Source organism: Calypte anna, chromosome 4 (genome assembly GCF_003957555.1).
Source record: "Calypte anna isolate BGI_N300 chromosome 4, bCalAnn1_v1.p, whole genome shotgun sequence".
Lineage (NCBI taxonomy): Eukaryota > Metazoa > Chordata > Aves > Apodiformes > Trochilidae > Calypte > Calypte anna.
In genome coordinates this window covers 1,271,463-1,341,984 of record NC_044247.1, presented here as the reverse complement: position 1 = coordinate 1,341,984, position 70,522 = coordinate 1,271,463, and the positions used below count along the sequence as shown (strand labels likewise).

Genomic DNA, 70,522 nt, shown 5'->3' with positions numbered 1-70,522 from the left:
CTTGGAGCAACCTGGTCTGGTGGGAGGTGTCCCTGCCCATCCAGGGGGTTTGAACTAGATGATCTTTAAGGTCTCTTTCAACTCAAACCATTCTGTGATTCTCTGCCCTTAACACTTTCTCTGCTACAGCTTGGGGAGCAGCTGCTGAGGGTGGTTTGTATGGGGGTGCACAGGGAAAGCAGCTTCTTTGCCTGCAGAGTGTCTGCATCTTGGTCCATGTTAGCAGTTTTCTAGCTGGATAGAATGGAGGTCTGGAGAAGTGGTACAACTTCCCTGGGGGGCCTGGATGCTAAACCTCTGGAAACCAGATATAAAATCCTCTTTTTTTTTTCCTGCAGAATGGGATGAGGAGTGTGTTTCTCCTTAGAAGTGGGACCAGAAAAGTCTGTGCTTTGGGGGGACTCTAGGTCAGGAGAACATGTATAACCCAGGGCAGATCAGTGTTATGGCCCGGATTCTTTCTCTGTTTTATTCTCATTTTTCAGAAGCACCAGCAGCAGCAGCACTGGAATTTCCCTGTGTGAGCCTGAGGGGCTGCCCAGGGGTCTTTGGGGCTTCAGGAGATCCCATGGCAGGGACAGCACCTCCCTGCTGCTCTTCTGGGCTGCCAGAGCTTTTTTGGTGAGGTTGAAGGGTCCAGGTTTGGAGAGGCCACCCCAAAACCTTGATCAGCCCTGAAGGTTTTGCTTGGGGGATGCTTTTGCAAACAGGAGTTTGCATTCCCCTTGTCCTCAGCTGTGAGGAAAGTCTAAAGCCACAGTCAATAATAAGCTTATAAGGCAGTAAATCTTGGTAATGAGAAAACCAGAAGACAACATCTGCTCGATATGATGGTACTGGGTATGGGCTGTTAAAAATCTACTGAAATGAGTTGCCCGTTCCTGCAGGAGTTACACCTGGAAAGCCCAATTTCTTAGCAGGATGGGCAGGTTGTGCTCCTCCCAGCCTGCTGGAGCAGCTGCTGGGTTCCTGTTGAGGCTGAGCAACCCCCCCAGTGAAACCACAGACAAACTGCTATGGTCCTGGGTGCTGGGAGAGGGGCAATGGGACGGGACCACCACAGCAGTTGGCTTCATCTCCTCCTCCTGTGTCCCCTCCAAGGCATCCTTGCAACATCTGCCCTCAGAGATCTGGAGGGTTCTCTGCAGCAGATGGGGGCTGGGGATAAGAATGGGAAAAGAGTTTCTTCTCTATTGTGTTTTGAGAGATGGCACAATGAGCTGAGCTGACAGGCAACAGGCGCTGGGGGGAAAATGAGTTGTGCAGGGGGCAGCAGGGAGAGGGATGTGCTGGGGCCTCATCTGATGCCCCCTTGGATGAACCTGGTGCCCACGGGTGGAAGCTGGCAATGGTCCCAGCTCTGCTTAAACTGCCTGAAGCTGGGTCTGCAAAACGGGGGGAAGGAGGAGGGGAGAGTTCAGGAGAAGGAATATGCATGTGGTACGGAATGCTTTTATGAATTGAGTCTTTAATAATTTACATTACCAGTTTAATACTTTGAATACAAATTATCCTGCCCATATGCTGTGCTGACAAACATAAAAATGGAGTAATCAAAGCTGTAATAGCACTACAGCAAAAAGACATAAAATGCCACAAGAAGGCTTAGGATAAATTATTGCATGCACACACCAGCTCTATGGCTCCCTGGTGCCAAAGGATGCATTGCAATTTCTTCCTCAGACTTTGCATTTGGGCTTGAGGACTGGTGCAGTACCCGGAGCACTGCTCAAAATTCTGCAAGAGAGGCAGCAGTTAACAAAGAGGAGGAAAGAAAAAAAGGCTCAGACATGTTTGATAAATACAGCAATTTAAATTCTGCGCTGGCCTTACACGGGCTGCAAAGAAAATATAGCCCTGGTATTTGTAGAGAGCCCCCTTCTTCCTCCAGCAGGGTTATTTGCATGCATTATAAACTGCAGTCTTGGCTTGCCATCTTCAGGCAGCTGCCATGCACTGCACACCATCCCGTTGCCATCCCTGTACCATCCCGTTGCCATCCCGTTGCCATCCCTGTACCATCCCGTTGCCATCCCTGTACCATCCCGTTGCCATCCCTGTACCATCCTGTTGCCATCCCTGTACCATCCCAGCATCCCAGTACCATCCCTGCACTGGTTGGAGGTTTAGGGTCCAGCCCTGGTGCTGCAGGGGATACCCAAGGGAGGAGGATGCTTGCTGCAGCCTGGCACCAGCTGAACCAGGGGATATGCAGCATCAGCCCAGGGAAAAAACCAGGTTTTGCCTCATCCCTCTTCACACCTGTGCTTGCTGTCCTCTAATGTCTGAGTTCCAAGGGGGTGGAGGAGGTGGAAGAGGATGAAACAGCCCCAGGCCCTTGGTTCTCCATCCTGGCTGCCCTCGGGCTGCAGTTTAGGTGTGAGGGAAGGGTATGGATGTGCCTAGGAGCTTGTGGGTGCTGCAGGTGACTTAGGGCTTTGCTTTTATCAACCTGGTGTTTTTTGGTGCACGTGTGGAGGTATCCTGGGCATCCTGAAGGACGTGGGGCTGTGCAGTGAAAGGAGGAGGCTTGCAGAGCAGAGGCACGAGTTGTGCTCACAAGGAGAAGCTGTTTGTGGCTGTCAGTGCCTTGTGGCTCATGGCAAAGTCCCCGCTTTTAAACACCAGCCAGTTCATTGGTGCCATATCACAGAGACGTCCCCCCTAGAAGCTAATCTTTCACAGAAAGAGCTGTTTAAGGCTCACATTAGCATACACTGAATTTCTCAGCCATCAAGGTTACTCCATGCTGTAATCCATTTTGTGCTTCTAACACGATCAGTGAAAAATGAGGAGTTTTTTCCCAAATAAATCATCAGCAATTGAGGGAATGGTGCTTTTCTGGAAGGGGTGAGGTTCTGCTAGTAGCAACATCTGTCCCAAAAGGCAGAGGAATTGGGGCAGACTTGTTCTGCACTGCCTGAACTTGCTGCCAATCACCCTGAAACCCAAACCCCTTGCACAGGAATGCTTTTTCCCTATCTTTGCTGTTCCTGGGATGTGGTGCCAGTGGCTAGGACGTAGTACACCCCAAGGGACAGGGTCACCTATCCTCAGCTTGGCCATTACTGCAGGTATCAGGGCACATGCACATCTCTAATGGGCTGAGATAAGTGGATGCCAGTGTTTGGGATCCCATCACCCAGCAAGGTGGCACCCAGGGCTGCACCTTGGGTGAGAGCAAACTCCTCCTGCCCATCTTACCTGTCCCTGTGCTTCACATAAGGAGCCCTGCTCCATTGCTCCATGCCTCCCTGCAGCCTGGTTTGGGCTGCAAACAGGGGATTTTGGAGCATCTCCAGGTGCTGCTCTGTCCCCTGGCTCTGAGGGACCAACCATGGACATGTCACCACCTTCAAATCCTCAGTGGTACCTGGACCATCTCCTGTCAGGACGAAGGGACCCACACAAGCCAGGATGGAGAGGCACAGGTGGGCATCCAGCCCATACAGGAAGAACTGGAGATCTGGAGGATAAGGCCCTCACTGATCCTTTTGCTCTGCAAATAAATTGGATGGATCAAGATCACCGTGAGAAATATCCCCATCCTCATCCAGAGAAAGATTTTCAGCATAAAAGGCTTTATATGACTCATAAGCTATAACATTTATCCCTGTACCTGAGGTAAATATTTTCCCCTCTGAATGCCTAAGCAATGCAATTTTGTTTGAAGCCTCCATTTGTTTAAGTCTGGAGATTACAATAATTCACCTGTTTTCCCTTCCCACGACTCCCCAAGCAGCAGTGTAAGCCAAGACAGAGCAACCTCAGCTCAGGATGTTTTGTCACTTGTCACCTCCCTCCCCACACACCCTCGGGTGAGCTTTGTCCTGGGGTTTGTGTGCAGGCACCTCCTGATCTCCAGCCCTTAGCAGATGGCCTCACGTTTTCCTGCTTAGAGGAAGAAATACAGCACACCTGAACACAGCCACTGCCAGGGCAGGCAGGGAAGAGAGACATAACTTCATTTAACTCCAGATAAATCATGATTTCACAGCAATCCGCCTGCCAGAGGCAGTTCAGAGTCCCATCTCCTTGGCACTATAACAATACTTGTCATTCAGTGTCCCAGAGAGACCCGCTCGTGGCCAGAGATCAGAGATGACCCAGAAGGCTCCTGGAGCTGTAAACACCATCAATCTGGAGAAGCCTGAACCTGCCTGGCAGCCGATGGTGGGTGAGGAGTCTTGAAGCCAACACACACCTCTGCAACGAGTGGGAGGTGTCCACGGGTCCCGTGGGTCCCCAGCCTTGTCCCGTGGGTCCCCAGCCTTGTCCTGTGGGTCCCCAGCCTTGTCCTGTGGGTCCCCAGCCTTGTCCTGTGGTCCCCAGCCTTGAACCTCCCCTGGCTCTGTCTCCACCCAATGTCCCAGTGAACTGAGGGAGGTGACAGAAGCCTGGGTGCTTTCTGCTGAACATTTTCACCACCACCAGCATGGAGCTGTTCAGCCAGGGTGACAGGTCACCTCAGGCATGGCCTTGTCACTGCTCAAAGGTGTCTTGTGGGAGAAGAGAGGGAGATCAATGGGGGTATGTGTGCTCCAAAAGGGCACAGCCAGGCCTTTGGCCAACATCAGCACTGGGAACCCCCTCTCCACCACCAATGAGCCAGGCTGGTACTGGAGAGGGGGCAGTTTGCAGCAGAGAAGTGTTGGAATTTGAGGTTTAGTTCCTCCAGGCAGAGATCTCGGCATAGGCAGAGGTCCCTGTCCCATGTTGGCACCCCAGGTTTTGGAGAATCCTCCCATGGCAGCACATCTGCAGCTCCGGTGCCTTGAGTTTCTTTCCATCCTTTTTGGTACCCCTGTGCCCTTGCTGGCCTTGGCAGAGTCACTTCTGATTTTCAGCTGGTGACACATGAAGTTTGAAGCAGGTGCTGCCTCACTTTGCCTCCTGCTCCCACCCAGGGCATCTCTGCTCCATCCCACTCCTCCAGCAGCTCCCAACACTGCTCTCCAGGTTCCTGCCTGTCCTTGGGGCCATGTCCATGCCCAAGCCTAAATTGGGTGCTAACATAAAGAGACAACTTCTTTTCCTGCCTACCTCTTTCTTTCTTTTTCTAAAGGACACTGGATCCAAGTGCAGTGATGGTTCTATTATTGTTACCAGTTATTTCTATTTCCATACCTCCAAGAGGCAGAGTCCCACTGGGTTAAATGCAGCACATGCATAAGAACAGTCTGGGTGCCAAACAACTTGCAAACTCCTTAACATAAGGAATGTAAAATTAAGATTACTATAGCAACATCTTGCTCACATTGCATACAGATAGCATTTGTTGGTCTTTATATATATGTGTGTGTGTGTATATGTGTATCTAACATACATATACAAACCCTAAATATTGCTGGCAACCTTTCCCATTGTTGAGTTTATATTTCATTTCAAGCTTCCTGCCTGTATCTTGAATCTGTGTTGCTCCTTAAGATTTGCACCCAGCTTTCCTTCAGCAAGCTTTGCCTTCTCCTATGGGCTCTTTTCAGCTCTTTTCCAGGCTCCAGTCCCTTCCACCTGGGCAGAATGTCCCAGCCAGGAGCAGGGACAGACCTTGATGGGGGTAGGGTTCATTTCATCTCCTGGGGGGTTTGTTTTGAACGTATAGATCCCTGTTCAACTTTGCAGCTGACTTAACATCTCTAAATCTGCTTTCTTCAGTCTGATTGTAGGGGGGCAGGCTGAACCCCAGACATGCAAATCCCGATTTTCTCATCTCTCAAGTGATTGGTCCAACTCTAAGTAAAGTTTCCTATGAGTTATGAACCACAGCTCTCACCTCTGCTCCATGACTGAATAAAACCTGGGCCCAGAGATGCCTGCAGGAAGGATGACAGAGCACACCCAGGAGCATGGAGCAGAGGGAAGGGCAGCGAGGATGGATGCTCCTTCAGTTCAGAGTTGCTACAACTCTCCAGGAAAGTGACAGGGATTCAAGCACAATTTTTGCTTTGTTGCAGAGCTAAGTGAAGTTCCTGATAAGGCAGAGTTTTAACACCACTGGATCTGAGGAGCTCTCTTTGCTTACCAGCCTACAATGGGGTAGGAGGGGAAAACGAGGCACCAAGCTGTGCTGGAGGGTGTTGCTCTCTGGCAGACACACCCGAGGGATTACCCCTTCCTCCTAAAAAGGGAGAGGAACTCGTTTGTAACAGCTTTGAGGCTGTGGAGTTGAAGGTGCACAGTTGGAGGGCTGGTGGGTTTGCTGTTTGGAGACCAGACTGCGATGGGGAGCTGAGAACCAAAACTGCAAACGTCTGCTGGCAAGGCTGGATGGAGGAGCTGGAAAGCAGCCTGGCTTTGCCAGCTGCAGATTTCTGGTGCCTCTGACTTAGCAGCATTAAATATGAGCAAATAAATCATAGACAGCTCTGCCTGCAGGGTCTAGAAGGAAAGCAAGGTGGGGAGGTTGAGAAGGGGGTGAGCAAATCCCATTTCCCAATGGGTCTGTGGGGAAGGTAGAAGAGGAAAGGGGAAGGAGGAATTTTGTACAGCACAGACCAACTTACAAAGCCCACCCAGGCAAGCACAATGGCTTTTCTTCAGACAGAACTGCTTGTGAGCAGGAATCAATACCCTTCTGCAGAGCCTGCAAAACTGCTGACAGATGTGAGTGTGCAGAGCTGATACTGAGCAGATTTCTGGATGGAGCTACTGAAGGTGGGCAGGATGGGAGCAAGCACAAGTAACTCTTCGCATATATGCTGGAGGTTGTAGACCTTCCAGTGAAATGCTGGAGGTACAGGGACAGATGAAGGCCAGACCAGGAATGTGGAAGGGGTTGAAGTGCATGAGTGACAATTTATTAGAGGGCAGAGCAAGGTGAACATTGTAAGATGAGCACTCAACTTGTTTGCTGTCCACAATGGGCAGGGAAGTTGTCCCTTAACTGGACCAGCCCCAGACCAGAGCCACCCTATAGCCAGAAGAGACACAGCTACCTCCCTCTTCAAAGGAAGGAGCAAAGGGAAGCTCTGGGGGTCAGTAAACCAAGTCTGGAGAAGCCAGGAAGAGCTGAGGAAACCAGCTCTGAGACCACTGGTTAAGATGTGCATGGGCTTTCTTGTTTTCTGGAACGGGACAGGGATCTGTTTATGGTGCTCAGCTGAAATTTACCCATCCCAGATATCCCTGGGGAAGGGCAGTCACTGTCAGCAGGGTGAGCATTGGTGCTGTGCATTGGAGTTCAACCTCAGCCCAGAGACCTGAGAAAACCTCACCCCTGAGAAATCCTGCAGGGCTCTGTGGGTGTGCTGGAGACTGTTGGAATCGGGGCTTTTGATGGGACTGGGGACCAATCCCTTTCCTGAAGGGGTGCTGAGGTTCCCAGCTGTGGGATGCTCACTGCTGATATGTACCACATCAGCTGTCTGAGAATGGGAATCTCTTCCTGGAGGGAAAAGCTGTGGTGTAGGAGTCAACTGACTCTGTTAACTCCTGCTGCTGCTGCAGATGGCTGGGGCGGGCAGGAGCCATGGGTGTTCCCTTTCTCCATGACACTGCCATGCCAGCTCTGATCACCATCACCTCTGTGCTCTTCAGTGCACTTGACCTCAGTGTTTCCATCAGCTGTTTTTTCAGCAAGTCTGCCACCAGGGCTGTAATCAGCTCCCGTGTTCTCCTCTTCATGCTCTCACCCAGATATTTGTGCAGGGCTCTCGAGCTCCCTGCTCCTAATTGACAGGAGAAAACAATCCACTTCACAAGAGGAAACATCTCCACTGGCTGGTGGGGCTGAGCAGGCTCTTTCCTGTAATGAGGATGAAGCAAAACAGGACCTGGCTCTCAGCCATGGCTATAGCTGAGCCCCCATTACTGCTGGACCAGAGGTGCTGCTCGGGTGGAATTAAGAGCTTGGTCCCTGGGGTACAACATGTTCTGCTTGTGACCAGGCAGTTGATGCTGAGTGCTTCTGAACCTTGCTTGGCTCAGGCTGCAGGAGGGTCTGCAACAGGACAGGAGGTCTCCTTGTGCTCTTTGCTAAGGCTGTTACTGCTCTACCCCCAGAGGATGGCCGTGGCAATTTCAGCTGCTTTGGAGAGCAGCTGCTAATGGCAATGGGGTGATGGTGTCAAGATAGTGGCACCAACTCTGAGTGGCCCATAGTGACAGTGCAGCTGGGTGGGTAAGCATGGGCCCAGCTGGGTTTTCCCAGCACCTTGACAGGACTGGAAAAGCACTTGGTCTTAGTGTTGGGGAGTGGAGTGGGTGAGGGAGAAAAAACCTTGAGGGTGGGTGTGCACCCAGGTGAACCACCAAGCCCATCCCAGTTTGCATGGGGGGAGAAGGAAGGAAGGAGTCCCTGGAGCATCTTGGAAGGTTCTGTCTCCTACCATTGCCCCGCGGGAAGGCCAGGTGCCTAGTGAGTGATGTTAAATGTCTGAGGATCTGCACAAACTTTTGAGGCTGTGAGAGAGATGAGCAACCACCTCTGCTCGGGCAGTATCTGTGGAGCAGAGAGCTTTCCCCCTGGGGCAGCCAGTCTTACCTCCTTGTAAGAGCTAGCTAACCCTTTTTACTGGTTTGGAAGCACAGCAGAGGATAAGCTTAAGTCCCTTCTCTGCAGTGGTAAACTGGATGTTACCCTGGTGTGTCCAAGAGGCTGGGGAGCCTGATCCCCCCAGCTGACTCCTAACTGGGACAGACCCTGGGCTTGGGTCGGGGCAAGGAAGAAAGGAGAAAGGAATGGAGGTTTTCACTCTTAGGAAAATGGACTGGATGATGAATCTTAATGGGAAGAGTCTGAAGTGGAGGGGTTTTTATTCCTCCTGCCACCCCAGGAGTTCTTGGTGTAAGTGGGAAAGCTTTGCCCACCCTTGCTTGAGCGCACGCTCCATGGGGATGGTGTGGGAAGGATGAGAAGTCCTCCTTTTGCTCAAGTTAAAGGCAGATCTTGAAAGCAAACAAGACCCCTGTCTGGAGGGACTGGTCTGTAATGAACCAGCTTTGCTTTGCTAGTTTTTCAGATTCACTGCTGACAAGCACTGAGCTACTATCACCTTGGCTAACTTACCTGTGGCTGGGCAATCACTCAGCTCTTACTCAGCTACTAAAGCACTTCAGATTCTTTAGGATTTGTTAGCCACAAAATCCATCAATTGAATTTTCCTGGCTTAGTGGGGTGAACAGTTGTGGCTCCCTTGTTTTTTTTTTTTTCCCCAGATCTCCTCAACACACCTCACCAGCCTGATCATTTTTATGTATTTCCCTCAGTGTGAACATCACTTGTGCAGAGTCCCGTGCTACCTCTCAGCTGTCACCCAAGCAGCCCTGGCAGTCTGCATTTTGGGGCAGGATTAGAGAAGGTCATAGAAAGAAAACCCACATTTCATCCTGGCACAGCACAGGATGCTGCCTGATATGGCTGGTGGCAGGGGCTACCCTGGCACAACGTGTGTCCCCAGGGTCACAGAGCTGAGATCAAGCCACTGTGGATGCTGCAGGGAAGAGCTTGGGTTTCTCTGCATGTGTGGGAAGGGCTGGAGTTATTTGCTAGCAGAGGCTGTCCAAATCCCATGTGTCCCAGCTACTTCCATACAAACCATCCCACTTGTACAAGCCTTTCAGAAAGCACAATTTGATGACAACAAATCTGGACCTAAACATGCTGCAGCCAACAGCCCTGTGTGGGGGGTTTTAAACTTTTGCCATCACTTCCCTTGGAGAGACCAAGTGAATCTAGGTCACCCCCATTACTTGTTTGCAATGAGGCTAATTCTGATTTCATTCATGTTTTGTCATTGTGTTTGAGATGGTGGGGGGGAAAAAAAAGGGAAAGATTTGAAACAGCAAGTCAGGCCCAAAGCCATTCTGTTCCATCCCTTCTCAGGGCAAAGGAAGTGGGTTGGTGTGAGTCCCAAGGCAACACATGGTGCCGTTTAAAATTCAGGGTAGGAAAGGAATACAAGGTTTCCCTCTATCCCTTTTTTTTATTTAGATTGCCTCACTTCAGCAGCTGAGCTGAATGAACAGGCCTGTGTCCCTGGCTTTTGGAGCAATTAACAAAAAAGCCTGTTCTGGGCAAGTGAGCTGTGGGCTCTGCATGAGGCTGCTACTCCAGGGACAAAGAGGGGAAGTGGCTGAACACGAGGTTATTAGTTTGTCTGGAGTTTCTGTGCAAGCAGGATGGCATAAATAGAGCCACTTGTTTGTTGATCTCTTCTGTGACGGCAGCTGAGGGCAAGCTGCTGTATTCATCTATTTATTGCTGAAGCAACCAGTGCTTTTTTTCCCAAGACTGGGATTCTCTGAGGCTGTGCTGTTGCCTCTGCAGGGCAGAGCTGTGCAGCCCAAGTAAGCTGGAAAAAAGTCTGGGAGAGAGGAACTGGTGCTGTGTGTATTTGGCTACAGATAATGGGGACTCCTCCTTGGTGATGGGTTCGAAATAGCTCTGTCTTCTGGCCACACGCTGGATTTGTGGGCAGGCTTCAGGAGAGGGGAAAGGAGAATTAAAGAGAAGGAAAAAAAGGTGTTGGTCCTTATTTTGAAGATAAGGGTCATGATGCACAGAGGGGCTAAATGGCTTCTTTTAGCTGTGTTTAGCAGCTCAGGGAGTCTAAGACTGTGACCAGAAATTGTTGTCTGATGTCTAGAGCAGAGCCTTAAACAAGAAAACCAGACTGTGCTGGGAAGGGACGTGCTGAAGCTCTCTGACAGCTGAGCACCACGTCCTGATGAGGTTAAACCACAGCAAGCTGGAGGCAGGAGACACCTCTGACCCCTCCTCTGATCTGCTCAGAGTGGAGGAAATCCACTCTGCCCATCACTGTGTGCTCAGGGCTCCTCTGTGTCCCCTCCAGGCTGAGCAGTGTGGCAGCAGCCCATGTGGCAAATGATTTATTAGCCCCGTTTCTGCATCTGCTTCTGTGTCCCTCCCAAAGGCCACTGCTTGGATCAACAGGCCCACTTGTCAAGGAATTACAGGTTTTATTGCCCATCATTCTTGCTGGAAATATATATATGAGGACTCCTCCAGGTTCATGGTGTGGTGGGAGGGTTTTGGCTTCATTCAGCATCTCTGTGCTGAGTGTGGGGAACAGAGCTCGTGCTCAGGGGGGACACAGGCAGGGAGACAACAGAGCGTTTCTGCTTAGGGATCTCTGTGTGAGGAACCACTTCGTGCTGCAAAATTGCTTTTTCTGCTCACCAGGAGTTATTTGCATCGAGAAAAACCACTGACTTGCCCCATGGTCCTGCCTGGTGTCTGCTTTTGCAGGGCTGGAGTTGCAGTTCACAGAAAACCTGGCTGCACCCTGTCTGTAACTGAGATGTTCCCTGCAGAGTTCAGGGGAAGGTTTCCTGATGCCCTGGTTTTCTACATTCTTCTTACTCATATCTCTTCCCTTCTTCAAAGCTAGACACCAAAACACCTTTGAATTAGCTGGAGCTTGGACTCTGAATTTCCCAGCCATAAATATTCCTTATCCAGTGCTAACCTACCTGTTTCTGGGGTGCTCAGGGGGCTGCTCATTTATTTGGTAAGCACAAAGAGTTCTGCAGGTCTGGCTAAAAGGAATGGGTATGTCACTGTCAGCAGGCTCAGTTAAAATGACAAGACAAACTGACCTTAAATATGCCAAATTCAGTGCAGGAGTATTTGTGGAGAGCAGTTGTTATCTTTGTATGTTTGACAAAGGTTAATTGTCTCTTTGACAAAATCAGTGTAGTAGTCAGCCTATCCCTGTGAAAGGGGGGGGGAAATCCTTCATTCCTAAGCAATTCATTAAGTAGCATTAAAGCTGTCTCTGAAGACAAAATAATCTTTCTAAAGAGGACTCAAGATACTGAGAAGGAAGATTAATGCCTCAGCTAGTTTTCAATTATGCAAGCTTTCATTTATTGGAGTATACCTGGATTAACTCTTATTAAGCCAGGTTCTTTGGTAGGTGGGGTTGGGAAGAAGGAGCTTCATGGCTCTGGATGAGTCCTGCACTCAGAGAGGGATGAGAGATTCATCCTCTGCTTGTGCTGATGCCATGGGCACAAGGGGCATGGCAGGGAAGTGGCAGATGCTGCCCCCCAAGCCCCACTGTTACCAAAGCTGTTTTGCATCTTTTCAAAGGTGTTTGAAAAGCATTGATGGGGCTTGAATGTTTTGCACTGACTGCATTCTGCTTGGTCTCTCTGTTTGGGTGGTGTGAGTAGTGAAGGGCCCTGGTTACTGACTCTAATTCAGGTGCCTTCTCCTGTGATCACGTTCATGGTCCTTACACAACCAAAAGAGCCTAAATTCTTCTACCACACTGTTTTATTTTCAGTGAGATTTACATTAGAGGTTCAGTAAAAAGTAATTTCAAAGGTCTTATTGACACCTCTATTCAATTTTTTTCCCCTTGCCACTGCTTCCTAGAATGTTTGAAGTGGTGAAGAGTCCATCTAGCAGGAAGGTGGGAGGAAACAACCTGAACATCATTCATCTAAATCACTCCACCAATGAAAACACTTGCTTGTTACATCTATCATCATTTTTTCCAGGTGTCATCTGAGGGATTAGTGCCTATAACTGTGCAGATGCACACTTGCCTGGTAGAGCTCTGCAGAGCTTCTCATCTAGGTGCAGTCAGCCGTGGAAGATGACTTCTTTCCACAGGTATAAATGATCATAGAATTACAGAATGGTTTGTGTTGGAAGAGAATTTAAAGATCATCTAGTTCAACCCCCCCTTCATGGCTAGGGACACTTTCTACTAGATCAAGTTGCTCCAAGCCCCATCCAACCTGGCCTTGAACACTTCCAGGGATGGGGCATCCACAGCTTCTCTGGGCAACCTGTGCCAGTGTCTCAGCACCCTCACAGCAAATACTTGCTTCCTAATATCAAATCTAGATCTGCCTGCTTTTAGTTTGAAACTGTTCCCCTCATCCTATCACTTGATGCTCTTGTAAAAAGTCCCTCTCCAGCTTTCATGTAGCCCCTTCAGGTACTGGAAGGTGCTGTTGGTCTCCTCAAGCCTTCTCTTCCCCAGGATGAACAACCCCAACTCTCCCAGCCTGGCTGCACAGGAGAGGATCTTCAAATTATTCACCAAAAAACCTGGCCAGATAACAAGCCATTTTTTCCACAGTCTCTACCTGTCTCTACCTTGCACTGCTGTGCTAGCAAGGTTTTTAAAAAATGAATTAAAAATCTTAATGGGGCCACTTTGGTGCTTCCATCAGTGCTCTTGTCCCAACCAGCACCAGCATAACAACCCCTTCCCTGCAGCTGCTGAAGGTCAGTGGGGTTCAGCAGAGTTTGCATTAATGCTCTTCCCTGTGGGACATCCCAGCTTGGTGACCTTCACCACAGAAGGCAGCACCAGCAGGTTTAGGGGACAATTTTTCTGGGTGTAGGTTTGCTGGAGCTCTGGAAAGCCTCCAGAGCTGGGGGATGAGTGGCATCGTTGCACAGATCTGTGAGCAAAAAGCTCAGAAAGGCAGCTTTTCCCTTGACTTCTTCAGTAGTTTCAAACCCTATTTCTAACAGCAAGACCAAGAGAGGTCCATGCAAAGTTCAGTTCCTCTGAAGTCTTCTCTTAACCTGAAACACATCTGAGTGCATCTGAAAAATGGTGCAAACAGGGTTTGAAGGTGAGAGGTGCTGGGAGGATGGGTCCCCGGGAGCTGTGTGTGCTCCTGTACCACAGGTAGGTTCTGAACAGGGATCAGCTGAAAGCCTGAATAAAATTTACACAGAGAGAAAATATTTGTGAACTTATGCAGAGCTCAGTGCAGAGTGTCAGCCAAGAAACCCAAAGAAACCAAGCTTCAAGCCCAAATCCTCTTTTTTGGCAATCTGAAAGTGCAGGATTTTGATCATTATCTTAAAAAAATTATTTTGCTTCAAAGTTGAGTACTTTCCAGTAATGGGGAAAAGGTAAAAAGGGGCTTAAGGCAGCTTGGCTTGGCCAAGGCCTGAGTGCAGGTGAGGGGCTGGTTTTGACCCTGTGCTACCAGGCTGGGGCAGCCCCCCTTTGTTTGCTGCTTGCATGCTGCTGCTGTGGAATAAACCATCCAAGTGTTTGCTTTTAGCTCTGTTACTGACTCACTCGACCAGGCAGCTGTAAAATCCCCAGTGCCTGTGTTATCTCAGGCACTTTGACCTGCAGGCAGGGAAATGTCTGTGGGTGAAAGCCAGGGGGGGTGCCATGGGGAATGGACAGCCTTGGCACACCCCTGCCCTCTCCTTCCCCCACCCCAGGCCCTAACACAGGGTCACAGCCAAGCTCCACGGCCCATAAAACCTATTTTTAGGGGTTTATTTTCTAAAGAAAGCTGATGATTTGTGCAGTTGCTGTATTGAAGCCACAACCTGACCACAGGGCTTTGATTTCTTCTTGCTCGTGGTGGGGTGGAGGGAAGCACAAAAGGTGCCTGGGCAGTGGGAGGTGGGAATCCCTGCTGAGCCCCCCTCCCCCCAGCCCCTGTTCCTGTGGCTGGGAAGTGAGCAAATGGGCTGCTGAAGTTAAAATTATTGCTGAGGCTTCTGCACCAAGCGTGCCAGAATCAGTAAACAGTGTTAAAAGGCAAGTGAATGGGTTTGTTCTGGCATAATTAATTGAAAAATTTCTTGTGCAGCATGGGTTTGGCTCAAGGGGGGCTGGCTGGGACAGAGCGGGATGGGGGGGTGCTGGCTGCAGAGCCAAAGGGGGGAAACAAAGGCAAAGGAAATGCTTGTGACAGGGAAAATATGCAAAACATCACCTTGTAATTTCTCCCTTCTTCATACCCCTGTCCGAGGGAGCATTCTGGTTCCTGGAGGGGCTGAAGGGCAGTGAAGGTGTTCCCTGGTGGCTGCTTCCCTGGGGGATTCCTTGCCACAAAGCTTCGTGCTGGAGGGGGTTGCACAAGCAGGAGCCACTGCATGTGTTGTCTTCATTGAGGCAGTTCCATCATCTGATGATCCCTCCCCACCCAAAAAAAGGGAATGGGGAAAAAGAAAGGAGACCTGTGGGTTGCAGTTAAATCAGATTTAATAAAATAATAATAAAGAACCACTATTCATCCCAATACTACTATGAAATACAAAGCTATATGTGAGTGTGCCCTCCCAGAAGTGAATGCCAGATGTCAGACACTGCCAGCACCAGCAAACAGCTCCAGCAAGAGCCTGATGGCTGCAGCAAATGGGGGAGGAGGTTTTGGGGGCAGAGATCCTACAGGGACAGCGGCTGCCGAGGAAGAGCCCTGTCCCCAGCAAACTGGGGATCCAAATATGGGATCCTTCTGTTGGCCAGCTTGGGACAGCTGCTCGGGTTTTGCTCCTCCTGGCTTGAGCACCTGGCCAGCTCAAAACTGGTGAAGACCTTGATCACTATGGAAACCCACATACCACGGCTGGCCACTAACTAACACAGAGGGTCTTATCACTTTGTTCTCATGGAATCAGGTGCTACAGTCTTCTCAAAACTGGCAGTTTCCCTTAGCAGAAAATTAGTTCTGTAAGTCTATCCCCGGAAGAGCAGGACACTGTGACTGCTTTCTTGGGCAAAAATAAAAGGTCATAGATTTGTAGAATCATTTTGTTTGGAAAAGACCCTTAAGATCGTCAGGTCCAACCATTAACCCAGAACTGCCAAGGCCACCACTAAACCATGTCCCTCAGCACCACATCTACACATCTTTTAAAACACCCCCAGGCTTGGTGACTGCACCACTGCCCTGGGCAGTTCCAGGGCCTGACAACCCTTCCAGTGAAGACATTTTCCCCAACATCCAATCCAAACCTTCCCTGGCACAACTTGAGCCCAGTTCCTCTTGTCCTGCCACTTTTAACTTAGGAGGCGAGCACAGCCCCCCCATCCTCCCTCGTTACCCCTACCTTCCAGGTATCCTTCCCCCGTGCCTCAGTTTCCCCTCAGCGCAGTTTCCGCCAGCGCGGCGGGAGAGGAAGAGCCCAAAGCTCGATGGTGCGGGCGGGATGCGGGGTGCTGCCGACGTGCGGGGTAAGAATGTCGCGGGGACGTGGGTCCAGCCCACGGGGTTACGGCTCCCACCCGCGCCCCGGGGCTCCCCGCCGCTCCCCGCCGCCGCCGCTTGGTGGCACCATGGCACCGGAGACCCGGGTGCGGGTGCCCCGCGCCGGCACCGGGCAGAACCCCCCCCCTGCCCCGCCCCGGGCAGGGCGGTGGCACCGCCGGGGGAGGGGGCGGCGGGAGCCCCCCGGGCCGCCGCCACTGCGGGGAGGAGCGCGGCTCGGCCCCCGTCCCGGGGGGCTGCGGCCGGGGCTCCTGCTCCTCCTCCCGCCCCAAGCAGAGGCGCGCATGGAGCGGCCGGGGAGCAACGGGAGCTGCCCGGGCTGCTGGTTGGAGGGGGGTCCGTCTGCGCGGGCCGCCACCGCCCTGGCTGCCGTGCTCATCTTCACCATCGTGGTGGACGTTCTGGGCAACGCGCTGGTCATCCTCTCGGTGCTGAGGAACAAGAAGCTCCGGAACGCCGGTGAGAGCGGGGCGGGCGGGGGGCGGGGGCGGGGGGCGGCGCGGCCCCGCTGCCAACTCGGAGCCGCCGCCGGCGGGCGGAGCGGAGCGGTCCCGCACCGGCACCGCACCGCTCCGTAGGGTAGGAGCTGGCGCGGGGTCGGCGAGCCGGAACGGGCCTGCAGCCCCTCTCCGAAACACCGCAGCGGTGCCCCGGAGCCCCCGGGGAAGGGGTGGTCCCTGTCCGGTCAGCCAGAGCAGCACCGCGGGTCTCTGCGCCCCGGGGTTCTCGCTGCGGTTGCCGCCTCACTGTCCGGTCCGCCCGTCCTGCGGCTTCTGTTCTCCAACTTCTCGGAACTTGTGTCACCCAGAGGCAGCTGCAGCTCGGGGAGCCCCAACTCACCTCGCGATCCAGGTAAAACCGCGGTCCCGCAGCCAGAACCGGGCTGAGAAGGAGCGAGGGAACCGGGAGCTGACTTGAACGGCACAAGAGGCAGAGGCAGGTGCAGAGGAAACTGCTCGGGTGTTTTAACACCAGCCAGTTGTAACGCTGAACTCTTGCTTTTATGTCCCAGCTTTGCCTGTGTTTTAGCGTTTTTCATCTTCAAGTTGCTGGGGTTTAGGTGACCGGCTGAAAGTGGAGTCAGCGTTTTTCTGTGCTTTTTTCCACGGGTAATTTGAAAGTCTGCTTTGAAGCCTTGTGTGCTGAACTCCCTCAGGAATTAATCTAGGAAAATTGTGAAGTTGGTATTGATACCAACCGTCTTTAAGAAGGCTGTAATTTTTGAGGGTGTAAGCTGTGTAATTTTACCCAGGAAAACAGCAGTTAAAAATTGCTCTGGAAGGAGTTTCAGGTTGTCTGTGCAGGGCTGCTTAAAACTTACTGTAGAGTATGTTTTGCTAAGGACTACAGCACCATCTGCTTTTACAGAGGAGAGCATAACGTGACTGTTACTTTATAGCTTGTAAAATGGTTTTAATGAAATATTTCCAGTGGTTCTGATGTGTAAGGCAAAGTTGTGAGTGCTTTGGAGATGCTGCTCTGTCTCTCTCAGTCATCGTTATAGACGGAGTAACTCAGTTCAGTGAAAGCAGCTGATAGAACAGTTTCAACCCCCTGGTGCCTTTAATGTTTGATTTTCTTAATTAATGACAGTGCACGAATGGCTCTTGGCTTGTGCAGGCACTGACTGCAGTGACCTTGACCAGTGAGCTGCTCCCTGGTATGCAAAACATGGCCCGGAGTATCCACAACTGAGGGACATGCTGTACAGGCTTTCTGAGAACTTTAATAAACTTGGGAAAAGGATTTTCCATTCTCTTCATCTTTGCTTTAAAATGTGAGCCCTGTGAGGTTATGATCAGTGGTTCTGGGAAAGACAAATTGAGACGCCCTTCCCTTCTCCCCAGGATAACCAGTGGTTTATGGTATCAGGCTGGCTGGGCAATGAGCAGATTTGAAACTATTTAGCTGCTTTTATCACCTTTCAAATTGTTAATCACTTGGATGCATTTCATGTCTTAAGGATGCCCCTGCTGGGAGCCGAGTTAAAGTTCCTGAGGCTGTGAAAAAGGAACAGCTTTCCCCTCAAATGACCATGGAGGTATTTTCTGAGGCTCCAGCAGCAGCCTCTTGTCTGCTCTCTGGACAAGCCATTGGGATGGATGAGTAAAACCAACACAAGTGAAATCTTTAACTGCCTGATTGGAGAGGAGGAGGCTCTCAGGCACAGAGCTGCAGTGTGACCAGTGGGGAATTCCCTGTTCCATACTGCCAGGTGGTGGCAGGTGATGAGAAACCCTTCTGGCTTTGTTGGCCTCCTGTTGTTCCTCCTTCAGTCAGCAGCCTGAGCTGGGGGAATGCCTTTGCCATGTCCCTGGAGGGGTTCAGCAGTGGGAAAACGAGGTGGTGATGGACTGGTGATGATGGTCTGAAGTTCAGTAAGGTGAAATGTCTGAGCAGCAGCTAACTGTTGTAATCTCGTTTTGCTGGGAAGTTCATGTGTGTTTAGGATGTTCAGACAATATCCTTCATCTCTCTGTGATGGGAAGCAAGCTGTCTGCCTCCATGGGTGCAGAATGAGAAATCAGGAGACTCAGCTCAGTTCATGCTCCTCCTGATGCCTGAGGAGCACCATGAATGAGCAGGGGTTGTCCAGAGCACAGTAGCCAGGATGATGTCTTTTGGAAAAAGAGTTTTTCTGTTAATGTTCAAACCTACCCTAAGCCAGCCCAATAAATAAAAAAGATACCTGTTAGGGATGTGTCAACTCTTGCCAAATCCTGGAAGAGCCAAGCTCCCTAGCAGGGATGCTAGCTAGAGCCCAGCTACAAGGTCATCCAGCTGGAGCTGAAACTGTATTGCCAGGAAAAGCTGGATTCAGACACAGATGTGAAGCTTGCACTGCTTTAGTAGCTGCAGTGGGTGATCACTCTTTTGAGGGTGGGGTTTTTGGTCCATCCCTCTGGATCTCTCTGCATTACTTAGCACACTTCAGCACCTCTGTGCAGTCAGTGGGCAGAGGATGAGTGTGGCTGCCAAGCAGCATCTCCCAAAGGGTACCCTCACCTGTGTGGTCAGCTGCCTGGAGAACATCAGCAGTGGCCTGGAGCTGAATGAGCCAAAGGAGGTGACTGATGCCTGTGGGCAGAGGAAATCCAGGTTCACAGAAAGCCCCAGCCTTCCTCCGTGGGGGAAAGTTCACATCCACAGCTGGTTGTTCAGTCAGTCATCCTGGAGAACTGCTGCTCTTAAGCTTTTCAGCAGTACCATTTCCTGCTTGGACACTCAGAGCTGCTTTGTGGGGTCTGAGAGCTTCCAAGAAAACTCCAGACTTGGTCCTTAAGTTGACAGTGCAGGATGTAAAAGGTGGCTGAAGGTGAAGGGTGTGGAGAATTACTCTGCTCCTCTGGCAGGAGAGATGTCTGTGTGTCCTTATCAGAGGCAAGGGAGAGGGAGTGAACTTCTTAGGCAGCTGAAAGCCTTCACAAACCTGGCCACCCTGCTGCCCCTGCACTGGTGGAGTTTAAAAGCAAAAGACCTGACCTCTGAACCTTTCCAAGAGCAATCACCCCACTCCTCTTTCCCTCTGGGAAGGTGCAGTGTGTGTCAGGTGGGTGTTGATGTTGCCTGTGTTGGTACTGGGATGTGCTGGTGTGCCTGGGTCTGCAGGTTTTGATCTCAGTGCCTTGCTAGCTTTACAGAGTGTGACAATCTGCACTAAAACCAGGGAGTGGTTTCCAGCAGCCCAGGCTTTGGGCAGAAGCTCTGGCAAAGCTCTCCTCCAGCTCTGCAGACTGAAGCACCCAGCCCAAACCTCCCTTCCCTGGACCCCCCCCCCCCAATCCCACCAGTGCTGCCCAGAGATGCACCTGGAGAAAGTGATTCCTCATGGGCCCTTTTCCCTGCTGGAAACATCCTCTTTCTGGAGAGCAGAACCCTCCGGGGGGGTGGGCAGGGCAGGGATAACTCTGATGGGGTTACAGGGGCTCAACTGGCTTTTCATCCTCTGGGGATCACTCTGCACTGGTGCCTGCACAGCCCTGGGGGGTTGTTCTTGGGGTCTCACAGTGGCCAGAACATCAGTCACACAGCTGTCTGCATGTGTTATGTCTGCACAGTTACCTTTGTCAGCCAGATGTGTCTTCTGGGGAGAAATACCACATCAGTTTGACAAGCCCTAGGACCAGAAAGCTGCTGAGCAGCACTGGTTGTGTGTCCAGCCCTGTAAACCCCCTGTCCTCTGCCTCTGCTGGGACCCCAGGCAGGGTGAGCAGCCTGGGTCAGGCCCTTTGCCTTCTGAAAATGCTGGCAAAATGCTCAGTTTTTGTTTGTTTGAGTCTTGTTTTATAGTTTTTATTTATTTATTGGTTTTATTTATGTATTGGTTTTATTTATTTATTGGTTTTATTTCTTTTTTTAATAGGTATTTATTGTTATTATTTATTTATTTATTGCTTGGAGACCTCTGGAATGTTGTGGGTGGCCCGGGATATGTTTCTGTTGATTTTTTTTTTTTTTAGTATTTTGTTTGGGTTTTTTGGTTTTTGTTTTTGTTTTTTTTTTAAGTCAATGTTAGAGATTTGATGAACTCACTTGCCCACGTGCAGATTTTCTAGCCAGAGATGTGCAGAATGGTTAACAGAGTGCTGAGTATCTTCCCAAGTGGCTTTGCAGAGGATTTTGTTATAGTTTAGATCCAAGACATCCTCATCTGTAAAGACAAAAAGTAATGCTTAGACATTTTACATCTTCTGGATTACCCATTATCAGGATAATTTCACTGCACATTTATAGCCTTAAGCCTCTTGTAGTGAGAAGTGTTATGTTTTTCCTGCTATACCTCTTACCACTCATTTTTTGAGATCTTCTAGCTTTCTGCATAAAAGTTTTGCTTTCCAGCTAATAATTTGATAGTGGATTTTCTATTTGTTACATTTATAATCTATTTTTTAATTTGACTCATGTCTTTAAAAAATGCTTATTTTAAACCACGTACCTTTTTCATTATACTTTTTCTTTATTTGAGGGAAAAGAGGCCTCTGCTAAGGCATTTAAACATCTCCCACCAAGCCTTGGCACATTTGTTTCTATTTAGGTGTTTTCTCACACTTATTTTTATGTCTGATTGTTTCTAGTTTGGGGAATCTGACCTTTCAGAGCTGTTGTGTGGGATCATATTCTGTTTCCTTATCTCAAATGCAGTGAGGGCTGTGATTGGGGTTTTTTTCCAGCTACTGCAGGATTTCCTTGTCCTGGAAAGCTATCTATTACATGTAGGTGTGTTGAGATATATATTTAAATTTTCTTTTTAATAAAAAAAAAACCAAACAACCCACCATAAACCCTCCAGCATCTGCCACAAGCCTGAAATTACACATTTTCTTTCTGTACATTGCAGGGAGATGCTTCAATAGCTGCTCATCTGTTCCACTGATTCATTTGTCTGCAGCAAACTCCCACCAGTGCTCCTGATTTACCCAGGCTCTGACCCTTGGAAATGTCAAGGGCTCTGCAGCTGGCATCTTGGCTTTCTGGTGGGCTCTGTGCTCTTAGCTGATGGAATTATTTGGAGGGTGCTGGGACCTGGAGCTGCACCCCCTTCCTTGGGTCCTCTGCTCTGGAAGGGGTGCCACCCAGCACACCCTTTTCTCTTCAGCAGGGATGGGTGGGTGTCACATCGAGTGGTTGAGCTGCTGACAGATGCTCTTGCTGTCTCTTTTGGTGGGGAATAATCCACGGCAGTGTTTGCTTTTAGCTGCATTATTAACTCACTCAGCTGGAGGGTGATAAACTTGCCATCCCCAGCTGCCTGCCAGGGATGTTCCCAGTGCTATTGGCTGCTGGAGCAACCATTGGGCTGCCCCATCTCAGCACTGGGATTGCAAGGTCTGGGTGGTTGGTGTCAAGAAATGGTTTGAAGTGAGCTGTTGTGTGAGTACCTGAGCTCTGGATTCAGCCCAGCCTGGGCTCAGGGCATGGTTGGGATGTGCTGGTCCCTCCCTGTGTCCCTCTGCTCCAGCCTCCTGCTCCTGGGGTTCTGCAGGCAGGTGCTGGAGTGAGGCCCCTGACTACAGGAGGTGGGAGAAGTTGGGGTGACAGTGGGATAAAACCTGTGAGGAAATTAATTTGGATTGAGGGAAAGCGTGGGCTTTAAGTACAGTAGCAGCACTAAATGGAAAAGAGTCTTAACCTTGTTTTTCCCTGAAGTTGCTGTGCACAGGGAGGCACAGAGGGATGAGACCCTGTGCTGAGGGCACAGCTGGGCCCATGCTGGGCTCTGGGATCTCTGGAGGAATCATAGAATCAATCATAGAATCATAGAACTGGCTGGGTTGGAAGGGACCTCAGAGATCATCAAGTCCAACCCTTGATCCACTCCCCCCGTGGTTCCCAGCCCATGGCACTCAGTGCCACATCCAGGCTCTTTGGAAAGATCTCCAGACACGGAGAATCCACTACTTCCCTGGGCAGCCCATTCCAATGCCTGATCACCCTCTCCAGAAAGAAATTCTTTCTCATCTCCAACCTAAACCTCCCCTGGCACAACTTGAGACCCTGCCCTCTTGTCTTGCTGAGAGTTGCCTGGGAAAAGAGCCCAACCCCCCCCTGGCTCCAACCTCCTTTCAGGGAGTTGCAGAGAGTGATGAGGTCTCCCCTGAGCCTCCTCTTCTCCAGCCTCAACACCCCCAGCTCCCTCAGCCCTTCCTCACAGGAATTCTGCTGGATCCCTTCACAGCCTCCTTGCTCTTCTCTGGACCTGCTCCAGCACCTCAATCTCCTTCCTGAGCTGAGGGGCCCAGAACTGGACACAGGACTCGAGGTGTGGCCTCACCAGGGCTGAGCACAGGGGCAGCAGCTCGGTTGGGTATAAGCAGCTCATAAGTTGTTTTTTTTTAATGCAGCAGCTTCGGAAATATTTCTAAATGGATCCTCTGTACAGATCCATAGAAAGTCCTCATCCCACCAACTGTGAGGTCAAAGCCACGAAGTTTGGAGTTTGGGGTTTGCCTTTTTTTTTTTTTTTTTTTTTTTTTTTTTTTTTTTTTTTTTTTTTTTTTTTTGGTGCTATTTTTGCCAGACCCTTCCCCTGCTGTCTCCCTTAGAGTTGGTGTAGATGGGGCTGGATCTCAGGAGCCCCTGTGTGAAACTTCACAGAACTTCCATCAGAAATCCCTACTCCCCTCACTCCTACCTGGTGGCTTTCAGGACAACCTCTGTTGGGCTTGAACACAACACTGAGAGCTGAGGGTGTGCAGCTGGGGAATGAAGGTAAAATACTGTTTGTCACTCAGTGAGTCGGTGGTGCTCAGGTGTACCAGTGGTTTGATAGCCAGATGGTACCTGGTCAAACCAGTGATTATATCAGAAATTCATGATTTGAGAGAAAGGAATCAAGTTGCCACTAGAAACTGTAACACTGCTGCTGCTGAGCTAAGGAGTATTTGTCTTTGCAAAGCAGAAGCCTTGGTACGTGTTGGTGTAGGTGTCTGTACAGTTGCCCTCAAATTAGTTGAAAAAAATGTTCTGCTTGATGAAAATCTGTGTCTTGTATCACACAAAGTAACACCCTGGCTCCTGGGAGGGCCACCCAGGGGACCTCAACAAGTGTCAGCAAGGCAGGTCCAGCCCAGTGCTGAGCCTTTTCTCTCTCTCTCTGACTCCTTCCATCCCCTTTGCCCTCTGTGCCTTTAGCAAAGACTTTTCTTTTTTTCCTTTCAGCCCTGAAGAGCATTACTGCCCTGGGACTTGGTGTTTCTGGAAGGTTTGGAGAGCCAATTAGTGGCTTAGATAATAGCAAATAATTAATTACCTTGCAGACAGCCCTTCAACACGTGCTGGAACAGATTTCAGGCAGAGGGAAGGTGGGCATCCGTGCTCCCAGTAACTGTTCCCTGTGTGGCTTGTGGAGTGATGAACTGGGAATCTTAAAAAGACAACTGTCATGTGATGGCCTATAAATAATATGGAAATTAATTCAGAGATGGGTTTTGTTTGCTTTTTTTTTTTTTTTTTTTTCATTGCATTTTGTTTGCTTTTCTTTCTCTGTGCAGCATGTCTAATTCCATCCAAGCCTGTCCTGCAGCACAGAGCAGGGGCAGAGGAGGACAAGACTCTCTCCTTTGGGCTGGTTGGCAAAGAGAATGCTGTGCTGCAGCCCTAAGGCACTGGTGTACCCAACAGCCCCGGTCTGATGGGACTGCTCTTTGGGGAAGATGTAGAAGGAAACCCATGGTGTAACATTCCCATGTTTAACTATTCTCATTCCTGAAAGCTGGGGTGAAGACCAGTGGGTCCCTGTCTTCTGAGACTTGATGCCTTCTGTTGAGAGACCTCAGATTTTGCTTTGTTGAGCAACCCCCAGCATCACCTCCAGAAGTGATGTTGTCAAACCCTACAATGTCTGGGGGGGATTGAGGTCTGGGAGCCCAGGGTCCAACCACCCCCCCAATTCCCTGCTTGTCCTTTGACTTAGCTGTTAACACCCATGGGCTTGGGCATGGTCCTGGGTGAATTTCAGGCACAACTGAGCTGTAGACCTCTGTGTCCAGCTGTGTGACTGTGTCACAGCTGTGGATGGCATGAAAGGATTCAGGTAGGGATGGGTTCAGTGAAGCCTGGGGCAGGAGGATGCACAGAAGTTGAGGGAAGAGGGGGAGAAGGGAGAATGCTGATGGAGTGGGGGGTATTTGGCCCCAGCAGGAGGAAGTGGTGGTGCCATGTATTAACCACAGCCACAGTGAGCAAGGGGGTGCAGCTGGATGCTCTGCTTCTCCATCCCGAGGGGAAAGGTGGGGAGAACTGGCACTCATGTTTGGTGGTAAGGGCAGGTGGGCTCCAAAGACCCTGGTATCTTCTGGAAGGGGCCACGCGGGTGCCAAGGAGGGAGTTCCCACAAGCTGTGTAAGACATAAGTTAAATGGAGCCCAGCAAATCTTACTCCTGACCCTGTGTCTGGCTTTCAGATCTCAGCTCTGAGTTTTATCTCTGCAGATGTTGCAGTAGAAAGTACAGCAAATTGGATCTTAATGGGGTGGATGAAATCCACATCAGAGCCACATTTTGGATGTGTTAGGAACTGGAGCCCTCGCCTGGGATGCTGGAGGGAAATTCTGCTGAGAGCTGAGCAGGAAGGGAGCATCCCCAGCATGGCTCCTGGGAGCCACTGGCTGCCCCTCTGAGGGGGGGACATAGGGCTCTCCTCTGCCTTTAGCTCTGTCCTGCTCCTGGGGAGATCTGTAAGGAGGGATTTAGGGAAAGGAGATGCTCTCTAGGTGGCCCAGGGTTTTCTCTTGACTTGTGCTTGGGAGCTAAGTTGCTTCCCTACATGCTGCAGGGAAAGAATATTGGCTTAGGTGACCATGGCAGCTTGAGCCAGCACTGGGACTTGCATATGAACTTGGTATAGGAGTGTTGGGGGAGTGGGCAGCAGGTAGAAAGTCACAGAATCCTACAGAATCATAGGATGGCTTGGGTTGGAAGGACTTTTTAGGATCATCTAGTTCCAACCCCAATTCCATGGGCAGGGACACCTCCCTCTAGACCAGATTGCTCCAAGCCCCATCCAGCCAATAAGGGGGAGGAAAAACTGGGGTTCTGGTGCATGGGAATGGCTTTGGGCTCCTATTTTTATGTGACCAGAAGAAGACAATCCGTGCTTGGAGCTGGTTCTTCTTTACCTACCCAATCCACATACTTTTTCTCCCTGTGTCTGCTGGCCAGTTTCAGTGGCAGGAGCCACTCAGATCTTGCTGTCCTCCCACTCCTTTGGCCCTGAGTCCCATCTGCAGGCTGCTGGAATACTCCTTCCTGGCCTTTTTAGTGCTGTGCATTTGTCCTCCCCATGTCTTTGTCAGCTGCTGGCTGGGGTGGCTCCCTTGGGCCAACACAGAGTCCCTGGCTTGATGGGGAGCAGGGACAGACCAGCATCAGGGCTCACACTTGTGCTGGGTGAGGGCAGAGCTGATGGGATCTGTGTTTTGAGGCACACTGACCAAGGAAGGGTTGGGGATGTTGGTGGAGTCGTGCAGGGCTCCCAGTTGTGTCCCCAGGGGCAATCTGAAGCAGCAATGGCAGCACAGTGGCACTTCCCCTGCCCTGCTCTTGGGTTTCCAAGCATATCTTGGTGTTGTTCTTGGCTGGTTTCTGGGAAAATGGATTATGCCATGTTCAAAATATTAACTCCTGGACCTAATAATATTGTGAAAATAACTGGCGTATTTATTCCAGAACCTCATAGAATTCCCTGGAAATGCTTTCTGTTTATCTGCTGGGGTTGCCAAGCACGTACTCCAAAGGCAATGCTCATGCAAGTCATCACCCTTCTAAACAGAAGGGAGGAACAAGCAGCTGTGTCAGTAGCTTTGGTCCATGCTGTCTGAGGATCATGGCTGTGCCCTGTGCCATTCACTGCCTTCAGCTTTTCACCTCCTGTCCTCATCTTTGTGTTGACACTGCTGGAGAGGTGTCCCAGGGCTGAGTATCTGAGTGGAATTCCTCTAGGACTACACCTTTTCCAGGTCAATGTTCAATGAATGTTCTTCATTCTCTGTACATGAAATCCTTCTTCCTCTTACTTTGAGATGCTCTACAACTCTTTTGGAAATTGACTCAGTTGTGGAGGAGCTGGGAAGGTGGTGGAGCTCTCTTGACACTGGCCTGGTGTCTTCTCTGAAGGACTGACATGAGTCAGCCCAAATAAAAGCAAACCTCAGCCCCCACAAATGACTCCCCTGCCAAGTGGAGGAGCCCACAGAACCTCCAGGGCCAGCCCAAAGCTCTTCTGTATGGCTGGGGAGGAGGTCAGGGCTGAAGTTCAGGAAGAGTCTGACTAACAGTGCTCTGAGGATAAGCAGAAAAATGGGGCTTCTCGTGCCAGGCAGTGAGGCAGTAAACTGACCTGCCCAGCCTAATTAGAACAACAGACTAATGAGCTAATGAGAGAAGTGGGGATGTACCACTGGCAGCCATTAATTAAAAGTCCTGCTAAATTCCAGGCTAGACAAAGGCTTTGAGATTAGTGTGGGAGCAAGAAACAACCAGTGAACGAACAGCTCTGGGGCCCTAAGCAGGCACCCAGCCTTCTCCACTTTCTCCAGGGAATCTTTAAAATAATAAGTTTTGGAATAAATGATACAGATGTGGAAGCAGAGCAGTGGGCAAGCAACAGACAGGGCTTACAAGGAGCTCAACTGTTTCAGCCTTCCTGTGCCTGAAAGGATCTGCTCTTCCCTGCTGGTGCTTTGACTGCAGTTCTCTCATTTCTTGTTTCTTTTTTTTTTTTTTTTGAGACAAATTTCTCCCAGGAGAGTCTGGATTTCCTCTGGTTGATCATTAGCTTTACAAACCCCCTTGCTTCTTTTGAAATGGTACTATTGCTTTGATGCACCAGTCTTTTCCAGTTGTTTCTTGCCTTTGAAAGTGATTCTTTTACCCACAAATGTGGAAAGAGATGGACTTCTCCTCCCATGTGGAATGAAGACAAACTATCAAACCCTGACATTTTTTTCCTTAAAAGGGGTTTGTAATCAGCCCTTCTGCTTTCCTCTCCCTTGGTTTTACCTGACTTCTGGTTCCCACCAACCAGAAAAACTTTCTAATGGACCCCTCCAAGCAGATGCTACCTGAGGTTTTATCAGAGCACCCATGTTTGAATCTCACTGGTGGGGAGTGCACTGGGTTGTATCCCACCTCTGCTCATGAGATTGGTTTTTTTGGATGGTTTGCATTCACAAAAGATAAGATTTGGCAGAGGGGTGGCTGGCACGGAGGTAGTTTTGGTGTTGTGCTGCCAAGTTGTTGTGCTCTGTGGTCCTCTGCTTGCTGCCATTTGGCTGTAGGAGGTGGGGGACACCCCGTGTTGTAAAGGGGCCTTGGTGCAAAGCTGGGGGGATGTTGGGCTGAACCCTGAGCCACAAACTGTCCTTACCTGTGGTAAAACCCCCCCAAACTGAGGTGGAAGGATACAGCATATTTCTGAAGCTGAGCAGCCCTCTGTCAGGTTCAGCTTTCACCCATGGACATCCAGGACAAGTTCAGTTTGAGGCAGGAAGCTCCTGGTTATTCTGCACCGTGCCACTCAACAAAACCATTGCTTTTTTTAAAGGTGGCAGAGAAGCCAATTCCTGCAAAGCATTAGTTTTCTGCATGTCCTTCCACACACCCTTTTGTCTCTAATTCTGCTGAGGCTGCTCCTTCTCGGGGGAGACCAGGAAGGGAGAGGAAAGGTTCTGTCTCCAAGACATCCAAATGTGTCTGGTTGCTGACTGCAGGGTGCACTGGGCATCTTCTGTCTTTGGAGACCCAGCAGCCCTTTTCCTCCTGATGGCTCTGTTTTAGCTCCTGGACTTCCCTCAAAGTGGGGTTCTCAGTGTGTGCTGAGTCCTTCTGGAAGTAATGGGATGGGATTTGAATTGGCAGCCCACTAAACACCACAAGTAACTGGTGGCACAGCTGCATTTGTTGTGGCATCCTGGCTGCAAAGCAGCCACCAGCAGAGCATAAATGGAGGTTGTAGAGAGGTGGGGGTTGGTGTCTTCTCCCAGGTTAGAGGTGATAGGACTCAAATTGTGCCAGAGTAGGTGCCACTGGATGTTAGGAAAAACTTATTTACTGGAAGTGTTGTCATGCCCTGGCACAGGTTGCCCAGGGAAGTGGTGGAGTCCCCAGCCCTGTAGGTATTTAAAAGCTGTGTAAATGTAGTGCTGAGGGACATGGTTTTATGGGGGCCCTGGCTGTGCTGGGTTGGACTGGATGATCTGAGGGGTCTTTTCCAATCAAAATGATTTTATGATTCTGTATGGTTTCCTGTGGGTCCTGAGCATGACCAGTGGCATTTTAATGCTCATAATTCTAATAGTACTGCAGTGGGTGCTGGTCTCAGGATGTGTCTGTCCCTGCTGTATCCCTTGCCCTGCTCTCATGGAGGGGAGAAGGGAGGGAGAGGAAAGGGTCCTGGCTGTGTGTGCTGCCTGGGGAGGCTGCAGTGATGCTCTGTTCAGGACCAGGTGCTCCATGGGCTCTGCTGAGGGCTGGAGCACTGACACCAGGGACTGCCACACCACCAGGGGCTGCATTGCCTTTGGGAGCAGAAAGGGATGCACACAACATGTGGGACATCCACCTGTAGGGTACTGAGCACCTGCCCTGTTCTCCTGCTGTGCAGTGCCCTTCTGTGAGGGGAAAGAGTGGGACAAAATGGGATGGATTCAGGAGAGAGAATGTCTGTCTCCTTCCTGGGCATCCTAGAGCTCAAAATCTTTGACCATCTCTGCTGTAATGGGCAGATAGGTACTTTGCAATCGTGCTAAAAGGATAGGGCATGAAGGACTCCTGATCTGGCACCTTTTGTCCTTCTGCCTGGGGATGACTGCAAAGCAGGCAAGGACTCCGCTGAGTGGCCTTGAAGTGGCATGGGGATAGCAACAGGGAAAGCAGGAGTGGAAATTCCCTGCAAAGCTTGTGAAAGGACAGCATGAAGCTGGGTTGTTACTCGGTTGCAAAAGAGATGAAAGTAGCTTTTGCTGGAATACAGCCCTTTCCTCTACCCCTGCCTGGGATCTTCCTGGCTACCTATTTGTCAAACAATAATTTGTCAAAAAAACAGTTTCCAGTTTCCAGTTATGGATGGTGTGAGAAGTTAGAGAACTCTTGTGGCTTTCTGGGCAGAAAACTCAGTGCTGTTGATATCCCTGCCACCAAACTGGGCCTGGCAACTCTCATTCTTACCCTTCACACTTAGAGAATTAAGCCAGGAGATGGGACTTCTTTAGCATGGTGATGAGCTGTGGGCTGTGGCAGGAGCATCCTTTGCAGGGCACTGCTGCTGAACAAATACCTTTCAGACCCACTGTGTGCTGCTTTCTCTGTCTGAGACAAAGAAATTGAGCTCTGTGGTACCTGGAAGCAGCCAAGATGTGTTTATAGCCAACGCACCATCAGCTTTACTTTATTTCTATCAGAAATGTGTAGGTTGCATTTGAACAGATGCATCAGGGATAATGAATGATGGATGCATCCTCCTCCTCCTGATACCTCTGCTGTGTAGACCTGGAGATCATCTCTCTGGGGAGGTACAGTTTTACCTGCATTGTATCAGTTTCTCTACTTTATTCCTTCTCCTCCCTTTAAATTTTTGCTTTTTAGTGTTTTTCCAATCTATGGAAAGCTCCTGACATGCAGAAATTCAACCTCCCCCAGGGAGTACACAGTTCTTCTGCACTCTCCATCAGCAAGTGTTTTGTCATTTGTTATTCTGGTGGCACTGAAGTTTTCAAACTTTATGGCTCACTTAAATATGTCCCTGCATGAATTCAGAATGTACTTGTCTGATAATCAGTCAGAGCTGTTCCTCTCTCTTCTAGTTCCCTGGCTTCCTCACAGCCACGGTGCTCATCCTTTCAGTGATGAACAATGTCTGTCAAGAACTGTGTTGGGAATATCTTGGCATAAGAGGGCAGCAAGACTTCAAAGCAGCACAAGGGCAATCTTGACATGGAACTGGAAATTGCTGGAAATTTCTACCTAAGGAGAATTAAGCATCTCTGTTTCCAAGCTGCTCTGTCCTTTTCCCTTCCCTCTAATAGTAAATGATCTGTGTTAGAACAGTTTAGGGGAGCAACAAAACACATCTCTATGTAGGCAGCAAGAAGTCAGAAATAAAGCAAGATGGTTTGGTGAGGCACTTTGTAGCCTTCTGCTGTGCAGAAAAAGAATCCTTTGACACAAATGGCTTTGGGGAGACTTTAAAAAGAAAGGGTGACCAAGGGTTTGCCTTGTGATGAGGACAGTGTCTTTTGGGGTCACCTCTACTGTGGTCATCTCAGCCCCCCCCTTTACTGTGATGCTCCTTTGGGTGTGGGCCAACGTGGTTTCAGCTGGGGAGTGATGTAAATCATGGAAATCATTTGCTATCTTCCACCAGGCTTCTTTTTTCTTCTACTTATTCTTTGAACATTGCCATGCATAATCCTGTAATGATAACTGCATTGGAACCGAGAGCATGGAACCTTGTAACTACTTTATTAATTAATATTTATTTGCTCAAATGACTTCTCTTTCACCACATTTTTATTCGCCATGGTTAGAGGTCAAGAATGTAGCACCTGATTTAAAAATGCACAAACCCAACCCTTTCTCTGCTTTTTTGAGGACAACCTGTGTTCAAAAAATCCCAAGTATTTAGGCAGAGGTAGTAATTGCCTTTAGGGAGTTAAGCTGGTGGAGTTTTATCTCAGAACCACACAAGCTTTTCAGGTACCTTTGGGAAGATCTGGTGTGTGTGTGTGTGTGTCTGATCTGCAGTCCAGCTCTTGCCTGTTCTGCAAGGGGAGGTTCAAGTGGAAGTTTCAGCTTTGGAAAGGTCCAACATGGGTTATTTTGTTTGGTGTCTGTCCTGTGTCCCTTTGTCTGTCCTGTGTGCTTGGGCAGGAGCTGTGCTGATGGAGCTGATTCCTGGGACCAACGTGAGACCCACATGGCTTTGCAATTTATTTATTTTTTTTTTTAATAGAAGATTTGTTTAATTAGGGCTTCTGGCAGCCCAGGAATTTGGATGAGCAGCTTCCTTCAAGGCTAAAGGGACCCAAGAAGTGTGCATGTTCTTAGCTGTTGTTCTGAGAGGGGGGACATGAGGCTTCAGAGCTGCTGGTGCCAGCAGACAAGGTCAGCCAGGATGTTTCAGCTGAATTTTGGGCTTTATGCATGATAACTGATACCCAGGTGTTTCCTTGGAATGTTCTGCTTAAAGCAAAAAATAAGAAGGACTGGACCCACAGGATCCAACCCACCAGCATCACTCATGGATTTATCCAAGTCAACTTTTGAATTAGATTCTGATTTTTTAAATCCATTCAGAAGATTTCCCTGAAGAAGGAGCAGGACAGAACTATGGAAAGCTGAGCACTTGGTTACTGGAGCAGCCCCTACAATCTTATCCCTCATCTGATGAGCAAAGCAAGATAATGAGAGGGCAGCAGTTTGTGTGAACTCCTCAGAGCAGGTTGTGTATCAGGCAGTGCCTCTTCTACTTACACGTGGCTTCACCTTCTGCTCTGAGGAGATAAGGGGCAAAATAGGGAGCAGGTATTACTGATGCCAGCTTTGTAGATACTTGGTTGTGATGCTCCTTTTAGGAATGTTTCCTTCTCCAGTCAGCCAAAGAAGAACTGTCATCCTGAAAATGATTAAGAAAGTGCAACATGGAAATAGGAGGTGAGGGGACAGCCTGTGCCCCTTCCTAAGGGCTGAAACAGCTGTGGAGAACAGAACAGGGCTTGGTTCTTGGGGATATCTTGAAAAATTCAAATGTAATGTAATGGTTGTTCAGCTGTGTCTGTCAGCAATGAACTACTCTGGTTTTGCTCAGCATCCAACATCTTCAAGCCCAAATTTAGGGAGAGCTTCTGTTAGAAAAGTACATTGTTAATGACGTGGTGTTTAAGCAAAGAAAAAAAATCATTTCTTGTTAGAAGTGAGTTTGGCCAAATTGGAAAGGATTTTTTTCTCATCTTCTATGGCTAGTTTGTTTAAGACCTGCTTTTGAGCAAAGCCAATAAGGTTGGGCTTTTTTACTTCAGAAAGTGGAGGAAGGTTCTGGGGATGAATTGGCAGGGCCAGAGGTATTTTATTAACACCACCAGGGGCAAAGCCTGATTCTGATTTATCTGCTGAAATTCCACAATTTGGCAGTGCTGGCTGGCAGACTTCCTCTTGATTTTCAAAGGACTGGATATTAGGAATGGTTTGAGCAGGAAGATTTGTTTAAATGTGAACTTCACCTAAAGATTAACCATGGACTTCCCTGAGATCCTAACGCTAAGGGCATAGAAGAACCCAGTGGTACCTGCTCAGTGTGGTTTGTGTTTTAATTCACATATCTGTTCTAAATAGAACTTTTCCAAAAGCTTCTGTCTAAATTTAAATGGGCTGTTTATAGCAACCAGCCAGTAATACAATATGCTGAGCAAACTGTGCTGAGCATATGAAACAAGCAGGGTTATTAAGCCCTGGGTAAATCATGGGTTCAGATCAGCTTGGACTCTAGATAGTGCCCATTTAAAGAAAATGTACCATGTAATTCAAAGTGTTTCAGAATTAATAATAATAATTACATTCTTAATCACCAGGAGGCAATGTTTCTTTCCCTTATGGCTGAGGAAACCATAGTAATGCAGGATTTATACTTCCCTAGGTGTAATCCTCAGATTTCCCCATAGCAGTCCCCTCAGCTGTGTGCCATTGCATGGGATTGCTCCCTGCTCTGAATGGGGCAAGATTACAAGTTTGGCCCTGTGTATATTTCTACAGAGAATGGCTTTGACTCTGAATTTCTGTTCTGTTTGGCTTTTGGTGTTTGGAATTAGAAAAAAAAAAAAAAAAGTCAAAATTCCCTGCAGACCCAGGAAGGTTGATTCCAGCTCCTCCAAATTCTTTGTTACTTCTGAGCCATGTAAACATGTAAATGTGCATGGAAGGTAACAGTGATTATCTGCATATGGATCAGTTGACATGAAGCTGAAGCACATTTACCTAACAAGTCTTAAGTTGTGCCAGGGGAGGTTTAGGTTGGAGCTGAGAAAGAATTTCTTTCTGGAGAGGGTGATCAGGCATTGGAATGGGCTGCCCAGGGAAGTAGTGGATTCTCCGTGTCTGGAGATATTTCCAAAGAGCCTGGATGTGGCACTGAGTGCCATGGGCTGGGAACCACGGGGGGAGTGGATCAAGGGTTGGACTTGATGAGCTCTGAGGTCCCTTCCAACCCAGCCAATTCTGTGATTCTATGATTTAGTCCTTTGCTAATGAAAACTCTGTCCAAACACCAGCACGTTTCCCTTGAGGATTTTGGTGACTGAGGACAGGTGGAAACAGCTCAGTGTGGTGGGGAGGAGGATCTGGGCTTCTGGGTCTGCAACCCCCAGCTCTGCTGTGGGGTCCTTCAGTCCACTGGGAGCTGTGCCTTGGGGGTGTGAGCACCCCAAGATGCTGAGATGTGGCAAGAAGCACAGAGGTGAGCTTTTTCTTCTGGAACATCTTATACCATGATTAAATTTGGATTATTCTACAAACTGTGGATGCAAAAAGTGCATCTCATCTGGGTAACCAGGGCATCTTCAAGTATGGGTGGCTTCTTCTACCAGTTTTGCTGGTGGGGTCTGGTGGAAGCCTCGTGCTCAGGGCAGCTCTTACCCAGTTATGGCTTCCTTGGAGATCACTGGGATAACTGGGAAGTTAGGCTTAAATGATGCAGACTTGCCTTGGAGGAGCCATGTTAAGTCCCATCAGGTTTGCAAGCATGCATTTTCCATTAATACACCCTAAATCTTTTCTGGCCACTGTTCAAGCCACATCTCCTCCAGCATCAGCTTGTGCCAGGCACAGCATCTGCCCTCCCTGCATGCCTCAGCCACCACTTTCTGGCATGTTTTTTCTACTTCACTTAAGTTTACTTAGCTTGCTCAGTGAAAGCTTTGTGTGTCGACTGCCTTGAAAGATTTCCTTACGTATTCAGTGCAATAGTGTTTAAAAATGACCTCTCTAGCTACTAAGTTTTATTAACCTTACGTGTGAGCGTGGTGTGCTTGGCTGTGTGTCAGGGGGGAGTGCTCCCTTAGGGCACATTATCTCCCTGTTGCCCAATATGTGTTTTCCTTGGACTTTCCTGGGAGGCAGATCCTTCTGGCAGCTGCTGGCAATGGGGCATGGGACCAGCTGACCCCCAGGTCTGCTTTGATGTGGCTGTTCTCATGCTGAGAGCATTCATCCACCCTTTGGGCTCCACGAGGTAACAATGAATAATTCCATCTGGAAAAATGTTGATCTTATTTACCTGGTTTTCTGATTACTTTTTGCTTCTAGTGGCACTCGGGAAGTCAGTGGGATTATTTAAATAGGGACCTGAAAACATGGGGTACTGAAGCAAAAGAAAATTAATGAAAATGTAAGCTTTCTACTGCTTGGCCAAGACACCCCTGGCTGTGACCCATTGCCTTGACACTGTCATTTCTGAGGAATCCTGTGTCCCTTCTGCATCAAGGGAAGTGTGGCCAGCAGCTGGAGGGAGGGAATTCTCCCCCTCTCCTCCCGTGAGACCCCACCTGGAGTCCTGCATCCAGTCCTGGAGCCCCTATTCCAGGAAAGCCATGGATGTGCTGGAGTGTGTCCAGAGAAGGGCCACGAGGAGGAACAGAGGGCTGGAGCAACTCTGCTATGGGGACAGACAGAGAGTTGGGGTTACTCAGTCTGGAGAGGAGAAGGCTCCAAGGAGACCTCATTGCAGCCTTCAGTGTCTGAAGGGGCTACAAGAAAGCTGGGGAGGAATTTTTTAGGATGTCAGGGAGTGATAGACATGGAGGAATGGATTTAAACTAGAGGAGGGGAGATTTAGATTAGATATTGGGAAGAAGTTCCTCACCATGAGGGTGGTGAGAGCCTGGCACAGGTTATCCCACAGAGAGGTGGTGGAAGCCCCATCCATCCCTGGAAGTTTTTAAGGTCAGGCTGGATGGGGCTCTGAGGAACCTGATCTAATGGGAGGTGTCTCTGCCCATGGCAGGGGGTTGGAACTGGATGATCTTAAAGGTCCTGAACCCTGAACATTCTCTGACTCTATGATTTATTGTATTGAAACTATGTGAATGAATCCATGGTAGATGTATGTTCCCAATCAAGAGGGAGAATTTAAAGTTACTTTATAATCACTTTTTGCAGTTTTTATTTGTATGGTGCTTGTTGCTCCTTTTCCTAAAACTCCCCAACAGGACAGTTCACACCTTTGGGTGGGATCAGGCAGAGTTTGAACCCATCACAACACCAGAGCAAGTTCTTAACTTGCAGTGTTGCCTGCAACCCCCTGTTAAATACCTGCTGCAAAAGCTCTTTGTAAGGGGCTGCTCCAGATGAAGCAGTGAGAGCACTGATTGCTGCAGTGTGCCAGGATCAGCCCTCTTGGGTATGTCCAAAAGATGGGAGGGAGAATCTGCCCTTGAGCCTTTTCATTTCTGAGAGGGGAAGCACTCTGACTGGCTGCAGCAATCCTGTAATTAATGAAAAATAAATCAAAGCACCGAGGGAGTGAGAGAGAAATGAGAAGAAAGGAATGGTCAAGGCATGAAGGATCCTCTAGGCTCTGGGATGTAGATGGATGTGGCTCATAACAGGACTGATGTTTGCAAATGGTTTTCAGCTTTTTCCACTGAAAAGCAGTAGTCCCATTTTGTTCCCTTTAGCAGAATGATCAGTTATGTTCTTTACATGGATGATTTTTCCAATTTTCTTCATCCTTTTGGTGCCTTAGCCCCTTGTGAAGATAAAATCTTTTTTTATTTATTTATTTTATTTTATTTTTCCCAGATGAGGTTGTGCTGTTTCCTTCATTAAGGCCTCTGTGACTGTGGATCTCTGGGAAATAAGTGTAGATACAGTAATCACTCATATGATATCATGTGCCAGAGTTAAAATCTCTGTAATTAAGAGTGCATATCCTGCAAGCTACTGAACAGAAGAAATTTCTGGCTTCTAACCTGGACTTTATCTAATATCTAGTTTTGTCTTGGATTTTATGTGGGTAATAAAATCTATTTCACATTCTGTCATTCAGCTTTCCAAAATAAATCTCCAGAGTGTTGGTAAATCCTGAATTCTCTTTTGCTCTGGGTTAGGGATTGGAAGAGTTCCTGGCTGTTATTGTAATGAACACTTCATAATTATGAGCACATCATTCTTGTAGCTTTTGACTTTGTGTTCTCTCAGTGCTCGTGTGACTGCTGCAGCAGCTGCAAATAGAGATGTAAACACATTCATGGAAAGAAATCTGTAAATGATCAGGAAGCTCTGATGCACACTGGAGCAGGGCTTCCCTTCCTGGCCTTTAAATAGCCCCAGCAGAACCCTGAGAACTTTGCCTCCCTCAACAACAAACCCCTGCATATGTAGAATAACCCCACTCATTCCCTATATCACCTTTTAAAGCCACTTGCATGCCACAGGAGGATGTATAAGTGAGGGGAGGTAAATGTTTAGGGAAGGAAAAGGTGCTGTCACAGCCTGAGGCTAGGAGGTGTGGGATCTGGACCCATCACCCACCAAGGTGTGGTGGGATGGGCTGGGGTGAGGATAAGGCATAAAACATAAAACATCATTCTCACTGCCTGCCCAGAGGCTCTGGACCTGCCACTTCCCAGGAACAGTAAATTTGGGTTTATTTTCAGAGGCTGATGTTCCCATGCAGGCTCCAGGATGCTCCCCTGGCTCTGGGCTGTGTGTTGGGAGCAGAGGGGTTTGATTTCCAGGGAAATTTGCCTGTGGGGAAATGAAGCAGCAAATGTTTTGAGACCTGCTGCTTCTCCTTGCCCAGGCTGCCCTGGTTCAGTGAGAACTGGCCTGGGGTTCCTATGACACAGCAGTCTGAAGGGAAAAAAATAAACTGTGAATGGCTTAAATGTGAAATGCAGATGTGTCCTTCTGCCTTGTCCTGATGGCTGCAGGGGCAGGGCTGAGCTTTCTGCTGCTGCTGCTGTTATGGCTCTTGTGTTGTTCCCTGAAAATGCCAAAATGGAATTTTGGGTCCCTGGAGGGAGCACAGAATCATGGAATGGTTTGGGTTGGAAGGGACCTTAAAGATCATCAATATCCAACCCCTCTGGATGGGCAGGGACACCTCCCACTAGACAAGGTTGTGGAGCCCTGATTCTTGGGTTCCCCAGTGTTGGCTCTGTTTTTGTTCCCTTCCCCACTCCCTCTCTGTCTCCTGGTTTTGCTCTTCTTCAGCCCAAGCCTGTCGGCAAACAACGTGGAAAGAAATCAGAGTGTGTTGTTTTCCTTCTTGCAGCTCTCCAGGCTGGAGCCATCCCTGGAGGGTGGGAGCTCTGTGCCTCTGCTGTCGTGCCCATCACAGGATGAATTCAAGGGTGGCTTCAGGATTTAAAATGAATTAGAAGTTCTAAGCATTGTGTCCTGCATTTGCTCCTGATTTTTTTTCTTTCTTATTCATTGAATGCAACCTCATTTTAGAGGAGGAATTGTCCTGCTGGGTAGGAGGGGACACTGTCCTCACCAGCTCCCACTGCTCTATTCTGAGGTAGCAGCCTCTGCAGTCACATCTCTGGGTACCATTTCTGGTAGGAAACCCACCCAGTTGTACAGCTGCAGGTATCATAGCAGCAGTGTATTCCTCAGGCTTTTTCTCACTTAAAACCCTTATGTTTCAGTTGTTGTTTCTGAACGTGTTTCCTCCTGCCTTACTTCATCTCCTGCTCAACCTTATACTACAGGCTGTCCTTAGTTTGGGCTCCTTCCCTCAAAGATCTGGCATCATACCCAATATCACCTGTAATTAACACCTGAATTCATAGGTTGATGGCTTGCTGATGGTGTCTGAAATGCCATCTTTTATATTTTCCTTCCAGTTACCAGTTGTGTAAAATTAATTGTATACAGAACCTCAGGAAAACAGTTGGAAAAAGGCACTTATTTCAAGGTAGGAGCTCCACAGACACTTTAAGGGTCACACAGTAAGAACAAGCACCCTCCCACCTTACTTCATCTCCAAATAATAAAAAAGTTAAATATCAACTTAAAGAGTTTTACTGATCACTGTGGATTTTTGCTATTTCCCACAAGCAGAGCTCAAAGCTCAAGAGGAAAGATGCACCAGAGCCCAGCTCTGGGCTTCATTCTTATGGAGCATTCTGGCTCCAGCCAATTCTTCAGCCAACTGTTAAAATTTGGGGCAATTTTTCTTCCTCAGCCTTCACTGCAGAATACAACCAGTTAATAATGGAAGGAAGTATGTTCTGCAGTTCTTAGTCTTTGCAGTAGAAAGGCTTGTTGGTGAAAAGTGAAGAATTTCCTAGGTCAGTTTTGGAACAAAAAATTCCTTTGTAAAACGAGGAAGAAGAGAGCAGTGATTTCAGCATCTTCAGAAAAGAAGGTTTTTCCCCCTCGTTTTCCCCCTTCTTTTCCCACCTCGTTTTTCCCCTTTCCCACCTCTTTTTCCCCCTTCTTTTCCCCCTCGTTTTCCCCCTTCTTTTCCCACCTCGTTTTTCCCCTTTCCCACCTCTTTTTCCCCCTTCTTTTCCCCCTCGTTTTCCCCCTTCTTTTCCCACCTCGTTTTTCCCCTTTCCCACCTCTTTTTCCCCCTTCTTTTCCCCCTCGTTTTTCCCCTTCTTTTCCCTCTCGTTTTTCCCCTTCTTTTCCCCCTCATTTTTCCCCTTCTTTTCCCCCTCGTTTTTCCCCTTCTTTTCCCACCTCGTTTTTCCCCTTCTTTTCCCACCTCATTTCCTCCCTTCTTCTCCCCCTCGTTTTTCCCCTTCTTCTCCCCCTCATTTTTCCCCTTCTTTTCCCACCTCGTTTTTCCCCTTCTCTTCCCCCTCATTTTTCCACTTTTCCCCCTCGTTTTCCCCCTTCTTTTCCCACCTCATTTTTCCCCTTTTCCCCCTTGTTTTTCCCCTTTCCCACCTCGTTTTTCCCCTTCTTTTCCCCCTTGTTTTTCCCCTTCTTTTCCCCCTTGTTTTTCCCCTTCTTTTCCCCCTCGTTTTTCCCCTTTCCCACCTCGTTTCCCCCCTTCTTTTCCCACCTCATTTTCCCCCTTTCTTTTCCCCCTCATTTTTCCCCTTCTTTTCCCACCTCATTTCCCCCCTTCTTTTCCCCCTCGTTTTTCCCCTTTCCCCCTCATTTTTCCCCTTTCTTTCCCCCTCATTTTTCCACTTTTCCCCCTCATTTTTTACCTTTCCCACCAAGCTTTCTTGATAAAGAAACCACTTCAGTTTTACCTAAGAAACTAAAAGCTTGAAATCACAGTGAAATACTCTGTTCCTGTTTTATTAATTCAGAATTTTTTTAGTTGATGCACTGGAAGTTACATTTTCCAAAGAACAAATTGTGTTGTAGCAGGAGCCAAACACTTTTTTTCCAAACAAAAGGGGTTTTATTTGTACAGCCTGGGCACTGGAGTGTTCCCCACAGCCAGAAACCTCTGAGAGGAGAGCAGGGAGACTCTTGGTGACACTTTGCCAACCCCTCCTTTTTAGGTTTTTTTTTTTTTTAATCATGAAGGTTTTCCTGTCTCTTGGATGGAATAACACAGATCCAGATCCAAAAGCACTCTGCCTTCACTGGCCTGATAAATTGTCCATAATTTTCGGGAAGAGGTTAATTCCATTTAGGTAAGGGAAGGCAAAAAGAGCAGGCTTTTCAGGGCACTGCCAAGGAAGAAGATTAAGTTAGCATCAAATCCATTAGTAAATCAATTTATCTGTGTTGGCTAACACCATTTCATCCTCTTTATCTTGCTTGCTGCTTTTTTTTTTTTTTTTTTTAATTTCCTTGGATGGAAATTTAGGTAGCCAACAGTCTTGCTGCTGTACTGCAGCATTACATGGTGGTTGTTTTCCTTAGGTTTCCTGCCCTCATAATGCTTTTCTTAAGCAGATTTAGCTTAGTTTTGGGGTTTTTTTTTCATGGCAACTTTTATCTTCTTCAGTGAATGTACCATTTCTTTGAAAACTCATGGGATTTCATTTCTGGGAATATGCAATCCTAATTGTTGTAGGCTACTGCAGGACATGCCTGCAATGAAGAAGTTGCTCTCCTAATTGTACATCTATCTGTGGCCATTATTATTCAGGGTGGGCTCAGAGCTGCCTTTCAGGACTCTGGTTCCCAGTCCCCATGGTGGTCTGGTTGTAGTTGTCCTTCCAGTCTTTGCCTTCATAATTTTAGTTTCCTACTGATTAGAGGAGTGGAGCCTCATGGATAGAGATTCTGGTGCCAGTTGAAGTCTAACCTCTAACTGAGACTTTTTCCACTATTTGGGATGTTTATAACATATATTTGGGATGTTTTTTGGGAGTCTGGATTGCCAGGAAGCTGAACATGAGCCAGCAGTGTGCCCAGGTGGCCAAGAAGGCCAATGGCATCCTGGGCTGGCTCAGGAACAGCGTGGCCAGCAGGTCCAGGGAAGGGATTCTGCCCCTGTGCTCAGCCCTGGTGAGGCCACAGCTTGAGTCCTGTGTCCAGTTCTGGGCCCCTCAGTTCAAGAAGGAGATTGAGGTCCTCGAACAGGTCCAAAGGAGGCAACTGGGCTGGTGAAGGGACTCGAGCACAGACCCTATGAGGAGAGGCTGAGGGAGCTGGGGGTGTTGAGGCTGGAGAAGAGGAGGCTCAGGGGAGACCTCATCACTCTCTACAACTCCCTGAAAGGAGGTTGGAGCCAGGGGGGGGTTGGGCTCTTTTCCCAGGCAATTCTCAGCAAGACAAGAGGGCAGGGTCTTAAATTGTGCCGGGGGAGGTTTAGGTTGGAGATGAGAAAGAATTTTTTCACGGAAAGGGTGATCAGACATTGGAACGGACTGCCTGGGGAGGTGGTGGACTCTTCGTCCCTGGAGACATTTAAAAAGCGACTCGATATGGCACTCAGTGCCATGGTCTAGTGACTGTGGCGGTAGTTGATCAAGGGTTGGACTCCATGATCTCTGAGGTCCCTTCCAACCCAGCCTATTCTATGATTCTATGATTCTATAACATGTCTGTCTTTTGTGGGTTCTAGGCTACTTTCCTGAGTTTGGATTTTGCAAGTTCTCCCAAGAAACATGTACACTGACTGCTACCCCTGTCTTTGTCAGTCTTGCTGAAGCAATCAAGGCTTCAGGAAGAAGTCTTGGTTTAGAGGACATGGCTGCTAATAAACTCCTTGCCCACAGTGAGATATTAATTTCTCCACTCTTGGCTGGGTCATGGAAGATGAGTTAGTTTGACTTGAGATCAGCAGCAGCCTCCAAAGAGTATTGGGGTGGTACCTCTGATTTTCCTGCTCTTTAGCATCTTTTTTACAGGTGTTGAGCATCCAGGTGAAGCCAGTTTTCCCACAGGCTGCTCCTGCATTGTGTGAGCAGCTCATCCCAGTCTGTGGTTTGGTAACAACTGAATTGCCTGGTTTCCTGGAAAACTTGAGGTCAACCTATCCCTTTTTTTAATGAGTGCTGAGATTCACAATACCCCTGCTCTGCTGGGTACCAGTGCCCATTGTGGAAAAGCTCCTTTCTCAAATGAGTCATTCAGTCTTCTATAAGATGTGAATAAAGTTGGCCTGCAGGGATCAGAATGCCTGGGGAAAGGCTGGCAGTGTGCTCAGACACTTCACCTCTCCAGGGAACCCAGAGGAAAAGCAGAGATCAGCAGCACTGACAGGCTGAGGTTGTTTCCACCTAGGAGGGAAGAGGGTGCTCATGTCCAGCTGCTGTTGGGAGCTCCTTTTACTGAGAAAGCCATCTCCATATGGGAATATTTGTAATGTGTAGTTTATGTAGTAACAAGACGATGTAACAACAACTTGGTGTCCACCTCAATGCAGGGCTTTCTGGGGGGCAGTCAGGGTGGTGGTGTGGAGGTTCAGGATGACTGAGCTCCTGGAGCCTGTGAACACAGCTTGTTGATGCTTGGAGTCTCCAAAGCATGTATCTTGTTCTTGGTGTTTCCCTGTGTCCTCAGGAGGAAGGCCACAGCCCAGTTTTATGTGATTCTGTGTTTACTGGAAGCTGATGTTGGAAATGCTGCCATTACCCTCCAGCTCCAGTCTGAGACACTGCATTTACCATTACAATGATTTGCAGTGCCCTGGCTTCCATAATTACCAGCCCCTCTGAGGACTGGGCAGAAAGTGCTGAGGAAGGAACCCTAATAATAAAGTGGAGTGAAGAACACAGGTGTATTGGTGCCAAAGAACCAGCTGCTCCTGGAGCAAAGGTTTCTTTCCAGACCCTTCAGCAGGGATCACTTCCATCAGTTTTGGATCTCTGCCACTGGTGCTTGCATGGTCCCACGCTGGGCAGAGGGAACAGGGTCCAGCCCTGTGTCTGTGTGAGGAGGCACAGGGAACATTTTGCTATTTTGATGAAAATTTCATTGCTTTTGCTCCTGGTACATCAGTGTCCCTTCCTGACTGGATGCTGCAGTTATAGAGCAATGTGTTGTACAGTTGTTGGTAGCTTTAGCTGCTTCAGCCTTCTTGGCTGTTGCATAGTGCTGTTGTTATGGCCAGGGTTACAAAGCTGGAGGGATGTACAAAGACAGCAAAGCTCTTTTTTCCTAGCACGTGCACAACTGGTCAGTTTTGGGAAGCCAAGAGGTGTGTGTGAACTTTGTTGTTGAGACCCACTGGGAGATGTGAAAGCAGCAGGAGCCTGAAGGGAAGACCAAGGTTGGATCTCAGTCCCTGAGGCTGTGGCCTCTGGGAACAAGGAATTAACTTTGGGCTCCAGTTACAAAGAGGGAATTGTCTGCAGGCTGTGTGTAACCACCTCTGTTCCAAAACAGGCATAAAATAAGCAAGCAGAACTCAAAGTTTGCCCATGAACTGCATCACTGCTTTCTTAGATGTTGACCTGCAAGGCCATGAGCTGCTTTTACCCTGGGCCAGAAGGACAACAGAATGTTTGTTCTGATGCAATGTGATTTACTGGACCTTTCTAATTATCCCTTGGAAATCCACTGGAAGAGATCTTCAGGCACTTTGTAAAGTGCCACAGGCTGCAGGCATGGAGGTGTTGACAGTCCAGGAATGGAGTGTGACCATATTCAGTTGCACCCAGCTTAGAGCAGAGGAGATTTCCAAGGCAAGTGGAAGGTGCAGGATGACTGCTGGGTGCACCAGCCCAAGTTAGGAGTTAGACAAGAGCTCCTCTGATTCAGATGGCTGTTATGAAACCCCAGTGATGTTTGCTAACTCAGACAGCTCTTAGCTCTGTCCTTTCCCAGGACCAGCAGCTCCAGTCCCTGTAGCAACAAAATGTGCTTCTGGTACCGTGGTGGGGTGACAACTCCATCTATTTGTGTGGGGACAGTGCTGCTGACTGAATCTGTGTGTGCTGCAGTCCAGCATTTCCATCCAAACCCCTCCTGGCTTTGGGGGACTGAGAGGAATGGCAGGACAGGTAAATAGGGCTGTGTCTCCTCTGGTTTTATCCTGCTTCCTTTGCTTCTTCTTGCATACCTCTCAGGCTCCTGAGACTGCTTTGCTCAGGGCTCTTCAAAAGGGAACTTCCAGTTTGTGAGAATTGCCCAGACCCAGAAGATGAGCACCTCAGAAATATTTTAATTTCTATTCTGCCTTCCTCTGAATGATGTCCTTGTGCTTTTAAGCATCAGTGAGTGCAAGGAGGGCAGATCTGCTGGCAGAGCAGGAAGCCAGAACATGCAGAGGCAGTGGTTTGCTCATGTCTACGTGGCAATTAACTGGGAAAATCCTTGCTTAACACAAGAATGAGTCTCTTGTTTGTCCTTGCAGTCACTGCTCCAATATGACACTAGCTCTGGCTAATTAAATGCAGCATTACAGAGTGTGATCACCTCCTGTCCTCCAAAGACACACAGAACAAAACCTGTCAGCACTCTACTCTCATGCTGTGGGATAATTTGGGGCTGGCTGATTGTATACTTAATTTGTTTGTTTTCTCCATGTTTATCCTGGGTCTGATTTTAATTAGAATCATCCCATCCCTTCTGGAGATCAGCATCCTTCTGGCAAAACATACAGCTTGACTTTCAGGGTACTTTTCACTCCTGACCATTCCTTGGAGGCTGTGGTGGTACCTCTACAAAATCACCTTTAGGGGTGACTTGTGTAAGCCTTGTACACTCCTGTTTCCTCCTGACAACCCCAAGCAGCCTTCACAGGTGAAACCAGTGCCTGGTGGGGTAGAGAATTTAGGATTGCTTATACCTGGGGACAGGTATGGCTTTTACCTGGCTGGGAAGACAGAAACGTGGTGCAGGAGAGCCCTGGTAATGATGCTACAGCCCCTCCATGTGGAACGTGTGCGTATTTTTAAGGAATATTTTAACACAAAGTGAATTGTGTTAAAATTCAGTCTCGTAAGATTTAGTACTTAAATGCTGGAGGGTTCCAGCTGATACCAGATGAACACATTCATAGGGGTTTAGGAGCTGCTCAGGTACTAACACTCACCTTTTAATCTGAAATCTTGGCAAGGGTCTCGTGTCACTTCTGCACTAATGGCTCAGCCTCTCTTTATATGAGGTTGAATTTCTTTACGTGGTGTTTTGAGTCTATGAGAAAGGGAAAGTGGCCCCTAATTTTAACAAGTTCCCATTTGGTTTAACAGCTGCTGTGGGTTCTGTCTTGTCATTTCAGCTGTGTTTGCCACTTTGGGAGGGTGTTTCTGGCCATCAGAGTTCTAATGAAGTGCGACCCTTGTTTTCCTTTTCTTGCAGCTGTTCTTTGCTGTTTGATACAAATCTGCCACGTTGGAGTTTTATTCCTGAGCATATGATAAGAGGACAATGAGTATCTGAAGGCAGAGCTGGCATGAGAGTTTCTGCTTTGTTGCAGATGTAGAAGAAGCCAGTGCTCTCCTTTTAAAAGCTGTGTTATGTGGATGAATTTGAGAAAGATTTTGAACTCCTGAGGGAACCCAAGCCAGCCTCTTGCCCTCTCCTGCCCTTTGCTACTGCCTTGTCCTAATTCCCAGTTCAGCTCCTTGCCCTGCATCCTGGTGATGTGACACTGGCTCCCTGCAATCACTCCCCATTTCTTTTTCCCAAATTATGGTGCAGTCAGCACTGTGTCTTTCTCCACTGGGCTCCCAAATGAAGTTTCTTACACCTGCTGAGTTAGTAGCTGTGGGCCCATGCTGTTTGGGGTGCATCTTTCCCACCCTGAAGCTGGGGAGATGTCACAGCCTGGGCACAGTGGGACCCTGGGGGTTCTTGGGTGGTTGAGATTGGGGAGTTTGCTGCAGGAGCTGGGCTCTGTTATTTTGCATGAAGTGTTTCTGAAGCTGCAAATCCTGGTTCTTCCTAGCTCCAGGGTTCTAATAACTCCCTGGATTCCTGAAAATATATACAGGTACTTGACCGAGCTCTTTGAGTCTGTTAAAAATTCAAGTGGTTGAGCAAGCAGAGTCCTGCCAGGCTGAAGATGATCTCCTTGCTCTCAGGGATGTTTCTTGAGCTGCCTAAATGAGTGTACAACCAATGCTGGTGCATTTAGAGCCTGACAGGGAAATCACTCTGTATAGCTCTGTTGCCAGCTGTGCTTAGAAAGCAGAGAGGGTTTGCTGGCCTCCACTTGGCTTCTCATTCATGTGCAAAGCTCTCATCCATTTTTGCAGTGGACCAAGCAAGTTTTTTGACAGAATTTCTGCAAAGGTCTTTGTAGTGCTCACCTTAGAGCTCTCTGTCCCATCTGTGCTCCCCACAGCTTGGTTTTGGGGCTCCCGATGAAGAAGGAGGTGGGCAACATGCTGTGAGTTTTTGTTGCTTACCTTGAGATGCTCCTGCTGAGGACCAGAAGTCCTCATCCTTTCTGACCTTGGCAAGTCCACCCCCTCTCAGGAAGGTATTTTTAATGATACCCTTAAGATTTCAGGATGAATGTATGACATTGGTGTTTGCTTTTGGACACAAGGACTTCCCACTACAAGACTCTGTTTAATTAAGCCCATGCTTCATTTCATCCTTAAATCTTTTGTTCCTTTGGAGTTTGTTAATAAAGATGATTACTTCACTGGGGACAGACAGATGGTAAATGAAAGTGTCTCCTCTAAAATTGATAGAATTCTGGCACTTCAGGAGCAAGAGGCAGGGTAAAGGGACATTTTTCTTTCTCTGTTTTGCCCTGCCCAGGAGGGGGTCTCATGCTGACTTAAGATGCTCTTGAGTTATTCCTTTGTTTCTGAGTTGGCTCAAGCAGCACATGTGTAAAAACTCTTCTTCCAGTGAGCAAGGTGGAAGACAGCTTGGATTTGAGGAAAAGTGGTGTCCTTGATCTACTCCTCCTTTTGGGAGGAAAAGCTGTGCCTGGGGAGGGGGGCAGCCAACTGACCTTCAAACCCTGTTGTCCCTGATGAGTTTCTCAGCCCTGCACTTGATCTTCAAACACTGAACTCACCACCAGCTGCCTTCAAAGCTCCACTGGGGAGCTGGCATTGAAAAGGTTGCAGTCATGGGGCTCAAGTTCTGTGTCACCACTTTGAAGTATCCTGGTATGGGTGTTAAGTAGTTTTCAAGAGAAGAAATTTCTGTGATTTATTTCTTGCTGAGAAAAGTTCCATGGAGATAAGAAGGGAAAGGGGGGGACACAAAAAAAACCCAACCCCATTCCATTGCTTGATGGTGATTGTATAACTATTATATAAATAGCCCTGCCCTTGTCACTATGGACAAGAAAGTAGGATTGGGAGGTGTTTGAGGATGAGGCAATTGAGCCGAGTACCTCCGAGTTTCTTTGGCTTACATGGGTGGCCTTTTTTCAGAATATTTAATTCTTTCTGGTGTTTTTTCCTAGGGGCAAAATGTTGGTTCTGTCAGAGCAGAATCCAGTGATGCTTTTGTACTGGATGTACTGGATGTAGCTGTCGATGGCAGGTCTGCCTGCCAGCCTCACCTTTTATGATCCATAAGTGCAGGATCTCCCTGTCAATGGGCAGATTGCTGCCTACACATATGGCTCCTTACTTCCAGGAGTTCCTCCAGGAATTCAGGTGTCATAGTCCCATGAAATCTTATTCTCCTTCAAGCCAGTTGGATTCTACCCCTAGTCCTACCATCAAGTCCTTGGTTGGACTTGATGATCTCTGAGGTCCCTTCCAACCCAGCCAATTCTAAATCCTATAACAGGGATTATAGGGAGCCAGATTAGGGTCCCTATTGATTCCATGCCCATTTCAGCCTTTTGTTCAGATGCCAGACCATGTTTCACTGCAAAAACATAATTTATCTTTAATATATGCACACGTTGCACCTCAAGGATGATTTGGTTTTGTAAGTCATTAGGAGACAAACAAAAGCAGATGTCTTCCAGCAATATATTTGGGACTCCCTCGTCTGGGGTTCTCGTATCATTTGGTTTTGGTTGCTCCTCCTGTGCTCAGCCTTGACATGAGTCCTGTGAGCCCTGTGGAATAGCTGTAGTGAAGCTTGTGATGATGTTCTGGGAAACCCTGATTTTGGGATAATTTCTGGGAAAACTGCAAAGGTCCTTTAGGGCAAGCTTTTTTTTCCCTTAGATAGTTTTTTTTTCCCAGTATCACAATTCTTCTTACTGAATCAGCTCTAACTCTTTGCATTGGACTCTTGCCGATGCAATTGTATCAGAGTCCCTGAAGTGTTCCCAGGTGAAAGTAACTCTGCCTTTCCAATTGGATTAATAAATAGTTGTGAATGAACCACAGCTCCAGATTAAATTTTCTTTTACTTTCTAGTCTCCTGTTTCCATGCTCTGCTTCTCTCGCAGTTCATTTAGTCACCATGAAGCTGTCCAACCTTGGGCCTCTTTCTTTTGCCCATCTGTAATGTGAGGAATATTACTCCTCTTCCCTAGCAGCTGTGGAGGCTGATAAACAATAATTCCAGGCAGCTCAACCTTTTCCCTTGCCATAGGGCTGGATGCTGGCTTTGGAGGATTAATGTTGCAGAGGGATGTAAGTAGCTCCCCCCAGATATGTGGCTTTTCTGTCCCTTGTGGTACTGTTACAACTTCCAACATCATCCTCACTGAATCTACCTCATGGTTGTTTTTCTTTTTCTTCTCCCTTCCCTTCCCTTCCTTCCCTTCCCTTCCCTTCCCTTCCCTCCCTTCCCTTCCCTTCCTTCCCTTCCCTTCCTTCCCTTCCCTTCCTTCCTTCCCTTCCCTTCCTTCCCTTCCCTTCCTTCCCTTCCCTTCCCTTCCCTTCCCTTCCCTTCCTTCCCTTCCTTCCCTTCCCCTTCCCTTCCCTTCCCTTCCCCTTCCCTTCCCTTCCCTTCCCTTCCCCCTTCCCTTCCCTTCCCCTTCCCTTCCCTTCCCTTCCCTTCCCTCAAGGGAATCGTATCAAGGGCATCAAAAGAGCAGTCACAGAATTGCAATGCAGCACTATAACATACCAGGACCATTCTGGAGCCTACAATGAGGCTCTCACCTTGGAGATAAATGGGAAGCAATTATCTTTTCTTTTTCTTAACTCCAGTGGCAACTGCTGTGCAGAAGCCAGAATAAAATCCTACCTGATTTCACCCTGCTACCACACTGACATCTGAGCCTTTCATTTTGGTAGCCTTTATTCAGTCTTCTTCTCTTCTCTCTTTTCTCTTCTTTTCTCTTCTCTCTTCTCTCTCTTTCTCTCTCTCTTCTTCTCTCTTCCTCTCTTCTCTCTTCTCTCTTCTCTCTTCCTCTCTCTTCTCTCTCTCTTCTCTTCTCTCTCTTCTCTTCTCTTCTCTTCTTCTCTTCTCTTCTCTTCTCTTTCTCTTCTCTTCTCTTCCCTCTTCTCTTCTCTTCTCTTCATCTTCTCTTCTCTTCTCCTCTCCTCTCCTTCCTCTCCTCTCCTCTCCTCTCCTCTCTCTCCTCTCCTCTCCTCTCCTTCCTCTCCCTCCTCTCTCCTCTTCCCTCTCCTCTCCTCTCCTCTCTTCTCCTCTCCTCCTCCTCTCCTCTCCCTCCTCCTCTCTCCTCTCTCCCTCTCTCCCTCTCTCCTCTCTCCTCTCTCCTCTCTCCTCTCTCCTCTCCCCCTCTCTCCTCTCCCTATCTGTCCTCTCCCCCTCTCTCCTCTCCCTCATCTCCTTCTCCTCTCTCCCTCTCCTCTTCCTCCTCTCCTCTCTCCTCTCTTCTCTCTCTCTCACTCTCTCCCTCTCTCCTCTCTCCTCTCTCCTCTCTCCTCTCTCCTCTCTCCTCTCTCCTCTCTCCTCTTCCTCTCTCCTCTCCCTCTCTCCTCCTCTCCTCCTCTCTCTCTCCTCTCCTCCTCCTCTCCTCTCTCCCTCCTCTCCTCTCTCCTCTCTCCTCTCTCCTCTCTCCTCTCTCCTCTCACTCTCTCCTCTCTCCTCTCTCCTCTCTCCTCTCTCCCTCTCTCCTCTCTCCTCTCTCCTCTCTCCTCTCTCCTCTTCCTCCTCTCTCCTCTCTCCTCTCTCCTCTCTCCTCTCTCCCTCTCTCCTCTCTCCTCTCTCCTCTCTCCTCTCTCCTCTCTCCCTCTTCTCCTCTCTCCTCTCTCCTCTCTCCTCTCTCCTCTCTCCTCTCTCCTCTCTCTTCTCTCTTCTCTCTTCTCTCTTCTCTCTTCTCTCTTCTCTTCTCTTCTCTTCTCTTCTCTTTTCTCTTCTCTTCTCTCTCTTCTTTTTCTCCTTCTCCTCTTCTCCTCTCCCCACCCTTCCCCTCTCCACCCTTCCCTTCCCCATTTTCCATGCTGTAGAGCAGGTCAGAAAGGAGCTGGGCTGTAACACTATTTCTGAAACCTTTGGTACCTGCTCAGCCTGTCTGCACTCACCCCAGGGTGTGCTGGCTCTTGCCCACAGACAGGGAGATCTGTGCTTGAGCAGTGAATTCCTCTCCCCAAACCCAAATTAGAGGAGGGAACTTTAGAAAGCCAGCTTTGGTTTAGGAAGCCATCCAGCTTTTGACTGGTCAGATCCTGGGTGAGATAATTTCTAAGAGAAAAGAACATCTGAGGATGCCAGGAGAAGAGTGAAGATGGATGGGAACAGGTCTGTGTTCCCCCCATCTCCTGCCAGCCCCCCTGCAGCACAGGTGAAATAAACACAGCTCAGCCAGGACAGACTTCAGGGTTCATTTCCCTGTTTGTAATTCTGCTTTCCCCCTGCAGGTTCTGAAGCTTGCTACACGATGTTTCTCTGCCCTGCATCCTGGCATTCCCATTTCTTTGGGCTTTCACACCTCTTTGCAGCATTTTTTAATTTTTATTTTTTAATTTTTAAATTCACAAATCTCAGATTTGTCCTGTCCTACTGCTAGAACAGTGCAGGCTGCCTCAGTTTCAATGTCATGCTTTTCAAGGCAGCTTGCAGAGGTAGCAGACTGACAAACTGACTTGTTCTGGGTTTGCTTCAGGTTTTCCCTGCCCGGGATGAGATTCCAGGTCAAGGAATGGCATTTTTTCACCTTCTCCAAAACAGATGAGAAAGGAAATTCAGCTAAACAGTCTGTATGTCACTGAATAATCTGTCCTGGCAGTGGAGAACAGGAATTCATCAAGTTGCTGAGGAGGCAAGATTTGCTGGAAAAACAGCTTTTCTTAGAGCAACCCAGAGTGGGAAAAGCAGATCAGCTCCCTCTGGCCACACAACACAAATCACATCCCTGAGCTGAGGATGCTCAGCACGCTGCTGCTTTCTTTAAGTATCTGTACCCAGCATAACTCAAGCTCTTTTATTACTATTCCACTACTTAATGATTTAGGCTTAGTTATTTCACACGTTAATTGCTTTTTTATTTATTTTTTTTTTTTTTGTCTAAAAGTGACCTCTGTCATTCTATGGCAACTGAATGATTTTTATGTTGGTCTCTTGGTGTTGGGCAGAACTCTAGAGGACACAGTGATGCCAGAACCAGGATGTCTCAGAGCTCTGTCCTGAACCTCCTTTACCAAGTAAAGCTGGATTTGGGGCAGCATTTTGTGTTGTGCTGCTCTGTGTCCAGACCCAACTTCTTCTCTGGGGTCTAAGCTCAGCTCCCTCTCACCTGAAGCTGGGTGCTGTACAATACTACCATGTTTCAAGTCTGACTCTTTAACAAGGATTATCTTGAAAAGGACACCTGAATTTGGTATTGCAGCAACTAATCCAGTCCAAAACTGAGCCTGTGTGTGTAAGAACAAGCCTTGTGGAAAGCACCTCTAGGTTTTCCTGGGAAAGCTGGCTGCTTTGTACCTCCATTTCTTTGCCTTGGACAGCCCTCCCCTCACATAACCCCTGTGCTCTGTCCTAAGCTGCAGTATGAAGATGTGGTGCTGGGAGCAGACTGGGGCCAGGTTTGGTTCAGAACGAGTTAAATGCTAAATGTGAAATGATAGAAACATTTTTGACTGGTGAGGTTTTTTTTAATAGCTTCATCATTGCCATATAGAATTCAAAAGAGTTACAAGGAAAAAGGGAATGCAGCCCAGCCCAGGCAGCTAACCAGAGAGAGCTGGGTCTGGAGAGGGACCCATCCCTGGGATGCAGAGCTGGGAGGCCAGGAGGAGGTGTTAGATGTGGCAGGGGAACATCTGCTCCTCACAGTGCAGGTCCCTGGCCACAGTGACTGATGCTGTCACTAAGGTTTTGTCACCAAGCCCTGCTGGAGGGGCATGAGGAGGAGCAGGAGCCAGCTCCAGGGCTCAGCAGGGCAAGAAGAGGTTATTTTTGTCCCTCGACTCAGCTGTGTTTTCAGATCTGACTGTACCCTCTGCCTGTTGGCTGCCTGGGAATCAGTTTCTTGCAATAGCTCCTTGGCCAAGCTCATGCTTTGACCAGCACTGACAGCAACAGAGCATGATTAAGTCTATTTAAGCCTGAGTTCACAGATTTTGTTTTAGAATGGTAACAGATGGCAAATGATGGAAGTACAGCTGCTGGGATTGGGAGGGGATGGATGCTGGTTTGTCATTTCAATGGGTGCTGGCAGTAATTCCCATTTATGTTTATACAGGGCCTTTCCTGTTTCAGAGCATTTTACATATCAGTTGATAAATAATGGGTTTGGAGTTACCATGGGCTGTTAGAGGACAGCTCTGTGCTCGTGTGTCCAGTGTGGCAGGGAAAACAGAAGGGAATCAGCCTTATCAGCATGGGATTTAGGGAGCTGCTTAGCACCACCTAGGACAGTGTTTCTCTGGGATGGTCTAAAACCTTAATTTTCCTTTGAAAATACCTGAAAATGGGGAAGTTTCTCTTCAGTGGTACCAAAAGAGGCCAATCCCTTTTTGAAGGTCCAGAAGAAAACGTAGCTGAAATAATTTTTATTCAGTCAAGTCTGAATGTCTGGCTACAACCTGTGTCACTCCAAGAAAAACCTCCCTTCCTCGACGTTGTTTCTAATCATGGTACAAGGAGAGATTCACAAGGAGTGAACAGGGCTGGTCTCTTATTTCCAGCCCATTCCCACAGACTTCTAAGCTCAGATAGAATTTGGCTGACCTTAGGCAAGTGAAAGTTATGAATCTGTGAGATGTGAACACTTCAGCTGATTCTCCTTGGCTCCATTCAGTGAGAGCAGCTGAAGGTGTGGCTTAAATTCTGGGTTTGACAGCAATGCAATGAAAAGGTCACAACCTGAAAAGTCTAAAAAGCCAATAATCCTGGCAGTGTAAGCAATTCCTGTCTTTAACCAGCAGCCAAAATAATGTATGGTGGATAACAAAATAAATGTAATTGAAGTGCTGGGGAGTTGGTCCCTTCTACTTCAGTAAATATTGAGAGGTTTTTCTCCTTCTCACAGGTCCAGAAGGAGGTGAAAACATGGTGAAGTGGTCAAGGCCAGGTTGGAGCAACCTGGATTAGTGGGAGATGTTGCTGCCCAGGGCAGAGGGATTGGAACTGAATAATCTTTAAGGTCCAAACCAATCTGATCCTATGAAATACTGATGGGCTGGCTAATGAAGCTTGCAGTCATGATGCTGAAGCATCTGGTCATGGCAGGGCTCAGGAGGAGGCTGAGCTGGTTTGCAGGTTGCCTCCCACTCTCTCTTGGCCTTGCTCCTGCCTGGGCACAGAGCAGGCAGCAGATCCCATGGTTTTCCTGCAGGGAATGATGCCAGTGAGCAGGTGGTATCCCAGAACATAGAGCTGCTCTCTGGCTTCACTGCTCTGCTAAGAGATCTCAAAGGACTCTGGAGGTTTATGCTTTTGGTTAGGACCTTCGTGGTGTCCTTAAACTGAATATTTCCATGTCTAACTTTCCATCCTGAGGATGCTGTGGGCTGGCAGTGCCTCCTGGGCTGTCTGTTCATTGCCTTCTGTACTGGTTTGTGCAGCTCAGTCAGAATTTGAGGCCAGCCCGACTGCATTGCCTGTGTGTAGCTGCAGGAACCCTCACTTCCCCCTCTGAATCCTGAGGGGGTAATGATAATAGGTAATTGATTGAATGCTTTTGCCTTTCTTTTGTTTTTTCTCCTCTCTTTTGTTTCTTCTCCTTTTTGAACAGATTTCCTAAAAGCACAGATAAAATCCTCGATTAAAATTTGTGGATTAATGAATTGTACAACAAATTATGATTTATTTTTTTTTTCCCTGTTGCCTGGATCCCAGGGGGAGTTTCTCTGATTTTCACTTGTCAAACATTTTCAGTGGACAAACTGGGGAAATGGTTGTTGGGCTGCTGTACACACATGTCAGATGCATCAGTGCTCATCAGAATGCTGAAAAGAAACAAGAGTGAACAGTCAGTGTTTCCTGAGGGGCCATTTTGCTCTTGTGTTGGGTGTTGATGGTGCCCTGGAAGCCAGGAGTGTGCATGGAGCAGTGATGTGGGTCATGGTCCCCAATAGAAGGGTGGTTTTCCTAATGCTCCTTGGGGCAAAGACTTTTTTCCCTGGAGTGATCCTTTGGGATTGATGATGTGAGAATTGCTCAGCAGAGAGAGGGCTGCAGGATCCAGGTCCCTCAGTGCCACAGTTTTATTCTCAGTCTGGATTACAGCAGTGTATGATCACAGACACTCCATGGCATCTTTATATTATTTATTTAAAAATTATCTGAAAGTGTTTTCTATGAACTGCCCCTTAGTTTGCAGGATGGAGCAGAGTCACACCTGCAGGGTGGAGAGTGGGATAGAAGCAAGTGCACAGCAAGTGGCAGGTAAAAACAAAGAGGAGGCTATCAGACATAATAAAGAGTTGTTGCATGCTGAATAAAAGTTTTATGACTGTCTTTTTGCTTGGGGCAAACAGTACATTTTGTTTCTGTTTTGCAGTGAGCATAAGCTTTGGAAGCTTAAACAGAGAGTATTAAGTTCTGGGCAGCAGAGGCTTGCTTTGCAGTCATGGCCTGGTAAATGGTTTGCTGAACCATATTATAGATACATCTCTGGGACTGGTGTGAGCCTTAATTCCAGTTTATCTCCTCACAGACAGAAGTCTGTTGAGTTTTTCCATAAAACCCAGGACAAATGTAAAACTGCAGGTGCTTTTTATTGTAAGCTGTAAATAAGAAGTTGTCACCAGATACATACCAGCCACCCAAGTAAACCTTTAGCTTTGTGTCACTCTGTATCTTAACAAGTTTTGCCAACAGGTTTTCTACCTGCTGGTCTGCAGCTTTCTGGCTGGAGCCAGGCAGCCCCTGGGATCTGAGCTCACTGCTGGGAGGAGAGGGGACAGTGTCGGGACACAGGGAGCCCCATGGCACTCCTGTCCATCATGGGGGTGGCTCAGCTGCTGGGCTATGAGGCTGTTGGATATGGCTTAGTTTGTCTCTAAGTGCTGTGCTGGGGCTGGCAGGAAGGGTTAGGGGCAGCAAAGCCCTCTCCCCTCTTCAGCTGGAGCTGGACTCTGCCAGGTGAGCAGAACCTGACCCACAAAACTGTTACTTTGCTTTGGTGCAACTGCTGTCTTGAAGTATATTTCCATTTCAGCACAAGGTTTACAGATAACACTATTAACTTCAGGCTGCATTGAGCATCTGTGTCTTGTTAACCTGAAGCAAACAGTACTGGAATATTTCAGCAAGGGATGGGAGTGTAAGAGCTTTACGTGGCTAACAGAGACCAAAGGTTTTGGCTGCTTTGGATTGTTCTGGGTTTTATAACAACAGCCAATTATCAGAAAAGTATTTTATCTCCTTCCCCCTCCCTCCCTTTTCAACACAGGTTCAGAAAGCCCCCATCCCACCTGCCCTAAAGGGCAGCCCCCATGTGCTGTGTGGGAACAGCAGGGAGAGGCTGAGTCTCTGCACCAAGGGATTTCCAACAGCCTCAGGAGGCAGGCAGGGCCCATGACCCTTCTGTTTGTACAGCAATGCTCAGTTAATATGTAGAAGAATAATGCTCTTTGTATGAGGGTCAGGTGCTGCTGGAGCACCCTGCCCTGTAAGACCTTTCTGTAAGTGGTTCATTGATTTGCAGAACTCGCTGTGGGATTTCCACATTTCCTAGTCCACCAGGTCAGGACAGTGAGTCCTCAAATAACCTGTGTTGTTGAATAATCCAGGCAAAATGAGAGGCTGGAATTCAGGAGCAGGCTGTTGGAGTGAACTGGAGCAGGATTACAGGACCACAGGAGGGAAGAGGAGGGCTCAGAGGTGGGAGTACGAGGGCATAAGATGTCCTGGGATATCCCTTCTACTCACACATGCTGATAATCTGCTCTGCTCCTAGGCTCCAAGTCATTTTGTCTTGTTTGGGGTCTTTTTTCCCCAAACAATATGTGGTTTGCACTGTGAAAAGTATCTCATACCTCTATAATCTATAGCTTTGTGTTGGACTTCTGTAATGTAAAAAAAAATAATTAAAGCTTCCCTGAAGAAGTGGCCAGGTCTGTGTTAGCAGTATGCTTGTGACTTGCTGTTCTCCCCAGGTCACACTTCCTCAGGGATGGCTCCCTCTGGAACTGGGAGATGGAGCACAGTGGCACATGAACCAACTTAGAGTAAGCAGAAGATAAAAACAGGATGGAAAAATGTGAAACTAATGAGGAAATACAGTCATGTGTCCAGAAAGAGAAGAAGTTACAGCTGAAAATAGTGTCACGGAAGCAGATAATTCTGAATTTGAAAGTCCTGCTGGTATTAATTATGGGCTCATGTTTTATAGTGGAAAAAATGTAAATAAATAAATATGTAGTGAAAGTCACTGTCAGGAGACTGCTCTTTGCCTTCCTAAGAGCCAGGCATTAGATGGCTTCCCATTCTGCAATGCTTTTAGGAGCAAGAGTCTGATCTCATCCTTCAGAAGACAAGGACAGGAGCCTCATAGCATAGGAGCAGGGTCTCATAGCAAACTCTGAATTTAAAGCAGTTTTCAACCCCCATATGTTGATGTTCACCAGAGTAATGCTATACTCAAGTTACTCCTTTAATAATTAGCCAGCAGCCACTTCCCATGCTTTGAAGGACATGTTCTGCCCTTCATATGATGTGCCCCCCTCTTTGCAGTTGTTAACAATGCAGCAATGTACAGGACTGACTGGGAAGTGGCTGTTGGATGGGTCTGACCTCCACGTCCATCTCAGCAGAAGAAAAATGTGAAGTTGACCACACTGCCAAATAAAATGGAAGATGAGTTTGTTTCAGTAGAATAGGACTGAGTGAACATTTTGGGTCTTATTTTCAGGGACCCAACACCCTGCTGGGGTGACAGGCCTTCAGCTGATGGGAGAGCCAAGGCTGGAAGTGGGGAGTGCAGGTGGCAGGTTTGCTCTGCAGGCAAAGGAAGAGATTATCCAGTCTTGTTTTGATGAAACCATCTCATTTTCTCCTTACTGGAGCAAAATGCAATGAAATCGTGTGAAAATAATGCACACAATACTGTGTGCTGGGATTGAATCCAAGCTGCTAAGTCCATCCTGGGAGTATTATTTTAATAGATTTTTCACCCTGTATTTTTACTTCCTTGCGACTGTTAATGTTAGTGAGGATGGACTGGCAGAGACTGCTCATTTCTCCAAGCAGTTGGCAGGGATGGCAGGCTAATAATTTCCCCTGTGATTGTGCTGCATTTTGGATTAAATCCACTGATGTGCTGTCTTTAGTAGGAAACATCCAGCTTTGTTCTGCTTTGCCTGATCCAGAAATGGGTGTTGAATGTGGCTGTCCTTCATCCCCAGCAAATGCTGACCCCCTGTGTATATAAATGAGTATCCAAGTGGGATATCCAAGGTCCAGTGAAGAAGGAGGGTTGGGGTTGGGGTCCCAGCAGTGGAGGATGTCTCCAGTGTCATCTGCATCCCTCCTATGCTGCTGAAACCTCTCTGCCTCTGCTTTGCTGTCTTGAAAATTGTTCTGGAAAACCTCTCCAAAAGCAAATTGTGCTGCTGGGGATGTGTTTTGCTTCTTGTTGAGGTGGTGTATTTTTTGTTAGAGGAATAAATATTTTGCTGCAGGAAAGCATTGCACCTCTAGGGTGCCTGGCCAGAGGTGGTTGTGCCCTGGGCAGCAGGGAGGGACAGAGTTCCTTGTATGGGGACCAGGTTCAGTGGCTGCCTTTTAAGAAGTCCTGTGTAAGATATTCCTCAGCCCCTCAGCATTGGGGCACATCAGCCACAGGAGGTCTGTGCTGTGGTAAACCTGTCTACACAAAATCTCTAAAAAGATGCCAGCACTTCACATGACCTAATATTTATTTTAATTAATATTTATTTAATTAATTAATATTTATTTTTTAACCCAGTCTTTGTGTCAGCTGTCTGAGATCCACACTACCGTGGGCTGGTCTGAAGGCTGAACTGTTTTCCAGTCCTTGTCAAGTGGACTCTGCTGCCTGAGATGAACTCCTGACTTGCTCTGATGGTTTTTGTTGGCATCAAACATAGCAGGGAGCCAACTGCAATGTCATTGTGGCTGTGATTCCTACCAGCCCTTGGCTGTATTTTCCAAATACTGAAACCAGTGGCCTACAGAACAGAGAGTCCCTTCATGGATACAGCTGTAAAGGACCTCTTTTTAATGTTTTGGGGTTTTTTCTTTATTTTTTTTTAATAATCTGGTAGGCAGCAGGATATAGGGGTTTAAAGAGAGGGTGGAGGTATGATCAGTGGGCTGGGATGCTCCTGTAGCACATAGGGCCATAGGTGTTGAATAGTTTCAATGAGTTAAACGTAGCCCCTACTCGTACTCTAGTGATATTTTCTTCCCTGCCACTGCAGATGTACCTGCAGCCAGCACAGTTAGGAAAAACCCCCTACTTTTTTAGTACTTTTTTAGTATTCTGTCCTCTAGCTGCACTGTTTAGCTCCAGAAATACCAATTTGTCTGGTCATCCAAGAGCTAAATTTTGACTGATGTCCTTTTCAACATTATAGCTGGTCCTGTTGTTCTACCAGGTCTCAAAAGACATCAAGATCCCTTTCTTTAATGCACATTTCTACTCTGACTGGTAAATTGAACAGAATGAATGTTTGCCTACCTAAAAACACACCAGACTTCTAGAATGAGCAGTAAGTGCTGGTAGGAAGCCACTGGTTGCCTGGGTCATTGGAGGCTGCACTGACAGCCAAGGGGCCACTTTCAATCCAACAGGGCTTAAATTATTTTATGTTTATACAGATTCTTGTCAGCTCTCTACAAGTGGAAAACCTGTGGGATATACTCTGCAGAGATGGCTGACAGCAGCTGGTTAATCATATTCCCTGCCTACACCCAGACAATGGAGTAGTGATGGACCTTCAGTATTGCACTGGACAACTTTAATATTAAAGTAACAAGAAAACACATCAAATAAGAGAAAAACATAAAAGCTGGCTGTACCAGGGCTCCTGGAAGAACACACTCTTCTTAGCCTGAACACTGCAGAACTTCTGGTGAAAATATACCTGTTTGTGTGCAAAAGACCAAAAAAAAACCAAAACAAAACCTTTCCCATGCAACTGCTGCCAGTGCAATGGATAAACCACTGAAAAATTAACCTGCCTGCCCCAAAATCCTTTGTTCATGTAAAGTATCACTGTGTGATGTTATGGGAAGTGTTGTGTCCCATATAGTGTTTAAAGGAATTAGTTTCTAGGTGGCTGCCTGGTGGCTACAGTTGTGCTGGCTGATTAACAAGGGGAGCAAAACCTTCTGTCCTATACAGCTTAGAGGATGCAGGTTCCTGACCCACAGCTCTAGCTGAGTTCAGGGTAACCCTTCCAGTTTAGAATTTCCTTAAGAAGGAATAACACAGATTAATCACACCAAGTTACTCTCCAATGTTGGCACTAGTAGAGCCAAACCTTATTTTCTAGGGTTTCAAATACCAAACAGAGGGTAAAGGGAAGCCTGGGGAAAGAGTCAGACCCAAAGAGGAGCTCTGAGCTGCAAGTTGTCCACCCAGACCTGTGTTAACCTCTCATCATCTCTTCTCCTTTTTTTGCAGGCAACATCTTTGTGGTCAGCTTGTCTGTCGCAGACCTGGTGGTTGCTGTTTATCCCTACCCTCTGATCCTGAGTGCTATTTTCCATAACGGATGGACCATGGGAAACGTTCACTGCCAGGTGAGCGGGTTCCTCATGGGCCTGAGTGTCATCGGCTCCATTTTCAACATCACGGCGATCGCCATCAACCGCTACTGCTACATCTGCCACAGCCTGCGCTACGACAAGCTCTTCAACCTGAAGAACACCTGCTGCTACCTCTGCCTCACCTGGGTACTCACCGTGGTGGCCATCGTGCCCAACTTCTTTGTTGGCTCCTTGCAGTATGACCCCCGGATTTACTCCTGCACCTTTGCCCAGACGGTGAGTACCTCGTACACCATCGCCGTGGTGGTGGTGCACTTCATCGTCCCCCTGTCCATCGTGACCTTCTGCTACCTTCGGATCTGGATTTTGGTGATTCAGGTCAAACACCGGGTGAGACAAGACTGCAAGCAGAAGCTCAGAGCAGCTGACATCCGGAATTTCTTGACTATGTTTGTGGTTTTTGTCCTTTTCGCCGTGTGCTGGGGACCCTTAAACTTCATAGGCCTCGCTGTTTCCATTAATCCTTCAAAAGTGCAGCCACACATTCCAGAATGGCTTTTTGTCCTGAGCTATTTTATGGCCTATTTTAACAGCTGCCTGAATGCTGTGATCTATGGGCTTCTTAACCAGAATTTTCGGAAGGAGTACAAAAGGATTCTGCTGACACTCTGGACTCCCAGGCTGCTGTTCATCGATGTGTCCAAGGGTGGGACAGAAGGGATGAAGAGCAAACCATCTCCAGCTATAACAAACAACAACAACCAAGCTGAAATACACCTATAAATCAGAACAATGCTATTTATTCTAGATTACAGTCGTATATATAATATATCAGAGCCTTTCCATGTGTGCATTTCACAGCTGGGCCCCTCATGCAAGGGAGGAGTCTGCTACCATTCATGCTTATCTTATTGCTGTGACATCAAGGCTTTGAGTAAGGCTTTTCAGACTGATCTTTTTTTTTTTTTTTTTTTCCTACCATCTTTCACCATGTGCCTAAATAATTGGTTTGGTTGCTTTTTCCACAAGCATGCCAATACTCTGGAAAAGGGAAGTATCCAGAGTGCACGGGGAAATGCAGTTATGCTTGAAGTGCGACCTCCAAGAGCCAGCAAAATCCCTTTGTATTACAAACCAACCATCCTCCCCTGCCTCTGAATTCTGTCTGTTTACCATAACCCAAACTAGAGCAACCAGAGTGTAAACTGCATGGCTTTTTATCTTTTCACCAGGTACCAGTGTTAGCCAGCAGGCACACATATGGGCATGATGACTTCTACTGCGTGTGGGTTTGGTTTCCTTTTTTTTTTTTCTTAAGGTTTAGTCTGGGCTGGATGTGAGGCAGGCAAAAGGCAGACCTAGTGAGTGTCTGATGCACCTGGTTTAATTGAATATCAACAGATATTAAGCACCCTGGCACTCTCCTTCCCAGGCCATAGGAAGAGTGTAACATAATCAATAGCAGGAAGGTACTTGGAGCCTGGTTCTGTTGTAGGCAGCATCCTGTCGTGGCCAGCATTCATTCCAAACATTCTTCAGGAGTGCCTGCTACATGAACGTCACAAAAAAGATGAACATAACAGAGTCCCAGATGCCAGCTTATAAGTTCCCATAATATTTATACTTTTGGACAAAGGGGGAGGGGAAAGGAAGTGTTTGTTCCAAACATCTCTCTTTTCGCCCACCACAAAGTGAAAATTTGATGGGAGGGGTAAAATAAAGGGAGATTTTTTTTTTTTCTCGTTTTATTAATGTACAAAGCTGTAATTAATTCCTGGTGCTGGGAGAGGGAAGCTACTTCAGAATATTCTTGCATCAGTTCCTCAGTTAGAGCCTGAACTGGCTTCTTGTTGGTAACAATGTGAAGCTCTGGGAAGGCCAATATCACATCAGAAACAAGCACATGGGCCAAGATAAGGCTGTTTCTTTAACTGGGTGTGTGTTGGGTGAAGGTTTTAAACGTGTGAATTCCAGAAAACCTTTAGGTAAAACTCCCTTGGTTTAACTCTGCCTTCAAGATAGCAAACCTGGCTTGGTGCTGAGGGGCACAGCAAGAGCTGTGTGATGGAGAGGACCAAGTCTGAGCCCTGTGGGTCTAATGAGGACAGGAGTCATCCCTGCTCCTGCTCAGGTACTGTGGTCTTCCCTCTGTGGTCATAGTGAAAGCAGGACTGTATCCAGGGATGAACCCTGAAAGACCTGGAACCACTTTGTGAACCACGTGTGTGCCTGGAGGTGGAGGTACATGGGATTTGCAGAAGCCTTGGGCTGACAAAGTGCCTGTTCCTTAGTGAAGCTCACGAGCCATTTGTGCACTGCTTGGTGAAACCAGCATGGTGCTGGTTTGGGGGGGGGCAAGAGGGTTAGAGAGAAATGAAGCCCCTTTATGATGTGGGCCCAAGAAACCTTGCACGGCGCACGGATGCGGAGTGAGTCCTGCCACGTGGGGAAGGTTTCTGCAATGTAAGGTGAGTCCCTGTGTTCACAGAGCACCTTGGCACTTTATTAAGTTTCAAACATGAACATCTCAGCCACTCCAGATGATTATTGTTTTAAAATGCATGGCAGCCAGCCTCCCATAATAGGAATCGAGCTGAGTTCTGTTTTGGCCTTCTGGTCTGCCTGAGCATGGCCAAATAAAGGTATCTTGACCCTCAGAAATAACGTGGTCTGTTTGTCTTCCAGCAAAACTGGTCTGGATGAATTAACACCATTCCATACAAACAAAATCATTTTAAGTCAAACTTGGATAAGAAAAGCACTGAGGAATCCATAACTACAGTGAGTGTTTGTCCCGTCATGCCAAGGAGATGTCCTGTGTTCTGTGATTAGTCTTCAAAGTCATTTGCAATTAGCCACAAGTGTTAGAATAACATTTGCAAATAACTTTAAGCATCTAGTGCCAAGCCAAATATACTCCTTTAAGACAATCATAAAGAATCTTCTACGGGTTTGCCAAATGTCTGAAATACTCCACAACTGGGGTTTCATCATATGGATCCTTGTCTTTTTTAACTCAATGTTCAGTGAAGGTGATGTGGGTTTTTGGTTTTTTTTTTTTTCTTTAAGCTTGTATTTGCACTATTTCTTATTGAGGCTCCAGAGTAACAGCCAGAGAGTGTTTGAGAGCATTACAAATCAAGTAAGCCAAAGAGGTCCCAAACCAGGCAAGCTGAGGGAGCCTCTGCTATCTCCTGGTAGGAGGGAGAGCTGTAGGAGCAGGATAAGGCATTTCCCCAGGACCTGCAGAGTCCCTGCTCAACCAAACTATGCAAAGTGACAGGGGATCTGCCCATCTTCTGCTGTAGGGTCTGAGCTCGACTCCTGCCCAGGTCTTTGCAGGGGACAAGCAAGGGCAGGTCCCTGCATGTGTAGACCCTGCCACCACCCTACAGGGTGGGAATAGCTCTGCAATGGGTGCCATCCATCCATCCATCCATCCATCCATCCATCCATCCCTCTGTCCATCCCTCTAGCCATCCCTCTAGCCATCCATCCATCCATCCATCCATCCATCCATCCATCCATCCATCCCTCTATCCATCCCTCTAGCCATCCCTCTAGCCATCCATCCATCATCCATCCATCCATCCATCCATCCATCCATCCATCCCTCTGTCCATCCCTCTAGCCATCCATCCATCCATCCATCCATCCATCCATCCATCCATCCATCCCTCTGTCCATCCCTCTAGCCATCCCTCTAGCCATCCCTCTAGCCATCCATCCATCCATCCATCCATCCATCCATCCCTCTATCCATCCCTCTATCCATCCCTCTAGCCATCCCTCTGTCCATCCCTCTAGCCATCCATCCATCCATCCCTCCCTCCCTCCCTCCCTCTGTCCATTCCTCTGTCCATCCCTCTAGCCATCCATCCATCCATCCATCCATCCATCCCTCCATCCATCCATCCATCCATCCATCCCTCCCTCCCTCTGTCCATTCCTCTGTCCATCCCTCTATCCATCCATCCATCCATCCATCCATCCATCCATCCATCCATCCATTCATCCATCTATCCCTCCATCCATCCATCCATCCATCCATCCCTCCATCCATCCATCCATCCACCTATCCATCCATCTGTCCATCCCTCCATCAGCACAGACCTTGCCCTAGCACCCCCTGTGCAGAAATTCTTAGGATGTCCCTGGCTAAGGGACAAGAGCTGGGATGACTGAGCTGCCCTGGTTGGAGCCCTGAGCTCAGTCCTGCTGGAGCTGGGCTGGCAATAGGAAAACTGGGAAGCAGGGATTTCCAACAGACAGCACTGTGCCGTTTGCCAGCACTTTGATACAGAGACAGTCCTTAGGATAGAATAGATTTTTATGCTGATTTATTTTAAGACTACCCAAGCAGCTCCTTATTTTTGTGTTAAGAAATGGGTAACAGGGTACAGAGAGTTTATTTTGTTAACGTTTGTTTACAGAAAAAGGGAAGTGTGTCTTAAGCTTGGAATCCTGAGCAGTGTCAGAGTTTCCCTGTGGGAATCTTGCTTTAATCCAAAGTTTGAGCTTTCAAGGAGATCCCACAGCTTAAGCCATGCTCTGCCAATTGTTGCATACCTGGCCTTAAACCTTAGAAATAATACTAAGATCTCCTATAAAGTGATTTTAAATGACTTGCTCTGGATTTACCTGGTGGTGTTGAACACCTATTGTAGTCCCAAAGTCTGAAATTGTTTTAGTGGACATAAACGTATGGAGAAGCAGTGTTGATGTGAAGGAAAATGAATCTTTTGTTACAAAGAAATACTTTTGGATGTTCTAATGAATGTTGTTTAATCTATTTAAGAGGAATGTAACCAATATATTTATATATAAATACATATTGCATATGCTGCTTCCATTTTATCATTTGGTTAAGAACCCTTCAGTATCCTTCTCTGTTGCTATTTTTGTTCATAGAGTAGATTCATCCCCTTTGCCTGTTAAAACTGTAATAAATCTGCCAGTGGACTGCTCATTCATTTATTTTTTTTTTCACTTGCAGTTATTTTTTAATAAATATTTGGAACAACAGCTTTGGTTTTCTTGACTCCCAGAAACCAGATGGAACTGACAAATGTGAGGTCAGAGAGAACTCAGCTGCCCAGACGAGTATGACCCAGAGCAGCTGGGACATCTCCTTGGGTTCAGATGAGTTTTGTTCCCTGTTCTTGTAACCAGGTGCCTGATGCACTGCTGCCTTCATCAGGGCAGAACTTGTCTCCATGCTCTTGTTGCTGGGTGTCCCTCCAAGCTCCTTTTGCCCTTCCTGTGTCTGTCCGTCGGGTGCTCTGGAAGCAGAGACACATCCAGTGCCTTGCTCTGCTTGGCCCTACGTGCCCTGGATGTGAAGCTGGGGGACTCAGGGTGGTGACAAGGTGACATTAGATGTGTAGGGGAGGGTTGTGGAGAGAGTGAGTACCCCTGGGCTGGGAGGAGGAGGAAGAAGAGGAGGAGGAAGAGGAAGAGAAAGAGAAAGAGGAGAAGGAGGAGGAGGAGGGGGAGGAGGAAGGGAAGAGGAAGGGAAGAGGAGGAGGGAGAGGAGGAGGAGAAGGAGGAAGAGGAAGAGGAGGAAGAAGAGGAAGAGGAAGAAGGGAAGAAGAGGAGGAGGAAGGGAAGAGGAGGAAGAGGAAGAGAAGAGGAGGAAGAGGAGGAGGAGAAGGAAGAGAAGGAAGAGGAGGAAGAGGAGAAGGAGAAGGAGAAAGAAGGAGAAGGAGAAGAAGGAGAAGAAGGAGGAGAAGGAGGAGAGGAGGAGGAGGACTGCTGTACCCAAGCTGTTTTTCTTTTATTCCCACTCCTGTTTTGGAGCAGATCTTGCTGTCTTCATGCAGTTCTTCGGCCAACAGGTTCTGTCCATGGGTAACTGTATTTTCCCCTGGCTTGACTGGAGCTGTTTTCTGGGGAGTCTCAGTTCCACTTCCAAAGTGGGGGTGATGGGAGGAGGGGGTCCAGGTGTAACTGCAGCTTGAGTTCTCTCTCTGATTTGTCACACAGCCCTCCTGCCAAGTTTCCTAACCAGATACCCTCTGCAACCCCAGTGTTAAGGTAGTAAAGACTGAGCTTACCCATTAAAACAAAAAAATTGCTGAAGAGCCATGGAGCAGAGACGTGAAAGGAACAAGCACTGTTCATCCAAGGACATCCCAGAGCAGCTGATTTTTTGCTAATATTCTCCAGCAGGCACTGGACTTCATCTGCTGCTCCCACAAAACCCCTGCAGTGTTCAGTGATGTGATACCTTGAGAAGTGTTTATGACAGCTGAAAATCCCAAAATGTCTGTCTGAGGAGAGCTGCTAGAAACCCCTTGCACAGAAACCCCTTGCACAGACTCCTACCTGCAATGGGTGCCACGTGGAGCTGAATTAATTGAGCTGTCTGAAGTGAGGCAGTGTTATTTATTTACCTACAAGCCACAAAATGTAGTAGCTGGGAGATAAAACACATCTATAAAAGACAAGAGGTGCAATAATTCAACACCAGGATAAAATCCCACTCGTGGTGGCTGTTTAGAAATCAGTGTTTGTCCAAATGTATTGACTTCCAAGCTTATAACTTGTAGCACGAAGCTAGTCAGTAAAGAGCTGCTGCATATGTAGTTAGAACTTCATTGGAAAAATGCAGATTAGTGAGCCTAATGCAATATATCTCACCATAAAAGCTCTGAGATAAGAAATGCAGAGTGGTTTCTTGCACGAACTCTGATGGGATATGCAAATTTTTTTTCACTGGTGATAAGAACCATAAAATTTGTCTCATTAGTGGAGTAGGTTTGTGAATGAAAATGCCCTAATATTGATAACTGAGTTTCCATTTTGAAATGCTTGTTTATAATAACTATTATTCATGTGCTATAAGTAATGCACTGTACAGGAGAGATAAGATTTACAGCGTGGGGTCAGTTCCCAGAGCAAACAAGGTGGGTCTGAACCATTAAATGCAATATGTTTCTATCATTTCTCTCAAGCATGGTCTCCTGATGAGGATTTTAACTCAAATAATAGCTTCCAAGAGGCCAGGGAAACTTTAATGTCTTTTAGATTAGTGGCAGTGGCTGTGCAGTCACGGCTTGCTTAGATTACCTTTTAACTAGCCTGAGCCATCAATCTCTTTTATAGATCTGTCTGGTTGAAGCACATAACTTACTTTGTATGTGGAATATTTTTTAGGTAACAAATTTAATAAATTGGGCTGTCTTTCCTCCTGCATTGTGCTCCTGCTGTGAACAAAACATCTGATTTTTCCTGGCAAGTAGGATTTAAACCAGTTTGCTCAACTGGAAGCAGGTTGCTTTGCCTTGAGGTAGGTTTTCAGTGGTAAGTCTGTAGGACAGAGGTAATAAAGTGACATCAAACTATAACCATCTCCTGGGTGAAAAGTAGCAGCTGTTTCACAAAGTAAAAACCAAATGAAAAAAAACAAGCCAAAAAAACATGAAAAAAAAGAAAAGGTAAAACTATTTGCAGGAAAGACATTGAAAAACACATTTGTGGTTGAGATGAGAGGTGCATTTGGAGGGCTTATACTTACCCAAACTGGGACCTGGGACCTGGCCAGGACAATGAAGTTAATGAGCCTGTTAATATCAAAAATGACCCAGGAGGGAGCTGCTGGAGGCCCAGGGGGTGTGGTGCCTGCTGTCTGACTGCAGGAGCACAGGAAAAGGCAGAGCTGCAGGAAAAGTGAGGAATCCTGGAGACACCACAGCATCCTTCTGGAAATGGGCACTGCACAGATGGCTTGGTGGCTAATACACAAGTTGAGCAACGTTTTTGCTTTTTGTTGGTTCTTTTGTTTGTTTGTTTTTAAGTGAAAACCCAACATTTCCTTTTCTAAATGCTTTGGAAACATCTCAAAACCCTGTCAGTCAAGGAGCACTTGGTTTTCATGGGTATTTGTTCTGCCCCAGCTCCTTGCCACCAGCAGCCAGGCATGGCTGGGGATGAGTAATTTTTTTCCAGGCTTCTCCAGCAAGAGAAAATGGGTTGAAACAAAGGTGTTTCAGGAGGCTGGAGCTCATCAGCTTGAGCTGGGGGCCAGGCACACACCGTCCTGGTGCTGCTGGCCTGGTGCTTCACGGGGTGGCTGCCATCACAGCACCTTGGTGGGGTCACCCAAGGAGCCCGTGGCTCCAGGACACGGTGGCTCTGCCAGTAATTCACAGCCAGGTTTTGAAGAAAATATTTTCCCTCTTTCCCCAGGCTGTGGTTTAGTTGTAAGTAAAACAAACTGGTTACTCTCGAGGAGCAGAGAAGGGAGACAAAGATGATCAGAGAGCTGAAGCAGCTCTCCTATGAAGAGGGCTGAGGGAGTTGGGGTTGTTCTCTCTGGAGAGACCTTATGGCACTTTGCAGCACCTGAAGGGGCTACAAGAAAGCTGGGGAGGGACTTTATACCAGGGCATGGAGTGATAGGATGAGGGGTTATGGCTTTAAACTTGAAGAAGAGAGTCATATGCTACACATTATGAAGAAATTCTTCACCATGTGGGTGGTGAGACACTGGCACAGGTTTGCCTGAGACTTTGTGGCTGCTCCATCCCTGGAAGTGCTCAAGGCCAGGCTGGATGGGGCTTGGAGCATCCTGGCCTAGTGGGAGGTGTTCCTGTCCATGTAGGGTGGTTGGAACTGGATGATCTTAAGTTCCCTTCCAACCCAAAGCAGTCTGTGCATTCCATGATGTGACCCTTTTGGTTTGGTTTGGTTTGGTTTGGTTTGGTTTGGTGTGGCTGTGGTTTTGGAGGGCTCCCAGCTGGCAGGATGGTGGCCTCGATGCAGGACCAGGAGGAGGTTTCTGGGCTGAGGAGCTGCCCCTGGGCAGGGCAGTGTCACCCCCAACCTCAGGAGGGGCTGCAGCTGCTCTGGGGAGAGGTTTTACCCTCTCAGAGCAGGGATGGAAGGAGAGGAAGGTGCTGTGCTGTGGCCACCACATCTGCCTCTGCTGCAGGAGGGATCCCTGGGCTACTGGGAGGCTTCAGCACTCAGAGATGGTGCAGAAATTGGGCTGTGATGAGGAGTGGTGAGACTGAGCCCTGAGAGACACCTGCCTGAGTCTGCATTGCCCTTTTTGCATTGGGAAGTCAAAACCTGTTTCCAAACCAATGTCTCCTGTGGGAAAGCAGGGCTGCTCTGTTCTGGTAGAGTTTATGACTTTCCCTGCCCTGCTGGTGCTGATGCAGGACTTGAAGTCAAAGCAAGGGGCTCTTGTCACATCCCAAATCCATCCCAGCTGCTGGCCTGTGTTGGCAGTGCCCACCGTGCAGCCCATGGCTGTGTTAATGATGCTTCCAGCTCAGCTTGGGATGAGTGAGAAACAATAAATAATTAGGCAAGGAGCCAGGTTAAGCCCAACTTGGGTCAGTCCTAAACATGAAAGTGGTAGCAGGGCCAGAAGCAGTTCTCATCTGCAAATCTGAGGGCAATTTCTTCCACATGAGGCTCTCTTCTGCTGTGTCTTAGGGCAGAAATTAACCTCTTGCTTTCTTCTGCATTGCTATTTTTCTGTCCTTTAAGCAACACTGAGGACTCACCCCTAGGATCCCTGGTCAGCAGACCATTACCTGCAGGGTAGTGCTGAAACAGACCCAGGCCTGAAGCCCCTTGGATTTCAGAACAGATCTTACTTATACTGCTCTCTTCATTGCATAGGAACATTTCTATATGTTCATGCACACAGAGCCTGAGTTTTCCTAAAGGGATCAATACCAATCATAACTTCCACAGTAATGATTATATAAAAATTCTGTTTTTTTTCCCTTGGATGCTCCAAAGCAGGTGGAAAACACAGCAGGTGCTGATAATGTTGTTCTGCCCTTGGGAAAACTTGTCATAGTTACCTGTTTATCTTATGTATTGTGACATTCTACTGCCTGAAACTGCTCTGGAACATAAAAGCACACACAGGGCAGTGAGAGGTGAAGTCTTACAGATTCACTAATACTTGAACAACTGAAAATCAATAAGCTACAAGCAACAAAAATAAATGTTCTTTTGTGTCTGTGTGGAGAGGAAGGCTGGTATTTTTATTTATTTTTTTTTTACTGATGAGATGGCAGGAAATGCAGGGGTTTATGCTTTGTTTATTAGTGGCTGGGGAGTGCAAAATGAGCTTTGCTTTAGCTGCCATGCACACGTGCTCATTTGCTTCTTCATGTGGTGATGGAAACCTCTGCTTATTTTTGACATGTTCATGGGACAGCACAGGAAAAGAATTTGGGGGTTGGTAGGAGAGAGACAGAAGGGTTGGGGGTGCTCAGAATGTCTAAACACATTGTTTGCAGGAGATGAAAAGCAAAGCAGGAATCCAGCTCTGCAGCAGTGCCCCTGGGGCTCTAAGAGCTCAAAAATGGGGATGTTTCTCCCCTGCTGATCCCATCTGTATTTCTGGACAGGTTTGGACAGACTTTTTTCCAGGAAGGAAACAAAGAGGGCTGACAGATCCTGGTGTTCTGGATGCTGAATCTTTCCCCCACTCCGTGTTCTGATGCTGAAAGTTTGGAAAGCAAAGGATAGTGCTGGGTGCTGCTACCCAGAGAGGTGGCACCTTGCAAGAGCTTGGAGCAGGTTGCTTGACTTGGAGAGGGGTTTTGTGGGTGTTGCTGTTTGATTCATCAGCAAATTTTGTTTGTTTGTTCATCAGCAAATTCGCAGATGACACCAAGCTGGGAGGAAGTGTGGACCAACTCGAAGGCAGGAGGGCTCTGCAGAGGGACCTGGACAGACTGGAGAGCTGGGCCAATTCCAACGGGATGAGGTTCAACACGGCCAAGTGCCGGGTACTGCACTTTGGCCACAACAACCCCATGGG

The 70,522-nt window shown here is 47.9% G+C and overlaps 1 protein-coding gene across 1 annotated transcript; it reads left to right on the top strand.

The window, feature by feature from the left end:
- Positions 1-16,235: 16,235 nt before the first annotated feature.
- GPR50 (G protein-coupled receptor 50) lies at positions 16,236-60,711 on the top strand. The gene is made up of 2 exons (XM_030449073.1): positions 16,236-16,410; positions 59,642-60,711. Exons 1-2 carry the CDS (start codon positions 16,236-16,238, stop codon positions 60,508-60,510), a joined length of 1,044 nt encoding a protein of 347 aa, XP_030304933.1. The 3' UTR covers positions 60,511-60,711.
- Positions 60,712-70,522: the final 9,811 nt, after the last annotated feature.

Coding starts and splice junctions, on each gene's coding strand:
- GPR50 (XM_030449073.1), top strand. CDS start 16,236: ATGGAGCGGCCGGGGAGCAACGGGAGCTGCCCGGGCTGCTGGTTGGAG. Junction 16,411..59,641: donor CAAGAAGCTCCGGAACGCCG/GTGAGAGCGGGG, acceptor CTTTTTTTGCAG/GCAACATCTTTGTGGTCAGC.